Consider the following 72,089-nt stretch of genomic DNA (forward strand, 5'->3'; position numbering starts at 1 on the left):
TTTTAAAAATTGAAGAGAGAATAGAGGGTAGGAATAGAAAATGTTTGCATTGGAGGCCAAATGTGAGTATGTGTGCTGGTATAAGAATCTTTAAGACAGAAGTTTATTTTTGCTTTACAAAGTAAAAATTCTCTAAGAAATAGTTATTGGTAATAATTACCATGCTATAAAATTTTATAAGGAAATTATATAAGAATAGTCTTAATGATGAAGACTTTAGGACATAAAACTTGCTAGTCTTCACCAATTATCTCTAATTTATTTGGATAGGAAAAGCTCTAAGTGGGATAATCTTGGGGGAAAATTATTTTCTTATTTTTACAAACCTTTATAAAATCTGACTTTTAAAAGACAAGGTGGAAACGTCTACAGATCAGAAGATTGGTGCCTGGACTATTGGCATTCCTAAATTTATGTCTGTTAAGTCAGAAAATGTACATGCTTGTCCCTTCACTGCTGAGTAAGGGAGTTCGAGAAACCACTGGTGACCTTTGAAACAATAAAATATCACTTGGTCTTCCTAATGATTACTCAGAGGTGTGTGAAAGAGTGACTGCAAACAACTGGAAACCAATAATAATGAGCAAGGCGGGAGGCTGCACTACCTGGTAGGAAGAATACAGATGGGCTTTAGAATCAGACTTCCATGAATTTTAAATGTGAATTTCTTACTGGCTTTGTGATCTTTGGAAGGTTATTAAGCTTCAGTTTCATTATCTCTAGAAATTGGTAAATAGCTCTTGCAGCACTGCTCTGAAGATTAAGTGATTAAGTTAGGCAAGAGATGCAATATGAACATGCCTAGAAAAATACCTGCCACAGAGCAGGGCTTCAATCAATCTCAGCTGTTTTTTTCTCCAATACCTACAAGTGGACAAATGATGAAAAAGACTGAACAAATAATATGTTAACTGAATTATTATGATAAATTTGATATTTCTTCCCATTAAATCTCATTGTTTTTAATAGCGAATATTCATCGAGTAAGATGCAATAAACATAATATATTATCTTTCAGAATAATTTTCTACAAATAAACAAACCATTACAAAAAAAAGAAAACGTCTTTCATCAGCTCAATTGTCCTAATTCCTGGTTAGGAAAATCATGTTTCTTTAACTCTTCAGGACTCTGTGAATACCGTGTATTCAACAAGCAAGCTTCAGGTTCTCACGGGCAAGTGGGACAACCAGAAAACAGAAAGTTAAATGTGTACAAAAGTACGCATCCTCGTCACCCATCTGAGGATAAGGATGTGGTCTCTGTGTCCACGGCCAAGCCCCTAGTGGAAGGCCAAATGCCCCAATTTAAAATTATAGTCTATATTGCACAAGGGAATCGGGATTTTGCTCACTGTTTCCTTGACATTACAACAGTACCTGGCACATAGTAAGTGCTCAATAAGCAGTTGTTGGATGAGTGCCTAACTGAGTGGATCACAGCAGGTATCATCCAGTACAGCAGTTTTCAAACATGTTTTCAGTTGTGGGATCTTTATTCAAACAAAATATTCAGTAGACACCCAATATGATACAGATGCAAGAGGAACTTAACTTGTCCAGGTAAGACAGACAGGCCTGCACCCCAGGGGTCCCTAGATTTTGCAGAGCATAGCTGGAAACCCCCAATCTTGTCAAACCCCTCATTTCAGATATGGGGAGAGTAAGGCCCAGAAATGAACAGGGCTTACCCAATGCTACGCAATGGGGCCCAAAATTTTACTTTTGCGGTTGGGAGTCCCTGTGCCAGTGGGGAAAAGAGCACATTCTACTAAGTGTTTACATCACCAGGAGGGTGTGTAGACACCGGCAGATCATCCAGGTGGCTTCAGTGTAGAGCCGGTATTGGTTGTTTATCCTATTTTTAGAAATGCAACTTGTTCTATGGTGCAGTAAGGAGCTTCAAGCTGCATCATTGAAGACTTTCTAATGGCAAGGCTCTGTATTTTGGCATAACCTTATGACTTCCCAACTCTCCACCCAGGAAATTGCTTCGCCATTTAGACATCCTAAAATTGTCTCCAAAAGAAAGTGAATATGGATTCTTTGGAGAACATTTGTGTCAGATGAGTGGATGAGAATTTAGGAGCTGACTTTGGATCTGGATCTGATAACCCTAGCATCTTTCCAGATCAGACAGTTTAGAGCATCCATGCAAGAATATTAATTGGTGCTGAGTGTGGAAGACAGACTCAACCTATGCTTTCTCCCTTGGACTTTCATGTTTGCTCCAGTCATGCCCTGTTTGCTCCTCCATCCTCTCACTCCTCCTTCTTAGATGCAGCAGAGGGTCTGCACCACTGAGGGTCTTGTACCCAGCCCCTTCTCCTCCTCCATCCAGTCAGCAGACGGCTACCAGGCCCATGGGATGTGGCTCAGAAAGACTATCCCTTCTCCCTTTGCAGCCTCTGCTCTCACCTCCAACTTATTCTCCTCCCCCTTATTTTCCATTATGCTGGAGACAGAGAAATAGGGAATTAGATTCTCTCACAGATGGAAATCACAAAGTCAAAGAGCTGAGATAATGTGCAACTTAATGCTAGCCACCACAACATTTCTCAATTGCACAGTCCTGGATAAAGTATGACTTCTTGGTGGACATACAACAACAGCAATAACACTGTAAATTAAGTTGTTTGAAGATGCCCACAAAGTACCTGGGAGAGGTCTACCAAGCTGGCAGATGCTCCAGGCAGTTTGGGGGCTGTTGCTCCGGTCGACCTAAAGAGGGAGCTGTTTCCTTACAATGCCTGAGCGAGAGGCCCTGCCCAGCCAGCCTGGGGGTTTGGGGATCCCAGCAGCCACCTGCTTGTGCACCTGGCTGTCACTGAACAAATGCAAGTTGCACTTTTCTCATTTTTAAAAAAATTGTGTCTACTAAACTGACAAGAGTTCTAGTAGATCAAGTTCTGTTACCAATCAAGCTCAATGTCTTTATCTGTAAGTGGGAACAGGGGCACAGGTCCAGCTAATTTCACTGGAGAGTTAAGAAGCCTGGCTGCGCTTGGCATGGATGGGTATCATGTAATAATTGTGTTTGCAGTAGAGACTAAAAGATCAGTTTTGAACTGATACCTCACCACGTAGCCTTGGCCAGATTTCTAATCTCTCTCCACCCCTCAGGTTCTGCTTGTAATTTTGGTAAAAGAATAGCACTGAATTTACAGGATTGTTGTAAGGAATAGGTGAAAAATGTGTGTGATGGATTGGATGGGGCCAATACATAGTAAGTTCTTAATAAATGGTAGCTTTAAAAAATATAGCTATTGAATAAAAAATGTTTTCAGACCCTGTCTTATTATGCACAGGTGAGACACACGCTCTACTTCCTGACTTGGTTCTCGCACACAAAAAATGTAAAATATTCCAGAAGGGAAGAGTTGTGTTTCCAATCCAAATGGAAACATACTGCTTGGACATGCCTCTCCAGGGTGTTTCCTTGAAGGGAACGTGCCCAAGCCATGTGAATGTTAAACAGGGAAGCTAACACTTCAGTTTACACATCTCAGAGGGAGTCACGTCAATGTGTTTTCTCTACAGCAATAATCCTTCCTCCAATCTGTAACCAATATTCATTTACTCATTCAATAAACAGCCATGAAGCAATAACTTAATATGTGCACTAGTACAGTCTGTAGAGATAGAAAGATGAATAGGTCCCAATCCCTGACCTTAAAGGTTTACAGTCTAGTTGAGGGAGACAGGAAGACAAATGAATAAATAGTCATGATACAGAGCTGGTAGGCACAGGGTGCTGTGAGCATACATAGAAGGGGCCCCTAACCTGGACTATAAAAAGGGGGTGGCCCAAGCCTTCTTAGAAGAGATAATGAGCTGAATTTTAACAGGGAATGTAAATTTGCCATTTGAAGGGGAAAGAAAGGATGTTTTAGGCACAAGTTCTCTGTTTCTCCTCTATAATGCAAGAGAGTTACACTAGATGATTTCTAAGATGGCTTTCTGGAGAGAGGGAAGTAGGAAGAAGGAGTTTCCCTGCAATAAATTCTGCTTGTGGAACTCCCATTCCATGCGCACACAGCCATGGGAGAACATAGTATGCTGGGGAGCTGCTAGGTTGTAAGAGCAGGATTTAAAACAAGGGATGAAGCTGGATGGTGGCATGGTCATGGGTGTTCAGAAAAATCCATCTGTGTGGAGAAAGCATTGAAGGGGTGGAAGCAAATAAATAGGTGAGAAGGGCCAGGTGCCGTGGCTCACACCTGTAATCCCAGCACTGTGGGAGGCTGAGGCGGGTGGATCACGAGGTCAGGACTTCGAGACCATCCTGACCAACATGGTGAAATCCCATCTCTACTAAAAATACAAAAATTAGCTGGGCATGGTGGTGCACACTTGTAGTCCCAGCTACTCAGGAGGCTGAGGCAGGAGAATCGCTTGAATCCAGGAGGCGGAGGTTGCAGTGAACCGAGATCACACCACTGCACTCCAGCCTGGTGACAGAGTGAGACTCCATCTCAGAAAAAAAAAAAAAAAAAAAAAGAAAGAAAGAAAAAAGAAATGGGTGGGAAGGCAGTTGGTTGGGGAAAATCATGAGGACGTCAGGGTCAGAGGCAGCGGCAAAGGAGATGCAGAAGCGGGGGGTGGCTGACTACAAAGGCATGTAGAAGGTAGAGTTGACAGGACTTGGTGACTTGATGGAGAATGATAGGGAAAGTCAAGAAAAGTCAAAGCCCATGGGACCATCTCAGAGTCCCCTCACCTAGCATCTAATGAATGTTCCCTTTATGCATATGGATTATCTATGATCTTCATTTTTTCTAGAGTAAAACTTACAATCAGCTAGGGGAATCAAGACATGTTTTCTTCATATGTCCTCCACCTTTGTTTCTGGTTTATAGTGGTTCTGCTGTTGTTTCAGAAGGGAGGAACGACTAGACCCTTGGAGTGACTGCTTGACAACTGAAGCCTTCAGAAGGGGAGAGCACCCGCCCCTGGAGTGGTGGCAGGCTTTTTCATTCATGACAGATGGGAGCGTAAAGCAACAAGATGTTTCCCCAGAAACCTTAAAAATGAACATACCCTTTTGCCCAGAATTTCTACTTTTTTTGGAATTTAGACTACAGAAAAAAATAATTAAAATGTACAAGAATGATCCTAAAGATTTATTTCAAGGATGCTCACTGCAAAGTTGTTTATAATTGTGAAAAGCTGGAAACAAACATGACACACAGAAATAGCACCTGGCCTTAGAGGACCCAAGGCTGGGCCTGGTTCCCTAGCTGAGGAATCTCAACATAGGGTGTGGAACTGGGAAGGAGATGTCCCAAGGAACTAGCGAGGCTCTTAATGTCATGCTCTTAACCAACATGTTCTTTTTGAATTGGGGATGGGGCGGGGGGAGATGATTCAGCTGTACATACCAAGAAGGGACTCTTTTCCCTTTCTCTTAGCTCCTAAACATTGCTAAGCTGAGTGGTCGCAGCTGAAACAAGTAAGCTCTGGCTGGAACCTCCCCCAAGGAATCTCTCCTCCCTGCTGTTCATCCCTACCCCCAGAAAGCTTCGTTTCATGTCTAAAAGCTCAAAGATGTGCTGAGTAAATAGCAAATAGCAGTGGACTAGGGAATTATAAAACATCACTTCCTTTCTTTCTTGGACATTTATTTATTGAGTACCTACTATGTGCCATGCCCTATGCTAAGCTCCAGAGAGAGAATGAAAAAATGCAACATAATCCCTACAAACGGTAGTTACTTTCTTACCCAATATCAATTCTCCCCTTCTTCCTAACAATCCAAATCCTGATTGTATTTGGAATTTCAATTCATTCAAGTCAACAAATATATCTCCCATTCTCTTTGCCACTAGGGATATCTATCCAGTCCCGTTCTGACCAAGGAGAGAGAAGCAAGAATCACTAAGTGCAGCTTCCAGGAAAGCTCTGTAGAAGGAGCAGGCTTCATTATGAATACCTTATTAACTTCCCTTTTTCCAGTCTGGAAGTTGGATGTGGAGAAAGAGCTGTCATTTTGTGACCACTGGGTGACAAGCATGAAGAAAACAGCCACAAATTAAAGATAGCTGAGCAGAAATCTACATGGAAACAGGGGCCCTGTTGATTAATCATATTATAGCATTATCACGGTAACCTTGGCTATCTAAAATAAATTAGTCCCCTAATTTGTCTAAGATATTGATCAACTGGGCTTTTGGTTACTTGCAGCTGAACACAATCCTAACTGCCATTTGACTATCCATGGCCTAGGGGAGCAAATGGATTTCTAAGATATAATGCATTCCAGGTTTATAAGCAGTTATGTGAACAGAGCACAGAATGGACAGCTCTGCTTTGATGGAAGATAAACAACTGATCAAAAAGGGTTTCCAGAAGGAAGGGATGCTTGAGTTAGGTCTTGGAAGACGAGTCATTTCCCAGCCACGAAGGAGTAGAAATGGTATCCAGATTGACAGGGCATACACGCAAAGACAAGAGAAGTGAAATAATGTGGCACACTCAATAACGTCGCTGAAATGACTTCATCTGACTGGGAAGTGGATGCTTGTGGGATGAGGTGGGGGATGACATAGAAGAGGGTAGGAGCCAGGTCATAAAAAGACTTGGGGGATCTTGAACAAGTCACCAAGCTGGTTCACCTCTAGTTTCCTCAGCTATAAAGAGAGGGGGTTCATCGAGAGGAGGGTGTAGCTGTGACCAGGGGGCTGCTCTGCAACCATCCCTTGTGGAACACTGGTTGGAGGCTCTGGCTCCTTTGCAAGACCTGGAAGTTTCCACAGGAAGTGCTGTCCTGCCTAGCCCACCTCCCTTGGTTTCATGCTGCATGGTATAGTCCAAGGACTGCGCTGGCATTTCAGTTTGAACACTAAGCGGTGACTCAGAACCAACAGAAGTGTGGACAACTGTTTACTAAGAAGGCAGCCTTTGGTGTGACAAATTAGAGTGGGCTGCTGGATTGTGCAGTATTCTTGAGCTACGCAGCTTGGAAATAGCACATACCATTGCGCTGGGCCGTTGATTCATTTCTTGTCCTGTCTTGCCAGGCAGGGCATCACATGCCGACCCAGTCAGACCCACCATCTATATCCAGGCCAGGGAAAGTGTTGTTTTTTTCTTTTTCTTTTTTTTCTGGATGATGCCTTAAGTACTCTGGGATATTGCACCAGCATCCCTTGTTTTTTTAAAATAACTCTATTATCCAGGAATATGACACTTTCTACTATTCATATGTTTAGTTTCCTTAACCTCTTGGAGCCAAAAGATTGCAATCTATAGAGAGGACCATAAAGTTTTAGAGTCATGAATTAGCTTCTAGGTTATCAAGCAATGTCAGTACTTTAATTCACAGAATATTAAAAACCAACAGATATATATGGATATGCTAGGTGTAAGGAAGTGTGATACTATAGGAGACACAGATAACGAGGAGGTGATTCCTGGCCTTAAGTTTAGACTAACCTTCAGAGCATAGTTTAAGCTTACACTCTAGACTGCGAGGCCAGGAAGCCACATGGCAGACAGATCAGGATTTGAACCCTGGCTCTAGGGATGACAATGGTTGCAACTTGGACTCATTCTCTTAATCTTTTCCAGTTTCTCTTTACTCATCCACAAAACAGGGATAATAGTACCTGCCTTCCCATGGCAGATATGAGAATTAGAGATCATGTGAGTAACAGCTACAGTGTGCAGTGGAGAGTAGTTAGTTGCTCAGCAAATGATGGTTATTCCTATCATCATTAAGTTAGAAAGCTAAATAATTTGAAGCAGTTATAAAAGAGATGTTGAATGACAATGAAAAATACTTGCTGAATTCATCGTTTGAATGAAGTGTCAGGGACTTTCTTACCGATACATCTTTCCTGTGGTTCTCACTATAAACCTGGGAAAAAGAACCCCATTTGTAGATGAGAAAACTGAGGATGGAGAGAATTGAAGTGGAAACATTTAATTTGAACATTTGGAAACATCCAGTAAGAGGTGCAGCCAGGATTTGATCCTATGAGCTTTCTGCACTGCAACAGCTTCTTGCCGGGAGACCTAGGGCTTCAATTCAGAAGAGGGAGAATCATGAAGCTGAGGTGGGCTGGGAAGCTTCAGAGGAGGTTACGGCAGTACATCTGAACCCATCATTTGCTCCACCAATAATTAATACCTACTATTTGCAAAGAATTGTTCTGAGCAAGACTGACAAGATCCCTGTCTTTGTGGGGCTTGTGCAAAGAGGAGTATTTGAAGGGCTAAGTGGAGAGGAAAAAGGAAAGGACATTTCAGGTGTGGAGCGTGCATCTAGAATCAGTTCCTTAAAGGAATCCGGCTCGACCTCAGGCACCTAGAAAGCTACCTCCTTTCTGCCTCCAGTATTTCCTTCTTTCTTTCCTTCTTTCCTTCTTTCTTTCCTTCCTTGCTTCCTTCCTTCCTTCCTCACTTTGTTGCCCAAGCTAGGGGGCAGTGGTGTGATCTCGGCTCACTGCAACCTCTGCCTCCCGGGTTCAAGTATTCTCCTGCCTCAGCCTCCCGGTAGCTGGGATTACAGGCCTGCGCCACCATGCCCAGCTATTTTTTGTATTTTTAGTAGAGAGGTGATTTTGCCATGTTGGCCAGGGTGGTCTCAAACTCCTGACCTCAGGTGATCTGCCCACCTGGGCCTCCCAAAGTGCTGGGATTACAGACATGAGCCACTGTGCCTGGCCAGCCTCCAGTATTTTCTTGTACCACTTCTTGTGCAGTTCCACCACTCCTTACTTTGCTCGTTCTGATTTCCTGGCTCCCCCATAATATCCTCTTCCCCCTTGGCCAATCAGTCCTGCTCTGCCATGCCTATCTAGGCCATACTCTTCTAAGGACCACATCTGTGAGAGGCCCTGAGATGGTATGCTTTATAAAACCCTTGTGGGAATTACCCCCAGCTGAGCTGCTCTCTATCCACCCATCTCCTTACAGGAGAAGAGCAATTAGATGTCAAAAATGTCAGAAGGATTGATTGACAATGACAGAACTCACATGTTGGAGTGAGAATTATCTAGATTTGTCTGCTGATTCACACACACACACACACACACACACACACACACACACACACACACACATCAATTGCCAATGTGTATATATTAGATAAACCTTGATTTCCTCCATGAGAATGGAAGCTCCAAGAGCTGTGATTGTTATCTGTTTTGCTTACCAAAAGAGGATCCTGGCACAAAGTAGGCCTCAAGTATGTGCTGAATGAATGAATCTTTGCAGGGCATGAGGAAGCCCCTCGTAGCAAGAGAGCTGCTGGGGCTGAGACACACGTTGATGAGCCTGCCGCTGGGGTGGAAGGGAGCCTCCTGGGCTGGGTGCCAGTGGGTGCCCCAGTTCCAGAAGGTAATAGGAGACCACTCTTCAGATAAGAGAAGGAGAATTTGGATGTCAGAGGAAGAAAACATCCAGGAGAGAGGAAGGAAGAAAGGAGGTGAGAATTGCGCTGAGGTCTGTTTGGGGAAGAATCACAGGAAAAGAAGGCCCCACTGAAAGCACTCAGAAAAGGGCTTGGAGGAGAAGAAACGTGTTCAACACACTTTACCCGGTTTCATGTATTATATGATAAGAACTTCCTCACCCAGCTTCCCTGTAGGACTATCAATAACCACCCCCCACCCCCACCACTCCCGCCCCGCAACATACATAGTATTTCTTAATACTTTTGTGCAGACCGAGTTTGAACTAGTGGAGAGCAGAGAGAGCTTAGACAGGAGGGCGGTGACAGCTGATGGCTTGTGGGTTCTGACACAAACTCATGGGTGCTCCTCTGTGGCCTGCCAGTGACCACCAGGCAGTGTTTTGAACAGACATTGCCACGGCCCAGCGTGGCTGTCCTTGCAGACTCTTTCCTGTGTCCCACAGTGCTATGCCTGGTGCTGCTGGACTCGCATGGGTGTTGTCCTTGTTTTAGGATCCTCCTTCCTATTTGAAGTCATTAGACTCAGTCTCTGCTAGTGTGTTTGCTCTCAGGTGCCATGTGCTTATCAGTAGGATTTGAGGCTTAAATGATTCTTCAAATATGTTCCAAAAGACACTGGCTGCTAGTCTATTACTTAACCCGGAAATGACTTCTCTCTCTAAGATGAACACCCCATGGGTTCTTGCTAACTCTACTGTCTGCACCCTGCAATGATTGGAAAGCTAGAGCTTCTCCTTTCGGCAGATGGAGTCACTTCCTGATTAGGGTCCATTTGGAACTGAGATCCTCGTCTTATAGCACCATAACTCTTCCTGCTTGAAGCCCGGAAATGTCTGTTTTTGCAGCAAAGTTGTACGAGAGTTTTCTTAACCATTCTAGTCCCAGTAACAAGGAGGGCCTTCAGAACCTGCTTCAAATAATACCTGAAGATCCATCAGTGTGCCCTGGGGACATTTCTGTGTGCCCTGGGACAGAACACCATGTGGTTACTGAATGGAATAGTTGATGTTATAAACTGAAGTTTGATTAAAAGAGAAGCAAATCTTAAATTAATAGGCAATCTGAACTAGAAGTTCAGTTATTCTTCTCCCCCCAGTACACACACACATGAGCAGCACTGCTTTCATTAGTTCCTGTGAGCCTGGGGTTCACAGCATCATTGTCTGAGATGCTGTTGTGTATGTTTCCCAGACTGCGAGTCTCTGGATCTAGACTCCAAACCGGCGGTGCCTGGCTGCCACATGGAGCCTTCTCAGAATCCAGGCTCCAGACTCTTCTGCATGATATAAGCCTGCAGTAAGGAGAACAAAACCCCAGGGAAGCCACTCCGCTTTCCCAGTGTGGCTAAATAAAATTCTATGCTGGAAAAAATGGGGTGTCACCCACAGACAGACAACGGATGAGACCTCTGAGTGTATCCTTCCTGTGTTCAAACTTGCAAAAGCTTTTTTTTTTTCTTCCTTCTGGGAGTTATTTAAATGCATTTATTTTCTAAGTAGGCAGGGTCCAGCTGCCTCTTTTATTGAGCTAGACTATTGCATTGTCAGGGCAAAGGGTGAGCTTTATGCCTTGCAGAGTCTTAGTCACGTGCTGGCAGCTGGTGGAGATGCTTCGCACGCATGGGGAGTCCAGAGCATCAACTCAGTGTGAATTCAGGCAGTGCATTAATCTTCATTCCTGAGCTCCTGGAGTTTCCTGGACTTGGAGCCTCTGCAAAGCCCAAGGTGCACTGTCTGTTCCTGCTGGTGGCCTTCAATTGAAGTTCATCTAACCCCAGCGAGTCGTGTGTGTAAGGGACATTTTCAAAACCCACCTAAGCTCACTTAACTGCTAAGGAAACCAGGCCACTCCTTAGGCTGGTCTCTGAAGGGGGCTCCCTTCTTCTTTCTGAAGGTACCAATCAGACCACCCTTTCTCTCCTACTGGAAAACATCTCTTAGTTTTGGGTGCCTAGGTCTATATTTTTTCCTCCCTCCCCTTAATTTATGCCCCATTTCCCATTTCTGAGAACTTGAAAACCACGGTTCACTGTAACAATGCCAAATCATTACAAGACAACCACAATCTTGGGTAGACAGTTCTTCTAAAGTACTCAGGAACTCTTGAATAATAATAATATATTACATAACAATAATATGCATGGAGCACATATCATGCATCAGGTATGAATATGTTATTTGATTTATCTCATTTAATTCTCACAAGTCACATAAGTTTAATTGTTGCCTGATACTAAGACAAGTTAAATAGCTTGTTCACAGTTACATGGCTAGTAACTGATGGAGTTGGGGCTCTGACATCTGAGTTCTCTGATTTTAACCCCTGAGTCCTTGCTCCCATTTCTGGGAGAAGGTCTGCTTCCACTATACAATCTGTTTTACAGTTAACACAACTTAAGGCAAATGACCTGCCTAATAGATGAAGTCAAAACCAGAGCCCAAGGCAGTGGTTCTCAACCATAGTTACTCACTCAAATCAGCTGGAGAGTTAAGAACAAAACAGAAACAATGCCGTGGCTTCATCCTTAACAATTATGATTTAATTGATCTGGGGAGAAGCCCATCATTCATATTTTTAGAAAGCTGCTCAGGGGATTCTAACCTGTAGCCTGGTTTGAGAATCTCTGACACATTACCAACTCCCAGACTAAAGCTTACCCAACCCAATGCTCCACTTCATCCCATGTTCCAGCCAGTTCAGCTGGGACATGCCCAGGGGCAGGGAATTAGGTTGCCCTACCATGCCCCAGTGAGAGCTGAGAAAGTCTGCCCACCTGTAAAATAGGGAAAATGAGATCTCACAGGACCACCGGTTACATGTAGGGATGTACAATGCTTATCTTAACACAGAGTAAGTGCTCAGCAAATGGTAGTCATGGTGAAAACAGTTATCATTGTTGTAGGGGCAGAAGTTTTCTGTACCTCATTCAGCTCTCACAGCCCAAGGGCAGAACTTCATCAACCATGGGTGCTTAGATCAAGTGCCATTACTGTGATCAAACACCAAGTCCTTCAAGTCAGTCCTGGACACACACAAACACACACACGCACTAGCATCTTCACACCTGCGTATGCATCCAGGAAGTGGCCCCTTCAGCAACATTCTGTGTGAAAAGCCGTGATGACAAATGAATGAGGTATCCTAGGGTTATCGGTGAAAATCATCATAGTTTGCACTGTCAGCCTGAGTGTGCAGAGGTCCAGAGCAGGACTGCCTCGCACGGGGAGAAGACACAGAGAGGAATCTCTTACTACTTGCTTGCCTAATCATTTCCACTTAACACACAGTGAAAGCAGAACTTCGTGACACGCTTGCCCTGTCTGGGCAAAGGTTCTGCTTTTTCAGGAAGATCTTGGAAAAAGAAAAAAAAAAACAAAAAACAAATAACAAAAAGTACCCCAAAAACTTGGCCATGAGCGGGGAAGAGCTTCTCAATCTTTCATTTATTCCACTAGCATCTGTAGTCAGTTTCTTCATCCTCGTGCCATGTATCCACGTGCCTGGCACTGTGCTGGGGACTAAGACCTGAGTACAAGTTAGAGATGTCACTGCGCTGAAGCAAAAACAGAGGTCAATAACCTTGAGGATAAAATAGAGGTATACAGGCAACCCAGTACTAGCAGTTAAGACCCTTTTTCTGGGACTCGTGAAAAGGCTCCCCATTCTGTCAGTCAGCACCCCGTTCCAGGAACCTCATGGTAATGTTGATATTCAACCAGTATGCACCAGTAGAGCCATAATGGTTCTCAAACTATCAAAATGCTTCTAAGTAGATTGCCTTGCTCTGACCACGCCACACTACTACCCCCAAAATGCAACACCTAAAGGGTGAACCTGTGACGCTCAGGGGTCTCCAGCACAATGCTTTGATACCACCCCAGCTTTCTGATTGGTCAGTGCCTGTGCTGAGGTGGTTGTTAAGTATTCTGAACCTTACTCCTGCCTCTTGGTAAGGGGCAGCTCTAGAGTTCCTCTCCAGGTCTTAGGGGCTGTAATTAATTTTCAAGGTATAGATGGGAGACTGCATATGTACAGCCAGTTCATGGGCTTACTTAGATCATCTATTTGTTATAGCTTAAGGGAACTGATGGCTATTTTAGGGAGCTAAAATCATTACCTCCACAAACCACTTCTTGGCAATGCTTCCACTTTAAATAGAAAAATTTAGGATGCCTATATTTCCCGGAAGACCTCCTCATGAAGAAAAAAATACCCCAATATCTGGAAATACAAACAAATGCATTAAGGTAACACTTACCATTCAGAGTTACATTGTGTGTGAAACTTTTCCTCATTGGCAAACTTATCAGGAAAGCATTCATTGATGAAATATGACGAGCCCCTGCGCGTCAGAAAGTAGTTCTGATGATTGCCTCGAAAGGTAGGATGTTGAACGAGGAAGAACCCTGGACAGCTAGCATTGCCCATGGGGGTGCCCAAGGAATGACTGTCTGGTGATGAGTGGGCTCTTCCCCTGCTCTGTCCTGCATCATCCACTCCAACTGTGTCTCCAGGCTTCCGGCTAGATTTGACTAATGGGAGGAACTGGGAGGTGATGGGAGGATGGAAGTAAAGGAACAGCCAGGGTATTTCTCCTCCTTCCTGCCTGCCTCAGGCGGCATGCCAGGCATCAGTCCATAACTTCTGTGGGACCAGCTCCCACAGGAGATACCAGCGAGCTTCCAGAATCCAGAGAGCAGCCCCTAGACTCCCGCCATCCTGCCTCTCCCATTCCCTCCAGCCAGGATTCCTGTGGCTTTCTGCAGTTGGTAAGGCTGGGTTGCTTCCCCGGCCCCTGTTGGCTTTTCTGCATCTCCATGAGCTGTGCATCAGTTCCCTGCATTAAATCCCCTCTGTTTGAAACACTCAGTGTGGTTTCCATTTTCCCAGTCAGACACTGACTATCCACTAGCTAACTCTGTGCTGTTTAGATGCTCCCCCCTCACTAGGCCTCAATTTTTTGGTCTGTAAATGAGACTGGAGGAAGTACTTACCAGGCTATATTTCAGCGTCATGGTATCAGCGGTGTGGGAATCTGCCTATGCAGAGACACGAAAATCAACCTCTGAGGAGAAAAATGACCTTCCCACTTCAGGATTCTCCAGTAGGCAAGGGCCTCCTTTTGTTTATCCCCAAGTCGTTTTCATTTTGAACTGCAGCATCAGATCCTTTTTTTGAAGGCGGGGCGGGGGGGGGGGGGGGGGCGGAATACGCAGGGTATAGGTAATAAAGAATAGTTTTCAATAATGCTATTTTAAAAGCAATAGATTCCTTGTTTCTTTCTTACCCATTTCATAATTTGGCATTTCCTTATCTTTTCCTTAGCTATGTGCTATAGGTTCAAATGGTTCTCTCTAAATAGTCTGGCATTTGGTGATGAGCAATACTTGTGGTTGTATTACCTAGTTATTTTTGCTTTTTATTTATTTGTTTGTTTTTAGATTTTTGGCCATATAAACCACCATCTTTTGGGGTTGAGAGATTCTCACTGTCTAGTTTCTCTGCAAGCCCCCACCTGTGCCCTAGATCACTTTAGCCACCTTTCTCTGGATTCTTGGAAATCCCTGGATGTCTTCCATGGCTACTGTAGGTGAACACTCAAGTGATGTGCATGGTCATGTGGCTTGAGTAAAGAGCTGTTTTGTTGGTTTCCTATTTTCTTCTCCAATCACTGTTTTGTACACAACCCCTTATCTCCCCACCTGATCCCATTTTCCAGGCAGAGGTTCCACAGGGCTATAATCTGGCATGGAAGAGTCCCTGTGGTCCTCGCTGGGCCCCTCTTGTACAGTCCTGGTGGCAAGGCCCACGGGCTTCCTCAGCTGCCTCCCGAGCTTATCGGGAGACAAGATCTAAGCAACTAGAGAGCTGGAAACACCTGTTGTTCATAGCTGGATCCCTATCAGGAGTGATTCAGCAGGCAGTGATGGATCGGCTTCCTAGAACTGGATTCTGAGAGGAAGAACAGAGGTGGCAGCAGATGTGGCCTCACAGAAGCCCCTCAGCAGTGGAGCAGGGGGAGATTTTAGAATTAGATGTGGTTCCAACCACTAGTTCCACTGCATGCTCACTGTGCAAGCTCCTGTCATAATACTGACTGATAATATTGATTAAGCTCCAACTATGTGATATGTACTACACAAAGTTTTCCTGGATGCATTTTCTTATTTAATTCATAAAGCCATATGGATTTACCAATGAGGAAAGAGGCTGACAGCAATTAAGCAACTTGACCAATACTATATAACTAAAAAATGATCTGCTTTTACAGTCTATGCCACTTTGAGATTTAACTAAATTTTCCAGTCATCAGTGACCTTGTCTTTCACATCACAAAATTTGTGCCTATCTTACAGTATTAGTTCTCCCTCCCCACTCTCTCTCCTTTCCATTTAACATTTGCTGAGCTCATTTTATCTATGCACCCAGTTACATCTGGATAACAATAGGATTCATCAGTCAGTTATATATATATAAAATTTCAAATACTTCAATAAGTATGCAAAATTTACTCATGGAATGGAAGGTATTTTAGGAATCTGTCTTAGGTGGCACATGAGCCTGGATTCAAATGAGTCCTCAAAATGCACATAAAGAATTCATAACTGGCTGGGCACAGTGGCTCATGCCTATAATCCCAGCACTTTGGGCCCCCAAGCAGGAAAATCACTTGAGGTCAGGAGTTTGAGACCAGCCTGGTCAACATAGCAAAACCTTGTCTCTACAAAATAAATACAAATATTAGCCAGGTGTGGTGACACACGACTATAGTCCCAACTACTCGAGAGGCTAAGGCAGGAAAATCACTTGAGCCCAGAAGTTCGAGGCTGCAGTGAGCCATGATCACACCACTGTGCTCCAGCCTGGTCAACACAATGAGACAAGTCTCTCTAAAAAGAAACATCAAAATAAAATAAAATAAAAAGAATTCATAACACTGTAAAACCATGGAGGCATATTGCCCCCATTTGCCCATGTGGTGCATGGAAGCAGCCAGCCGCAGAAAGGGGTCCCAGCATGAGCCGAGAGCAACTCTCAGGGCACAAGTGGAGCCACATCTCTTCTGTCTTTTTCTACCCAAAGCTCTGATGGAGAACTGTCTCAGAGCAGGCCCCAAGGCAGTGGACTGGCACTTGGAAGTTATTTGGAGGCTGGGGGAGCCAGGCAAGACAGCAGGTCCCATTCCACTTGAGAATTTAATACTCAAGGTCCCAACAACTCCGGAGCATGCTGAAGGACGTCTGAGCGAGCGCGGGGTAAGAAGATACAGAGTGCAGGTAGCCGTATTTGCAGAGCCGCATATTAGACTCACTTTCTCTTGAAGACAGGAGTATCTCAGCATGAATGAGGTCTTCTCAGCTCCTGTTGCCTATGAAGAGGAGCCCTGTAGAGATATCAAGCCAAACTTAGCTTCTCTGTGGGGAAAAAGTCATCAAAGGAAAAAATGAGGGTACCTGAATGAGAGAACTTGAAACAGCAGTTTATATGGTGTGAATGGATGCCTGGGTACTGGAAATGAGTCTGATAGTGACAGGGATGAAAGCAAGGGGCCAGGACAAACATTCCTAAACCCAGTGCCCTGGATCTCGCTGCCTTTCCAGTGCTCTTCCCACTGCTCTGAGGGAGAATGAGGGAATACCCAGGGGCTTTTAGGATGGCTGTGTCCCGGCTGGAGATTATACACCTGGATCTACAGTCACCTTCCTCCAGAGCCCCGTGTCAGAGGAAAGCATATTAAATATTAAAAGTTCTCCTCCCCTGATCTCTGGAGGTACAGGGCCTCAAAGGAAAAGAACAATCACAGCTTTAGAAACAACCAATTACATACTAATCTGTGGTCATTTTACATTCAATTTACAGTGTATGCTATTACTGTTGGCTTCCTTTTGCATTGTGTTGACATTATCTGTGACTTTGTTTGCTTTACACACAGCTCACAGCAGACAGGAACTGGAGGGAGAAGGCTTTTTAAAAAAATAAAATAAAACTTTAATGGGCCTCCAGAGACAGTGGAAGCCAGGGAAAGACAGCATTTCAGGCATGCCATAATAATGTTTAGACTACTATTTTCTACCAGTCTGCAAAGTAAAAAGCTATCTTTCCCCAAGAGAGAATGGGGAGCCACGGAGCGTGGAGAGGAGACAAACGGAGAGATAACAGAACAGAGAGAAAATGAAGAGAAGCGTTATTTAGGGAAATAGCCCTAGAAGAGCAAATGTACCTGTGTTCAAACGAACACCCCCAAATGCCCCCTTCTGTAGGGAGACTTCCTGGATTCTCTGGGGTCACCGCTCCCTTCTGTAAAGACCTATACTCCCCTCTATATGTCTGCAGTGTCTATTGCATTAAAATTTATTAGTTTCAACATCTGTCTTTGCCTTTATATTCTGAATTTCCCAAGAATAGAAAAACATATCTTCCCTATGTTAGTACTGCCAGTGCCTACCACTATTCCTGATACAAGGTAGGGCTTGTGCATTGATTGATGAGTGTGCTATTATTGTACATAGGACCCTCTGTGGGTGAATAACCCCGAGCCAGTTCTGTAACCTGTTCATGTACAGCAAGATGGGACAGCTGTCCTAGGCAAGTGAACAATCTCACCCAGTTAGACTTTTATTTTCTCTGAAGTTCTTGTCTTTGTGATTTTAACTCCTGTATTAACACATGTTAAAACTGTCCTATATCAGATTTACATTTTAAGGATCAGTGAAAAGGTATCAGAAAGTGTGCTCAAAGCATGAGGATTGTTTGTATTCTAATACTGAATGAAGCACAGAAGCAGACCACCACGTTGCATCTGGAGGAGCATCATGTGTGCACACTCACACCTGCTGAAAACTCCCAAAATGAAAAAATGGTTGATGAGTTAGGATGGTGAGATTGCAATTGTAGTTTCTTTTCACAGAAAAATTGCTTTTTTATGCTGTGTTTATACAAAGATAAATGAATAAATATACAAACAAATATGAAATAGATACATTGGGAGGGAGGGGGAAACAAAAACCATGCTTCAATGTCCAAATTTGTTACCAAAAGAGCAAGTGGTGCTTTTTTATAGTTGCACAGAAAAGAACAGATTTTTAGAACAGCACAGCATCAGGGTATGAGAATACTGAAGAGGAAAAGTATGAAATTTGTGCTATCCCTCCCTTTAGAGGAGGTAAGAGTTGTAAACTAGAGTTTGTTCTTGCCCTTTTAGCAAGCCGACTGTGCCCTGGCCAACTCAGTATCAGGGAAAGGGCAAGAATTTTCGTAAAATCCATTTCTGGTTGATGACATGCCCCTTAGTCACAGTCACCCCATCCCCCTCTCTTTCTTTCTCTCTCTCTCCCCCCTCCCCATCCAGAAACAGCAAAATATGTTGTGTCCCACATGGCCCCTGGGAACCTAGGCAGGGCAACAGTTTAATACAGGTTAGCCTGGTTCAGGGTGTGAATCTTGTTGAAGATCAAATGAACTCCATGAAACTCCTGTGGTTGCTAAGAGACTTGATATCTTTAAATGTCAATTACCATTCCCCTCAAAATAGCTCAAAAATCATCCAGTGTTTGAGCTTTAAAAGTCCCATGATATGCCAGATTTAAAAGACATGGACTAAAATCCTGTCTTCACGATATGCTGGTTTTAAAAAGACATGAATTAAAATCCTGACTTGATCATTTTCTAGCTGGGTGACCTTAGCTAAATTACCTCTCTCTGAGCCTCATTCTTCCTTCTCTGTTAAAAGGGAATGGTGATAGGGAGCAATTTTTAAACTGCAAAACACTCTAACTGTATGAGTTTGAACTACTTAATTCACATCTGATATGAGAACATAGGTGAGAGAGATTGAAAACAGAAAAGACATCAGAATATGAATTATTATCACAGGGGTTCCCACCCCCTTTGCATATATATTAAATTTACTATGTGTGAGGCAGATATTGAAATCTATGGGAGGTGAACGAGAGGTGATCTGACATCTTAGAATAATACTTAGGTTTTAAAAGGAAATGTGGGAATTATTTCTCAGTAATTCTTCACTTTACAAAATAATTAACCATGGTTTATTATTGTTATTATTGTGTATTATTACACCTAATATTATTAAAGACCCAGCTGTCCTAGTTTGTTTTAAATGAGATTTAATTCACAAAATGTTGTTTTGAGTCTAATTTGTAAAGGCACAGTTATTTTAGCAAACCAGGGAGCTAAGGTTTTCCAGTGTACACTGGCGAACAAGGCTTTAAAGTCCAGAACAGAGAGAATTGCAATGAGTCTCTCTATAGCCTGTCAGTGACAGGGGGGCTCAGTCGTGTGTGTGTAACTCCACACGCTGGGCAAATGGATGAATCATTTCATTTGGTCCTTTCCTCACTGATCTCTCCCTGGATTGGTCCTCCGGGCTGTGTCTCTCACATACGCATTAGGGAGCCTCTGAGGGCCTCCCAGCCTCTGCTCCTGGGGCCTCTGTCTTGGTTCCAGTGGGGTGCAGTAATAACACACTCTTTATACCTGAGTGAATCCTTGTAGTATTCCTCCTGCTCTTCCTGTCTGTGCTGTCCTTACTTCGAATAACTAAACAGCAGCTGCCTGGACTTTGGGATTAGACAACCACAGCTCAGATCCTGTCAATGGCTAATTATTCATCCAGGGATGCTGGACACGGTACTTCAACTCTCTGAGGCTTGATTTTCCTTATCATTAAGTGGGTATAATAGTATCTATTACATAATTTTTTATATTAAAAAGTTAGACCATTTAACATGGTGCCTAAGAGGTAGCAAGCTCTTGGTAAGTTATAAGCACTATTGCTGCTGCTGCTGCTATTATTATTATTATTACTATGTACAGGATCAGCTTAGAAGAACTGTGAATTAAGTAAATACCAGTCTGGTCCTGGTGCAATGACTGTACTACAGGGCTTCGTGGCTAGAGGTTTTACATATGTCCACATACACATATGTACAATGCTTTCAAGGGCACATGGAAATCATCTATATTTACATAGAAAAACTAAAGCTGGCCGGGTGCAGTGGCTCATGCCTGTCTGTAATCCCAGCACTTTGGGAGGCCAAGAGGGGTGGATCACCTGCATTCAGGAGTTCAAGACCAGCCTGACTAACATGGTGAAAACCCATCTCTACTACAAATACAAAAATTAGCCGGGTGTGGTGGTGTACACCTGCAATCCCAGCTACTCAGGAGGCTGAGGCAGGAGAACCGCTTGAACCTGGGAGGCAGAGGTTGCAGTGAGCCGAGATCACGCCACTGCACTCTGCCTGGGTGACAGAGCGAGACTCTGTTAAAAAAAAGAAAAAAAAAAAACCCTAAAGTTGTGTAATTAAATAGTAATTTTTTTGACTTTGGAATGTTCTGTGTAATTTTTTTTGTGGTAGATTTACCTTCAAACTTCACTTGGATTAATATGAAAGCAAAATGAGATGTGTATTTCCTAAATATGCATCAACAAACCAATGGAAAGAAAGTGGCTCCCAGGTAATTGAGAGACAGAGTGAAAAATGAAGTTGCATGTTAATTTACATGCTTAGACTCAGTCCATATATGGAGAATCAAAGGCAGCAAGGAGGAGAAGGAATATTGAGGAACCACCAGTAATGCCTAAAAACAAACAAAAAAGAATTTGAGTAAGAGATCAGGAGTTTTCCTGTGGTTACGGAGAGAGCCAAGAATGTTTGCCTGGAGAAGAGAAGACTTGGAAAGCCATGGTATCATTCTTCTAAAGTTTGAGGAGCCCTTGTGTAGAGGAAGAAGTTGACTCTCTTTTTTTTAAATCAAGGGATAAACATGACCAATAAATGAAAGCAAGAGAGAGAACAAGTTGGGCTCAACAGGAGGAAAGTCTTCTTAATCACTTGAGCGGCTCCCAAAATGGAATGGACTGACTGCCAGGTCCCTAGTTCTTGAAGGGTTCCAGCAGCAGCTGGGAGCCCATGTCTTAGGAATATTGTAAATGGTACTGGGGGCAGGGAGAAATTATTTGCAATGCCTCTCTGATTCTCTTTAAGATTTAAGCATTTTTTACCAAGCTATAGAATTTCTATGCTTATTTTCCTGAACATTAAACTAGACACAATATCATTTACTACTCCCATCACATGAACTACTCCTTATTAAAATATTAAAGAAATGAAATTTGCATCCATGCTACATAAATAAATAAATACATAAATAAACATAGCTTTTCAATATTGAAGTTAAAGAAATATGGAGCAAACCTATTTGTTCTCAACTTTCCGAAATAACTAACATCAACTATGTAGGAGAAAAATCTCTAAAAGTATCTTTCAATTCTTTACCTTTTTTAATAATATGGACCATCTCAAAGACACGATAGAAGTATTTGTGAGTTAGATGGGCCAAATCCTTCAGAAATCCTAATTTATAATAACGCATTATTAAAAATGATACTATCAAAACTTCTATTTTGAGGATCTGCATGTCATATATGACCCTAACAGCCTCCTAAGAGATAGGTATTTTTAGTATTCCCATTTTACAGAAGAGAAAATTGAGGTTCAAAGGGGTCAGGAAACTTGTTCAAGGCCACCCAGCTAAATGTAGAGCTGTCTGACTCCCCAGCCCCTGCTCTTTCCACTGTGTCATACTTCTTGGCCACTTCCTGTCTTGCTTGAACAAACATAGTTCAGGCGAAACGTACGAGCAATGATGACGTGCCACTGTCACACCTCCCAATTAAACCCTATAATTTCCGAGTCTGAACTGGAAATCCTTTGGCTCTGTGCTGCTGTCTGGCCTTCTCAGGAAGATGTTTATTTTGAGATGTGCACCTCTCAGAGCGGCTGGATATTTTTGATGGCCCATTCACACGTGGGCCACATTGAACTGAAGGTATAGAGCAGTGGTTTCACCGCACAACTGTGACAGACCCCGCCCTGCCCTGCTCCCGACTTGGGGTCTGTTTCAGTGAGGGTGTTAAGGCTATTAGTAGGTCCATGGAGACTATAAATAGAGCCCTGGGCTTCAGCCAGCTCAGTGTGTTTATGTTTTTGGGTTGCGCTGCAACTGTTGTTGGTAATTATAGACGCGTGGGTGTGCATGGGTGCTGATGAACAGTTCCTCCTCCTGGTTTCCTCTTTGCACAAGACCAACACTGGGGGCGTCTGAACTCACAATCCCATCATAAGGTCCCGTATGTCCAGTCACTGCTGTATTTCCTGGCCAAACTGAAATGACCGGGGGGCTGAAAGATGTCAAGGTATTCCATGTCACCATTAGGATTACCATCTGTGTCGTCAACGCCTTCTTTAAAAGAAATAAAGTGACATCATGTTTCATAGTCTTTGCAGACAAATGAGAAAAGGATTGACGGGTCTAATTGAAATGATGATTCCTAAGGGAACCTAGTGGAAGGAGTACACCGAGACCAGTAAATTGCTGTGATCTGTAATGTTAGCTCTGAAAGGGCTACATTCTCCTTTAGATGTCCCAAAGGTACGTGCAATCTTTCACCAGTGAAGAGGGTGGGGTCACCTCTTCCTGCTTTTCTTTTGAGTCTCTGGTGATCCAAGCAAAGGTGGTGGTCACAGCCTGAGCCTACTCCCTGAGCTGACCATCGGCTACCAGAACAGTCAAGTATGTCCCATTCTAACCCATCTATTGAACTTGGGCTGTGACAAAGAGACACCAATGGAGTAGAAGTAGCTAATGGAAATCAGGGGAAAAATGCTGTTATCTTTTGTAGACGGAGTCTCGCTCTGTCGCCCAGGCTGGAATGTAGTGGTGCAATCTCCGCTCACTGCAAGCTCTGCCTCCTGGGTTCACGCCATTCTCCTGCCTCAGCTTCCCGAGTAGCTGGGACTACAGGTGCCCGCCACCACGTCCAGCTAATTTTTTTTTGTATTTTTAGTAGAGACAGGGTTTCACCATGTTAGCCAGTATGGTCTCGATATCCTGACCTCGTGATCTGCCCACCTCGGCCTCCCAAAGTGCAGGGATTACAGACGTGAGCCACCGCGCCTGGCCAAATGCTGTCATCTTAAAGGTGCACACTTGGGAGGGCGTTCTTCTCCACTACCCAACCTTACCCCATGCCTTTGGGTGACAGTGGCAGAAAGTCAGTTGGTGGGAAAGAGAAAGTGGGAACATTTAGGGGACTAGTCCAATTCTATTTTACATGCCCCATCTTGTCCTACTATTGCCTTCACTTATTTAGTTCATCTGCCCTGACGACAGGTCAAGTAGGTTCAGGCTGTTTAACGGGCTGGAATAACATAGTACAAGAAGCCAACAGAAAAATACCCAAGTGGTGGCCACCTAGGAAGTCTGACCAAAAAAAATTTGGTGCCATTCCTCTTAACCCCAAATATCACCCCTACGAACTGGCCCATTCAAAAGGATCAAGGAATGGCAGGTAATTCTTTATGTCCACAAGGCCAAACACATCGTAGGTGTTCCTTAAATATTTGCTAAACTGATCTATTTGGAGTCCTTGATTTTCATATGTTAACTGTCTTATAGCCTGCACTTTCAATACTACAGATACTCCTACCCCTAAATTATTTCACACATTCTGAGTTTAAGAATTCATTCATTAGCTGACAGAAGAACACTGGGTGCTTTCCCATAAAGAGCTGCCCAAAACTGTTCAGTTTAACAGCAGTGCCATGTTGGTAATGGGAGATTCATGTAATTGTCTGAATCTGTAATTGCATTTAACAAAAATGACTGGGAAACAGAAAAGGAAAGTGCTGATATTAGTGAAAATAAGTAGAGAGGTCTCATCAATTTAATAAAATTAAGACAGAAATAGAAATCATCAAGTGTGCTATAAGTGGCAAGTCTTTAGCCTCAATTGGATGCTCAATGGAGGATGGTTGATTGTGTGTTCAGTTATGAAGACAAAGAACAAATTAAAGAGCATGGTGAAATTCTGGAACTGTATTGTCAAATATAGTATCCAAAAGGCAAGCCATAGTCAGCATTTTTATAACTATTTTTTAAATCTCTGGGAATCCTCCTACCCCTTAACCAAATAGGATCTGAGTCTTATTGCTTGATCTCCATACCTTTGATGGTCACATGTTTTTAAGAATGCATTATATATCAGAACAATATTCAAGATTCTTAAAGTCCTGTCCGTTTCCAAAAAAAAAAAAAAAAAAGGCCGGGTGGAGGGAGGAGAAGTAACACTTTAAGAAGTAACAGCCAACTGAGAACAAAAGTCAAAGATTGTAACTTGGCTATAGCTTGTTACTTAACAATTAAAAACACAGATATAAAATTCAGACAGAACTATAAATGAATCCTGACTTTGCCATCACCTAGCAATGTATCTTGAACAAGTTACTTAATCCTCCAAATCTCAGTTTCTTCAGCTGCAAAATGGGGATAATAGCAGTACCCCATAGGGTGGCTGCAAAATGCAAGTACGTGAATATATTCAGTATGCTTAGTGCTGTGCCTGGTACTTACTCTGGGCTTAAAATATAGAAGCCATTTTCTAGGAAGGAAGATGGATCCTAGAAGAAGAGATGGGAGGGACTGAACTTGGCCCTTGACAAGGGGCAAAGATAGATCCTGAACTCTATTAAAAACTCAATGCGGAAACACTTACAAGTTCTATTACTACTGCTACTCCCTATCTACCCACTAGGTCATTCTGGCTTCTGCTGGTGTGAGTGGGAGTATGCTATTTATTCACCTAATGACTCCTTCCAAGTTAGAGAAGTTAGAAACCCTGACAACTGTTCCAACCATTAATTCTCTCATTTCACCACCTCTGCACTCAGGAAGGTGTGTCTCCTGTATTACTGTCACATCTGCATTTTGACTTTTCAATTGTCTGAGGCTTCCAGCTCTTTGGAATCAGTGATTATGGCTTTGTGATTATACAATTAGAAGAGGCTGGGTTTAGGATATGCTGTTCAAAACAATACTGTGGCTGCCTCACATAGCATGGTGGACACCTGGCACCACCACTTCCCAGGACACATGCTCACCACCCTGGGCCTCTGTGCTTGTTTCCCCTGACATGGCCAAGACTCTGCCCCCATTTCCATTTTGACAGCTTTCTTGTCTAAGTTCTTCTTTAAAGGTTTATTAGGGTATCATGGCATTGTTGATTGCTGTTTAGCATTGATTATTAGTATTAGCCCTGCTTATTGAAAAGCTTTGAGAGAGTCTTATATTTCTAAGATTTCATCTAGACCTCAAATGCCCTTACGGTGTAAGCCCAGCTACAGCAGAGGTAGAATCTGAAGAGGGAGGGGAGAGTGGCTGCAAAATCTTGGAGGAAAATGAAAGGACAGAATACAATAAAAGAATACTCCAGACTGTAATGCTGAAGCCCTCAGCCCAGGGCCTAAAACACAGTGAGAAGTTCTCAATAGTTTCCACCTTTCTTGTCCTATCACACTACCCTGGCTTTTTTGGTTGTTAAATAACTTTCAGACAAAATCAGTAGTTCTAAATATTTTGGTGAAGCTCTTTCCTCCTCCTGGGCAAGCCTTCTGCATGCATTGACTCCACTCGCTCACCTCCCATTTCCACCTACGCTAATTTCACCTCCACACCCAGGGCCACACCAAGTGCTCTATCCAGTGCATGCTTTTAGTCTTCGTCTCACTGGCCTCCCTGAAGCGTGTGACACTGTGGACCAGTCTTATCCTCTTGAAACCCTCTCTCCTGCCTTCCTTGACACAAATTTCTCCTCTTCTCCTTTGCAGTTGCTGTTTCTGGCTCTCTTTTCTTTGCCCACAGCTTTGAGTTGACGAATCGAGGGACTGTTCTTGACTTTCTGCCCTTCCCACAGGATAGGGCCTCCCCTGCCATGCTTTCAACACTCATCTACTCATCAATAGCTCTCATGTTTTTCTCCTCATCCCTGCCCTATCTTTTGCACATCAAACCCACATAAGCAACTGCATATTGGGCCTGTCCACTTGGGTGTCCCACAAGCATCTCAAATTCAACATGCACAACATAGAATTAATTCTCTTACACCCCTTTCGTTTCATGTCATCTATAGTCACTCAAACCAGAATCCTGGGTGGCATCTTAGATGTCTCATTTTCCTTTAACTCTCAACCCTCTCCCTCTACTACCCCATCACCAAATCTTGGTAATTCTCTCCATCTCGAATCCTTCCACTCTTCCACTGCCTTATTTGCAACTTTCACATCTTTCTTGAATTATTTTAACAGCCTCACAACTACTTTCCTTGCCTTCTGTATCAACCGGGCTCATTCTCCCCACAGATACTCAAGCGACATTTTAAAAATGAAAGTCTAATAAGCCTCTGCCTTACTTAAAGTCTAGCCAGTAGCTTCCCATTGCCTATGTGGTGGAATAAAAACCCCACTGCAGGGCCTGCAAGGGGCTCTGTGATCTGGCTCCTAGATTTCATCTCTGCTCTCCCCCCTTCCTTCTAACTTATACTCTGGCCATCAAAGTTCTAGAAGGCCTCCCCAAGCATCATGTTTTTCCAGGTATTTGCAAAGGCAAGAAAAAAAAAAAAAAATGCACTTGCATTCCCACCTAGACAGCACCTACTTCTTCATGAAAGCCTAGTCCAAGCATTCTCTCTTTGGTCTTCTATAATTTTCCCCATCCCCCCAACTCTTCTCCCCTCCTTAGAGAGCTGCCCACTTTCTCTGATCTGCCACAGTATGTATATCTTTGGAAGGCATCTACCACACTTATTTACATGTCTGTCTCTCTGCTAGACTGAAAACTCCTTAAGGGTGGGGATGATGTCTTAATAGTCTTTACTCTCACCCCTGTACACAGATCCTGCCATAAAACAGTCAGAGAACATAGCACCCCACTCCCCATCAAATCAACCAGAACTGAAAGCCCAGGAAGCCGCATTTGACGGCTTCACTTTTAGTTTCAGTTGCTCAGTCTGGGCAGCTCAGAGCAGCTTCCTGAGCCTCCACCAGTTCAGAAAGCATCCAATCTGCAAAGAAGTGTGCACTGTCATTTGCTGAGCAGGAGCTTACAGTGATCCTGCTGATAGGGAGGCCTTTGCCGCCTTTCGCCCAAACCCCATGCCCTCTGGACTATGCATCTTAAAGGTCATGGTCATGGGCGGTCCTTATCAATCAAAGCATCAAGCGGAGAAAAAAACCCCGCTCTGGGATATGGTGAGACATGTCGGTTTCAAAACATTGCAGATCGTTAAATGAGTAATGTTAATGTGATCTCAGAATAGTAAATACACTCCCACAAGGAAAAGATACCTGCATTCTCTGGAAAGAAAACAAGAAAGGAAAGCAACATTTGGCTGCAAAAACTATGGAAGAGATGTCTGTATGGTGATTCAAGTTCTACTAGGGCAGGCAAATTGCATTTTTCTGATTGTCTGCCCCCTCTCCACCCCCCGCCCCATGTGGGCACACGCACTCCCTCATTAAATCTTTTCTCTGGGGTAGGGTATGGGACTTGGGGGAAGTGAAGGGAATCGGGGAGCATACACATAGAGGAAGAAAACAAAGGCCTTCATTTTCTAAAAATGTCACTCACTGTGATTGAGAAAGAGTTTCTCAAGAAATGCGAATGTCCTGCACAGGAAGTAACACTTCATCACACAGCTAATAATCAGCCACGTGCTTGTCAGGGTTTGGTTTTTCCCTTCTGTACTGAGAAGGTGGCTCCAGGCAAGCCTCGATATCTTTCCCACCAGCCTGATAGTTATTTGAACACGTCCAGCTTTTATCTTCCAAAATGTGTGAGTGTGCTACTCCCATCACATCAAATTCATGTGGAAGACTCACAGTGGCGGGGGACGGGGGAGCCTGCAATTTTAAAGGGTTTATGTGGAGCCAGACTACTGTCCCCACATCCCAAATTGCCTTTTCCACACAGAAGCAGCTTGCAGGGGCCTGAATATTTATCCAGTTAAACAAAATGTACTTTCCTTCTACCCTCTAGTCCAGTAGCCTTTGCCCCTTCTCTCTCTGTGAGGCCTGGTTCTTCCCCAGAATCCAGCATCATTAAGCCCCCTTATCCCTAAAGAAAACAGTCAGGCCAGCGAATTCACTCCAAGGTATTGGCAACTCACTATGTCCAGTGTTTACATTTAAAGGAGAAAGAAGTACTTTACCCAAAGGAATGACTCTGATGGTGAAGTTTCTGGTGAAGTATCACGGGAGCCGGTGAGACTTTCCAGTACCTCTCAAGTCCTGCTACATTGGTGACCATCGATGATGTCTGCCCCTCATGCCAGGTTCATAGCTCATTCCCTGATAAGGGTCTGGTTGCTTTCATCAGGATTTTCAAGTTGCTTTTATGCAGTGCATTTTTTGTGCAGCTTTTTTTCAGAAGCACTTGGTGGATAAGTTAAAACCCAAGGGTCCTTGCCCCTTGCCCAGAGATCCTTAGCATATGCCTCTCCATCCATAACTTCTTTGACAGAGAGGATCCAGGTTGAGGAGGGGTGAGGAGGTTGCCACCATGTGAGCTCTTAAGTGTGCCAGTCTTGAAGAATTAAGTCATATGGTAATCCTACAACAGATACATGAAGCGCCTCATTCATTAATTTATTTGAGTATCACTTATTAAGCTTCCACTCTGTGCCAGCCATTGCTCCAGAGAGTCACCAAAGAACCAAACTGACAAAGCTTCTGCTCTGTTGGAGCTGAAAGCTGGAAATTGGTTTCAACTATTTCTGTCTGTCTCCAGAAAGCAGAACTGGGACAAATGGGCAGGAGCCCCAGGGAAGCAGATTTCTGCTCCATACGATATATTAATACAACCAAATATGGAGTGGTAATGAGCTCCCTGTCACTGGAGGGATCTGAGAAGAAGCTACATGATGGCTTCATCCATGGAGCTGGGCTGGATCTGTTGTCTTTAACCATTTCTTCCAGCAGCAGGAATCTTTTCTTAAACAAAACCTTACCAGAAGTCCCAATACAGAAAACAGAGTGCTGAAGTGATATGTACAGATCTGGAGTCACCTCCAACCTACTCACAGCCCCCCCACCACCCCCTGCAACATATCCCTCTGTTCACCAAACCTTGGATATCCACAAACCACTGGATGCAATGATCATGAAGCTCCCAGCCTCCTCCACTGTCATGGATATCTGTGAGTCTCAGTAGGATGGTGGATGATTTCTCACCAGATTCATCCCCTCTCTCTCTCTCCATTTCCACCTTTTCCTAGGAGAGAGTCTGAAGAAGCCAGAGAAAAGAGGCAGAGGCTCTGGGAGCACAGTGGGACAATGAATGTTGTCTGAGAATGTCAATATGACCAAAGGCATTGTTTCACTTGGGTGGACCTGAAAATCATAATGGGGCTCCAAAAAGAGCCCATTGCCTGGGATCCTGAACCGTAAGTTAAAGTCAAAGGTCAGGCCAGGCACAGTGGCTTACACTTGTAATCCTAGCACTTCGGGAGGCCGAAGTGGGCAGATCTCGGGGTCAGGAGTTTGAGACCAGTCTAGCCAATATGGTGAAACCCCATCTCTACCAAAAATTATAAAAATTAGCCAGGCATGGTGGCGTGTGCCTGCAGTCCCAGCTACTTGGGAGGCTGAAGCAGGAGAATCTCTTGAACCCAGGAGGCAGAGGTTGCAGTGAACCGAGATCATGCCACTGACTCCAACCTGGGTGACAGAGCGAGACTCCATCTCAAAAAAAAAAAAAAAAAAAAAAGTCAAAAGGCTCAAAAAGGCCAAAAGGACCTTGGAAGAAGAGGACAAAAAAACAGAGCGAAGACACTCACAGGCAACTCACTGAAACAAACAAATACCTCATTTGCACTATCCTCAGGAAAGTTCCTGTGTATTCAACACCTTCTAACACAAGGCTTACTTTCTAGTAATGGACGCTACTTACACCCTTCCAGATGTAAGAGTTGATAGTAGGGGATTGTACATCTTTCTCCAATCCAGAGCAGGAAGTTGGAGAAGCTGTCTGCCTTCAGGCTCCATGCCTGGAAAGTCCCATCCCCATTTTGCACAGTGTGGGTGGAAAGGGAAGCCTTCAGCAGCTCAGAGGACCCTGGCTGGCAGCCACTCACTGGCTTAGGACTGGTGATGGAGTGTGGAAGAGGGGAATCTGACAACTTGAAAAAGAGCTTGAAGTCTTCCTAAGCACAGAGCTACCACACAGAGCCTCAAGCCTGCCCAATCACAACCTTGCCATCATCTCAGCTAGAATTTTCCTGACAGTTTCTGAAAAAATAATCAAAACTGGACTCACATCTTCTAGCTTCATAGCTAAAAGTGAGTAAGTCAGCTGAGTTTTGCTTAAATTCATGGTTTTCCAAGGTGTGTAACATACACAAAACATAATTTGGCAGGGAGACATTAGTAGGTGCTACTCAATACATTTCTGAAGAGTAGCACTTAGGGAAACTCTGGTCTAAACAAAACTAAGCATGTTACTGTAGGGCTCTTCAGAGCCTTGAAAATGCTAATGTGAATTGTGACTCTCCAAGAAAGGAATATAGTCATACTTGTGAATTCTGCATCTTGAATTCAACTAACCTTGGAAAGAAAACTTCACAAAGTTACAAAAGCAAAACCTGACTTTGCTGTGAACCAAGTACTGCATAGAATCCTTGCAAATAAATAGGTGTGTAGGCATTGTATTAGGTATTATAAGCAATCTAGAGATGATTTAAAGTATATGAGAGAGGATGTGCATAGATTGAATGCAAACACTATGCCATTTTATATAAGGGACTTGAGCATTCTCAGGTTTTGGTATCTGCAGGGGTAACAGAGGGGTCCAGGAACCAGTGCTCCATGGCTACCAAGAGATGACTGCAGAGTATTCAGTATTTCTTAAATTTATTTGAACTCTGAATGCTTTTTTTCACAGGGCAACTTAAAGTACTCCTTTTTCCTGAAACACACTTTGGAAAATACTGTCACAAAGCAAACATTAACCACATTATATAATTTTAGAGATTTATTTTTCATTAAGGTAAGCCAGTACTTCCAAAATACTGCAATGTCTTATCCACCACCTTGAGAGGTAAGACTTCATGTAGATGAACTGTCTGCATCACTGAAGCTTCGAACAGCAAAACAATTAAACCATTTAACCTAAAAATCTTTCTAAAGTGTATTATACACATCTCTATTTTTAATTGTTAAAAATAAAATTAAATATTTTGGAGTATAAAAGTAAATACATGCTTATTTTTCAAAGCTTAAAAAAATTGGAGAAGAATAAATAAGGCAAAAGCCCATAGCTCTGTTAACATTTATTGTAATTTATCTCATCTTATTTTGCATACAATATATACTGAAATATAAAATAGCTGTCACAATTCACTTAATGTTTTCTATACCACTAAACAGTCTTTTAAATGTATGTTTTAATGGCTTTATGATAGTCTATAATGGAAATGCATTATATTTCATTTAATCACTTTTATTATGTTTTTATTATGAATAAGGGTTAATATATATTTATAGAAATATTTGCCTCTATTTTGATTTTTTTGAATACAGATGCCTGTAAGTAAAATCACATATTATCAAATTGCCTTTCACAGGATTTGTACCATCTATATACCCCCAGCATTCTCTAAGAATAATATTTTACCATCCTTAGCAACATTAAATACTGCTATTTAAAAAAAAATCTGTGCTAATTTGTTAAGTTAAAACTGCTATCTTATAACTGTTTGCACTTTTCATTACCAGTGAATTTAAACATTTATAAATATTAATTTGACACTGATATTTTTCCTTCTATAATACATATAATATGACCATTTTCTCTTGTGGCCTTAATATTTTACTCACTGACTTGGGTGAACTTTGTTAAGGTTATTGGATATCATGTTTGTGACAAATAATTTTCACAGCTTGCTGTTTACCTTTTAATTGGGTTCATGATTTTAATATATAAATCTTAACTTCTATTTATACCCAAATATGGCTTTTTTCTTTTTTTATTTCTTCTTTTGCTTTTGTGCTTAGAAAATTATTTCTCTTTCAGAGGACAGATGAATATTCACTAAGTTTCCTCGATGTTTCATGGTTTTATTTTTTAAATCCTTTTTTAAAAAATATGGTGTGGTGCTTGCTTTTTAAACTGAATAAAATGTTATCTTAATGACTCAGGATCACAATTTCGAATAGTGTTTAAAGTTTTGTACCATTAAATAGAATGCTCCCAGGAGCCACTGAAGTGGATAGGGATACTTTTCACCATTCTCTGTGACGTCAGACTTCTGTGATTTGTTAACTGAGTGGCTCATTTTCGGTTTTGATCTCTGTTTTTGACATTAGGCTCCCAGCTCTCATTTCCCATTGTAGACAATTGTCTGCCACTCACAGGGCTTCTTACTTTCAACAGCTCAAACACCAACTAGCCAAATTTATGCTACTGTGCATGAAGTATATGTGTTGTTGAGCCTGGGTGGGGAAGGCAGAAGAATAGCCCCACCCCTACCAAAGATGTTCATGTCCCAATCCCCAGAATCTCTGAATGCGTTTTGTTACATTTCAAGGGGAAATTAAGGTCACAGATGGAATTGAGGTCACAGATTGATTAAAGTTGTTAATCAACTGCCCTAGAGATGTGGAGATTATTCCAGATTTCTAGGCGGGCCCAATATAATCACAAGGGTCCTTACAAGTGAAAGAGGAAAACAAGAGAGTCGGTGTCAGAGCGATTTGATATGAGAAACACTTAGGCAACTATTGCTGTCTTTGAAGATGGAAGCCATCCATCTCTGGGAGGGGCCGCAGCCCAGGAATGGGGATAGTAAGTTAGAAGCTGGAAAACTTAAAACATCAGATTCTCCACACAAACACCTCCAGAAAGAAATGTAGCCTTGCTGATGCCTTGGAGACTCATTTTAAACTTCTATTCTCCAAAACGGTGAGACAATAAATTTGTGTTGTTTTAAGCTACTGAGTTCATGGTGATTTTTTACAGCAGCAAAAGGAAACTGACACAGTGGGCCTAGAAGTCTGTTCAATAGAGAAAACTGCATGGCTTTTGTGCATGGCCTTGGTGACTGCTACTTTGTCTGCTCTGAGGTTTTGTTTCCTCCACCCCCCAATTATTTCCATGGTTGCTGGAAATCTAACTTACACCTAGAGCAGAGCCTAAGCAGGACATTATTTTACAGGAATTGGTCCCTGCAAGTCGAGTTGCAAACCCTGGGTCAAAGGGTGAAGTAGAAGGAAGCTGGAAAGATGTAGTATTTAAGAAGTTTTTCAGAGAAATCACAAGCCTAGACCTTCTGCCCAGTTTGGAAGAATGAGCATTCCATCATGACCCTTGCACTGGGTGAGAGCATCATCCTTTAATTAATGTCTGCGCTGGGTCAGATAACCATCGCGGTCTCTAGGTAAATTCCCTTCTGTCTCTAAATGACCAGGTAGTTCAAGGGCATGAGTCACAAAGGATCCTCTTAGTGGAAAGGGTCTGGGAGCAGGGTTGGGGGGTTTCAATGCTGATATGGATTTTGTGACACCAAAAGCCTTGGAGCCAGACCAAGTGGTAGAGCACAAACTATTCCCATAAAAACTGGAGTAGTTCTTAAGAATAGTATGCAAATAATAAGAAAAGATCAGGAAGGGAGGTGCCAGCACCGGGCAGAGGGAATCTGCCTCCAAAATGCATCTGGACACTTGCCCAGTGGATTGAGAGGAACCTGCAATTAGATAATTTTCGGTAGATGTTGGAGGAGAATCTGAAGATTGTGCGTTACTTATCTCTTTCTCTAATGCCTAACACAGTGCCTGGCATACAGTAAGTAATCAATGGATTCTTGTTATGAGAATGAACAAATGAATAAATTTAGTAACCCTTTGTCATCTTTAAAGTCCACTATGAGCTTAGTAACACAAATCACTCCTTAGTAAAAGTTTCCAGCCTTAGCAGATAAGATTAATTTATGCAGCCCTGGTTCAAGTTAACTTAGAAAACAAAAGGAGCAATGAGGAAGTATTTTACTAATGTATTAGAATTCTTTTGTTCCAAGGGAGGAAGAAGCTGGCTATCTCTGAGTTATAAGAAATGGGGTGATATTTGAGGAAGAAAAGCAAAGTAGTTAAAGATAAACAGAGAATAATAATTATATCTTAATGCCATAATTTAATATGTAGTTTTAATAACTGAGTGCATGTATGACATTTACAGAGCAGTGCCTGGCACGAACGCACTCAATACATGGTGACTATCATTGTTATTCTTCAGCATTTTTAATTGCTCTTCAATGATTAAAAAATAAAACTTGACTGGGGGCGGTGGCTCACGCCTGTGATCCCAGCACTTTGGGAGGCCAAGGTGGGCAGATCACCTGAGGTCAGGTGTTCGAGACAAGCCTGGACAACATGGCAAAACCACATCTCTACTAAAAATACAAAAATGAGCCAGCATGGTAGTGGACACCTGTAATCCCGACTACTTAGGAGACTGAGGCTGGAAAATCGCTTGAACCCAGGACACGGAGGTTGCAGTGAGCCGCAATCATGCCATTGCACTCCAGCCTGGGTGACAAGAGCGAAACCCTGTCTCAAAAATAAATAGAATAAAATAAAATAAATAAAACTCAGAAAAATAATAACATAAAGTCATCATTTATGACAAGACCGAAGAATACATGGGTTTGTTAATTTATGAGAAAGGAAAGTAACTAATGGATGATGACAAGACTGACTCTTTATATGTATGGAGTAGCATATACAAGACACACTGTTATGAAAATAAGAGCATAGATTTAAATGTTTTCTTAGTGATGTTCATTCCTTAAAGGATCTCATAGTGAATCCTTTACTAAAGCAAAGAATAATCCTTCAAGGCAATATTAATGCTATAATTTTTGAATATGCTGATTTTTATACATAAAGTCTCATGCAAATAGGATATCTTAAGATAAACGAGCCAAGTGAGGGGTTTCACTCAGGGTCTAGAAACATAAGCACGAATATAACAAGGTCACATAGAAATCAGATATACTGAGTAGTGTTGATTAAGCCATCTCCTTAAGGGAATAAAATTTACTCTCAAAGTACTGGCTGGAGCATTTAGAGATTCATGGGGAACTGACAATCATTTTAGACCCATTTGCAGAGGACAATCCATTTGCCGTCATCAAGGAAGTGATGGGATGGATGGGTGTGGGTCTAAGGTTTCTAATGTAGACTGGTTAAACCTCTACATGGAATATGAATGACTGCGTAGTCTTTTCCTTTCTTGTTTATTAAAGAAACTTGGTAAATGTACAACTTTAAGACCAGTGCTTTCTTCTCCACAACCTGCCCTCCAAAGTGCCTAGTATGCTGACAATCTGAGCCCTTGTTCTTGACAGAAATGCAGTGTCAAGACCCAAGTGATGCCATATGAGGCCCAAATTGGTTTTATGATTGACTGATGTGATCCATTTTATGATTGACTGATGTGATCCATTTTTCAGCTCACATTTATAGAAACCTACCAAGAAGACAGAAGATTCTTTTGTTTCTCAAGAAAGAAAAAAGAAAAGAAATGATAAGACAAGACAAGACTTCTGAGACCTTAGAAAAGAACACATGGACACGGGGAGGGGAACATCACACACTGGGGCCTGTCACATGGTGGGAGGCTAGGGGAGGGATAGCATTAGGAGAAATAGCTAATGTAGATGACGGGTTGATGGGTGCAGCAAACCACCATGGCATGTATATACCTATGTAACAAACCTGCACGTTCTGCACACGCATCCCAGAACTTAAAGTATGATAAAATTTTTTTTTAACTGAATAAGATTTGAAACTCAAAAAAAATTGCTTATGTAGAAAAAAAGAAAAGAAGTTGCTAATCCCTGGCATATAGTATAGATTGGGTTTACTGACAAAGAATTATTCCACTCATTTGCACTTTGTTTTTGATGGGGCTTCTAGAATGTTTAGGGAAAAGAGAAGCACAGACACTGTGCACCTTGATTTCGGTAAAGCATTTGACAAGGTCTATCGTAGCGTCCTCATAGAAACTGTGGACTGGAGCATAGTACAGCTGATAGACTGTTCTTTGAATGGCCAAAGAACATGGGTCTGTGGGCTGACCAGGAGGAAGCCTCTCATATGAATGCTTCAAGGCAACTTGACCTTATCCTGCTGTAATAGTTTTATCAAACATTCAGATGAAGCCTGGATTAGATTACCCAGCAGACTCACCACCACTGGGAAGAGTGATCATTTATAATCTCAATCTCAGTTGCAATAAGGGGACAAGAACAAAAGATGCCCAGGGTACATTAGTAGTTTGGACCCTACAGAGCTATTGTCCAAACCTGGCTGTGCATCAGAAACACCTAAGACTGCGTTATAAAACACAGATACTCAGGTCTTTCCCCAGACTTACTCAACTAGAATTTCAAGAGGTAAAGCCCTGGAATTTGTATTTTTTAAATAAACTACTCAGGTGATCCACAGGTAATCAGCTCAGTACCCTACTTGCAGAACCACTGCCCTAGTGGGATTTAGCAAAGAAGCTTTTCCAAGGTAATAATGACACATTACCCAGTAGTCTGGATATCTTCATGGGTTTTCAAATTATGAGAAAATCCCTCCCTATACTCTGGTTCCATCCAACCTTGATGACTCTCCTGATGGGAGTGGGCAAGGCAGGGAAGAGAAGGAGCACAGGGCTTTGATCAAGCGTGCATAGGCTTTGATGCCAATCAAACTAGGACTTGAGCCTGGGTTCTGCAGCCTACCACCTGTGCAAGGGGGCTCTGTGCTTGCGTTTCCTTATCTTAAAATGTGGGGATTTAATGAGATCACACAGGTAAAGTGTTTGCCTAGCATATAGGTGGCCAGTTGACACCAGCTATTACTATTAATAGGCTGTTCAGTCAACTCCCCATTCTGTGGATCTCAGATCCATAATATTAGCTGAACACACCTACCCAGAGAAGGAAAGAAACTATTAAATCTATAGGATATGAGTTATGTCCTGGCCACTAGGCCCCCCACAGATCTAATCTTATTTCCTTTAATTGTCACCAAAACCCTCAATTTTACAAATGAGGAAGCTGAGGCTCAGAGAGGTCAAATGACTTCCCCCAAGTCACCCAGCTATAAAGGGACAGATATACACCAATAATTTGGCTAATAAACTTATGCTAAGGAGTCCCCCTGGCACTTTTTAAGTGGTTAATATATGGAGTGGAGAAAGCTTTGCCCTTTAAAAAAATCTAAAGAGAGACATTTTGAAACTGCGAGGGAGGGGAGAAGTCACACCACCTACACTCCGTTACCTGAACACTCAGCAGTTAGCCGAGGAAAAGCCCAAAGGGCAACCATTGCATGCTGGTGCCCTCTCTTGCTAGCTCATCACACACACACACACACACACACACACACACACACACACACACACACTTCCCTGATCACCTTATTTAAAATTATAACTCCCCATGACATGCTTATTTCTTGGCCCTGCTTTCATTTTCTTCTTACAATTTCATCACTGTCTCGCATTCTATCATTGTGGTTATTTATCTTGTATACTGTGACTCCTCCCCAACTAGAACATTAGCTCCTTGAGGGAAAGAACAGAAAAGATGTTTCATTATCTTATTTTCTCCCACATCCATACATCTGAAATAGCCTGGCATGCATTGGCATTCAATAAATATTTATGGCAGCAATGAATGGATGAACGAAGAGAAAACATTTCAAAGGGTGTCAATCATAAATGTTGAAAATCATTAAATTTATTTAAATAGCTGCATGTTCTGATTTTTTATTATAAATATGTATTCTTTGTATCATAATAGTTTTTAAAATGGAACCTAAATTGTCCAGGTTATTACTGACTTGAAGCCGAATCAAATCAAAGGGCACACAGCAAAGGGCAATGATAGGACTAAGTTGATCTTCCAGAAGGCAAGTGTGCTGGGCACATTCCACAGGCCCCTCCAGATTCCCTCTTCGCCCTTTCTTACTATGCTTTGTGCCCTAGGACATCCATCTCTTTGAGCTGCATCAACAAGCTCCCTTGGCCTTTGGCTTCTAGTTGGGAAAAGAATGATGTTGGGCTGTTAATTCCCCAGCTCTCACCTTTACTACTGGGTCTCTGCAAATTGACTGTGTCTCTATGGAAGGCCCCAGTGCCTGTCTGTCTGCCACCTTCTCTGCACTTCTGCTCTTTCAGGTTCTATAACTGCCCCCATGCTTGCCTGTCTGGGCCTCAGGCGGTAACAGCCCTCCATTTTTGCACAACCTGGAGTACTTTACTCTCTTTGCTCATCTTCCAAACTCTGCCCACACCTTTTAAAGTGTCCCTTTATTAAATTTTCCTCAATGACTCAGTTGAGGATGCCACTAGTTTCTTTCTGGGTCTCTGGCTGTGCCAGTATGGACAGGAGAAATGCGTTTAAAGTTAGAAGACCTGCATTCTAATACCAGTTTCATGACTGACGTTCTCAAGGCCAACCACCTCTCTGGACTCAGTTTCTTCATCTGGAAATTAGGAAAATCGGGCAAGGCAACCTCTAATATCTTGTGATTTTTAAGAAGCCCTCTGCTCAGAGAACAAAGTAGTTACTTCCCCATCGGCCAGAAAGTATTAACTTGGTCTAGATCCTGAAAAGGGCCCAGTCTTCCAGGAACTTACCACAGTGGCTGCTGCTGTACCACATACAATAAAGCGGAGCTCGCCTATATTAAAGCTGGCAAAACCCAGCTCGATCTTTGCCCTCACTTCAGCTGCGAATCAGCAAGTTCCTGGAAAATTGAAGTTATATTTTTAAAACTATTATAAAACTAATACATATGTATAATAGAAAAATCAGAACACGCAGCTATTTAAAGAGAGAATAATTACTTTCAACATTTATGTTTGATACCTTTCTAGACTTTTTCTATTCATTCATTTATTCCACAAGTATTTATTGAATGCCAACGCTTTATGTAATAGCTTTTAAGTTTAGAATTAGTGAACTTCTGGTTGTACGAAGGATAGTTGTATTATGTTAGGTGTAATTATGACATTATTATTGTCTTTATTTGGAGATTAAGTATGATTTCAGGAGATGTGTATGGGTGCCAAGTTGACAAGGGGTGAACTTGTGATGGTTGATATTAGGTGTCAACTTGATTGATTGAAGGATGCCTAGATGACTGGTAAAGTGTTGTTTCTGGGTGTGTCTGTGAGGGTGTTGCCAGAGGAGGCTGACATTTGAGTTGGTGGACTGGGAGAGGAAGACCCACCCTCCCTGTGGGCGGGCACCATCCAATTGGCTGCCAGCATGGATGGAACAAAGCAGGTGGAAGAAGGTGGGATCACCTTGCTTGCCAAACCTTCTAGCTTCCTTCTTTTTCCAGTGCTGGATGCTCCCTTCTGCTCCTCCTGCCCTTGGACATCAGACTCCAGGTTTTTTAGCCTTTGAACTCTGAGACTTGCACTAGTGGTTTGCCGGGAGGGTCTCTGGCCTTCAGCCACAGACTGAAGGCTGCACTGTCAGCTTCCCTGGTTTTCAGGCTTTTGGACTCGGACTGAGCCGCTACCAGCTTCTCTCTCCTCCAGCTTGCATGGGGCTTCACCTTGTAATCATGTGAGCCAATTCTTCCTAATAAAATCCCTTTTATATATACATATATCCTACTGATTCTGTCCCTCTGGAGAATCCTGAGTAATGGCAAGTATTTGTGTTGCCAAACCAGAACCCTGGATGCCATCTCAATTCTCCACTTTGGTCAAGTATATTAAAAATATCTGAAGAATTATGTCATCTTTGCTCCTGCGTGTGCAGTTTGGACACAGGATACCTAAGTTCCTGGAAGGGTAAATTTTTTTTCAGTCTGTTACGAACAAATCCAACCTTTCTGTCATTGACTTAGCTTCTCTGCCTTAGACATGGGCTCCAGCTTCTGGTGAGGAGGCTTTCCCTACTGCCAAACCAAAATGTCAACAATCAAAACAGATGGGAAATAAAGAGACCTTCCTGGGAAGGGGGTATTGTTTAGCCAAGTAATATTGAAGCTTTTAGAGTAGTGTCTTTGAAAGTCAGGGCAGATCCAAGGCAGTGAATGCCTTCATCTGGCAAGACTAGAAGAATGGATCTGCCCAAGCAGACACAGTGACTGTTGTAGTGGTTACTCACACAGCTGTGGCAGGTTGGGGCTGTCTGACTCCTCCTCTCCCTTCATCTCTTCCCATTCTCAAACCTGTGAAGGAGGATTTTGCTTTGTTTTGAAAAAATACTGCATCAGTGTTATGCTCTCAGAGCACTAAATATCAGCAAGAAACGGATTTCTCCATTTTACAGACACTCTATTTTGAAAAATATTGAAGATCTAGGCTTACCTCCAAGAGACCAGTAAAGAGTCAGCATGACCCCCTAAGATGAAATTACAATGATCACCTTGACTACCCAAGGCCTCCTTAGAAGGTCAAGGAACAGAAAGAGAGGGAGAGAGGAAGACCTCAGGAGAAGTGAGCCCCAGGAGTCCTGCAAAGCAGACTGTGTGGACTGAAAGGCAACCTGCCCTATTTTGCACTGGACTCATCTGTAAAATGGGATGATGGTACCTTCCCCATAGGGCTTCTGTGAGTATTAAATGAGCTAATACATACAAAATACTTATGACAAGGCCTGGCACATAACACACTATCAATATATGTCAGCTATTATCCTCCTCTCCTACTCCTTTTCCTCCTCTTCTACATCTTCCTCCTTCTCTTTGTCTTCACTCAAAGAACTTTCCTGATCTGTCCCTAGGAATTCCATCTTTGTTCTGGTAATCAATGGAGCCTGTACACCCTTCCACATATTACAAGATATATTGATGGTGTTTTCACAGTGACTACATTAGAGATATTTGCAAAGTTATACTTGACTCTGAAATTAGCTTTGATGGGCAATGATGCCATCTCAGACATTCCCCTGTGCCAAATACTGTCACTGAGCAGAGAGTGCAATATGGATCATGGTCAATTTGGTGACTCAAAAGGCATTTTAGGGTCTTACTATCATTCATCCAACAAATATTTATTAAATGCCTGGCATGTTCCAAGCCATGGCAGGAACGCCAGGATGAATCAGACATTGATTTTGTCTTAAAAGAAATTTTCATCAAGGTGAAGAAAAATCAGGTAGATATTTTAAAAATATAGACAGAAAGTGATGTGGGGCACAAGAAAAACACACCTAGAAGGCTGTGCATCCCAGGTGACAAGAGAGAATGGTTTCTGCTGAGAACTCAAAAATAGAGACTGCAGTTCATACAAATGCAGATCACCGATGCCACCATCAGTAGTGAATTGTCTTAAGACAATTACCTCAGACCCAAGTATTTGGTATTTGTCTAGGGGGTTTCATTCACCAGAACTGTCATGCAGGCCAAGTTTGCCATGCTTTCTGCCTTTATATGAGCACCTCCTCTCCCCCACCTCCACCACAACCATTACACACATTGCAGCAAGGCCTCCAGTCTGGATCGCAGCTCATGCTCCTTAACCTTTCTACCTCAATCAAAATGTCCCATCATAGAGACATTGTTCTACAGGGACCCTGGGTAGAAGTGGGCCAGTCTTCAAAGGAGAGATCACCAATACTATGTGCATAATATATTTGACACACGGGACCTCTGAAGTTATGTGGGTATTCATTCTGCCTATGTTTAAAGCTGTAGCCCACAGCATTATAGACACTGAGTCAATGGTAATAACAAATCAATGGGTTTTCACTAGCTTAATCACAACAAAACCTTAATAACTGGCTGGCAACTGCAAAGGCTAATGTGGCTTCAGTTTAGTCATCCCATTGTAATCTCTGTGAATGGCATGGGCTGAAATTGTGCCAAATGCAGTCCGCTCACCAAAACTGGGTGGCCCTACCTGAGAAAGCCATGGAGCTTTGACAGCTAAACTTGGGCAAAAGAATAAATATTTTTAGATAAAATATATCACAAAAAAATAACGGTATTTGTTTCATGTTTTAAGCATGCTAGTTGCAAAGATCCATGCATGTGGCTTTGCAGATGTCTTTCTGAGTTGCATTTGTATCTTTGTTAATATAATATCATCTTACCTTGGTACACCACTATATGTCTTGGCTATATGACATCAGTGTCTTGCACAATGGTATTGTGGAAAGGTACACTGTGCCAACCCACCTACAGCCTCTTCTGAGGGGACCCATCTGCCCACACTTTCTGCCAAAGGGACAGGCCCAGGAAGCCACACTCAGTACCCAGTGCCCCACTTCCTCCATTCATAGATGATTGGTCCTGGCGGGGCACCTGAGCCAATGGCAGACAACCCATAGGCTGAAGAGGGAGGTGCAGACTGCTTTGAAAGATAGACTGGACCAATCAGATTCTCTCTTAGGGCCCTAAACTTGAAACAAACAAATAACCATCAGTTAGTACTGGGAGCAGAAAAAGACATGGCATTTGTTGCTTAACCATAGAAATCAAACATCCATGAACTCCTACTGTGGAACACCTGGGAGCTTCCTTGAATCTAGAAGCACCTTTGAGTTCTGGATTCCTTGAGGCCAGGGTCTGATATGGCTCCTGCTCTTGGATTTGTCATTTTAAAATAATGTAATGTAATACAATATGTGAAATCCCTTTGTCTTGAGTTGGCTTGAATAGATTTCTGTTTCTTGCAACAAAAAATAAAAGCCAGATTAAAATTAGTGGGATATTAACACCTGGTCCCAACTGAGCTCCTGGGCCATAAGGCCATCTGGAGAAATCACAAGAAGCAAGACAAACTGACAATGTCTTAGCCATTACTGGGAAGGCAATAGAAACCAAAAAAAGAAAAAAGGGAACTGAAAACTTTTAAAGACGATTTGGAAAGTTTGTGTGTATGCACCTCCCTGTTGAGTGTGCAGTGACTTGTAGAGCCAGCACTGTGAGCAGAGTTGCCGCTCATGAACGAAACCTAGCATTTGAATGCTCACACTCAAAATAGGCTATGAATGACTGCCGGTTATGAGACATGCTAGATGCACAGGAATCACAAGTGATTGAAGTCAATTCACAAGAAAAATCAGGATGATATTATTTGAAGCAGCCTCAAAAGCAGGTGCTAGGTTTAGGGTGTGTCTACATGACCCTGGTTTTTATTTCCACTCAGCTTTGGAAACTAAATGACACTGCTGTCTATTTAAAACTGTGTCTTATATATGTTAATACAGAGTGTGTCTAAATAAAACATAGTTTACAAATATCTCCACAATGGTAGCATTTCATGGCCAAAGATATTTCATGGCTTGGAGTTAAATACAATTTGGCCTCCATCTAAATGTTCCAGGTGATTTAGAAATTGAATTATCATCACATTTGATCCAAGAAGACATCTTACAAGTTTAAAAACTAAAATTTGTAAATAGGAAGTTTCATGACTTAAATGGAATTTCCTGTGCCTCTGTCATGTAAATTACATCTTCTTGCTATAGGGAAGAAGTATGCTGAAGTGGGTAAGATATGGACGTTGGAAATAGATGGGCTTGAGTTCAGATCCAGGCTCTATGATTTATTAGTCATGTGGCCTTGAGAAAGTTACCCCTGCAGTTTCTTTATTTTTAAAGCTAGGATGGTGATGATAACAGCACATACATTTCAGGATGTTGTAAAGATTAAATGGGTTAATAAACATACATGCTTAGAATAGTGCCTGGCTCATAGAAATATTCTACAAACGCTTGTCACTATTATTGGTAATTCTTTCATTGAACTCACAATGTAAATCATTTAGCCAATTCTTACTGAGTCCATGTGAGTACTGTGCTGGGTGTGTCCTTTTGTAATCCTTTTGAAAAAGCACAGCTCACAAGGATAATAGGAATTCTCGTTCTAAATTTACAGTTGCAGAAATGAGGCTTAGAAAGGAAGTTAACTAACTCTCTATAGCCTGCCTGGTTACTAAATGGCAGGGCTAGGATTAATAAATTCATTCATTTGTGCATTCAACATTTTTGTTTTTCAAGACAGAGTCTCACTCTTGTTGTCCAGACTGGAGTGCAGTGGCATGATCTTGGCTCACTGCAACCTCCACCTCCCAGGTTCAAGGAATTCTCCTGCCTCAACCTCCCGAGTAGGTGGGATTACAGTTGTGCGTCCGGCTAATTTTCGTATTTTTAGTAGAGATGGGGTTTCACCACGTTTGCCAGGCTGTCTCAAATGCCTGACCTCAGGTGATCCGCCCACCTTGGCCTCCCAAAGTGCCAGGATTACAGGCGTGAGTCACCATGCACGGATCAACATGTTGTTATTGAGCGCTAGCTACTTATTATTCTAGGTGCTGGCGTACAGACAGGAACCAAACAGATTAAAATCCTTGCCTCCATGGAGCTTACCTTCAGCTAAGGGAGACAGTCAAAAACAAGGTAAGTCAGTATTATGCATAGGAGATTATAAGGTGGAGTGTGCTAACAAGAAAACTAAGCCAGAAGGGGAGTGGGAATGCGTATGTGTGCGTGTTGAGGGAGGTGGAGTTCACAATGTGATTTTTTGCTAGAACAGGTCACTAGGGAAGGTCTCACTCAGAAGAGGACATTTGAGGAAAGGCATGAGAGGAGAGGAAGCGAGCCATGGGAGTATCTGGGGGAAAGGTTCTAGGCAGCAGAAAGAGCACATGCAAAGGCCCTGAGGCAGGAGTGTGCCTGGCATGTTCCAGGGACAGTAAAAAGCCAGTGTGGCTGAGGCAGAGAAAGCAGAGAAAACAATGGGAGATGAGATCACAGAGGTAAAGGATTGGCTGACATTGGTACTTACTGAAGAAAACCCTTCCCTATGTTCCTGTTAACTGGGGTTCTTCCACAAAGTCAACACATCTAAAGAAGCCACTGATGAAACAGGTTCCCTCTTGGAAAGACCATCTCGCCTTCCAGCCTCTCCATCCTGCAGAGAGGAAAACCTGAGTTTGGCGTTGGCAGTCAGGTAATTCATCAGATCTGGAAACCACCTCATCAGCATTCCCCTGGCCGACTGGAAGCAACCATGACGTTGTGCTGAATGCACTTGCAAAGCTGTGCTGTGGTCTCTCCGAGTTCATCACGGCACCTCCCTATGCAGGAGTTTCAATTCAAGGTCATTTTTGGTTCTTTTCAGTAGCAGACTCAGAACCAGACCTATTCAAGTGTCGGAACGGGGCAGACACATTAATAGCCAGACCCCAGTGGGAGTTCTATTTTCCATTTCCTCCTCCCCCATATTTATTTGTTTCTTCCTCTCCTCTGTGTGGTAAAGGTGATCTTGCATGATATTTTCAGATGAGGCTTAAAAAGGTGGAGTGGAGGATGGGAAGATAACACCCTGAATTGGAGCTCACTCTTTCTCAGTCCCTCAGGGTAGAGTTGGGCTCCCTGGGTTCGAATCACCATTCTATCACCTAGAAGCTGTGTGACCTTAGTCAGGATACTCAGCCTCTCTGAGCCTCAGTTTAAAATTTTGAATTGAGGCCAGGTGCGTTGGCTCATGCCTGTAATCCCAGCACTTTGGGAGGCCGAAGTGGGCAGATCACTTGAGGTCAGGGGTTCAAGATCAGCCTGGTCAACATGGTGAAACCCCTTCTGTACTAAAAATACAAAAATTAGCTGGGTGTGGGGGTGGCACATGCCTGTAGTCTCAGCTACTTGGGAGGCTGAGGTAGGAGAATCACTTGAACACAGTAGGCCGAGGTTGCAGTGAGCTGAGATTGTGCCACTGCACTCCAGACTGGGTGACGGAGCAGGATCCCATCTCAAAAATAAAATAAAATAAAAGTAAAAAAAATAAAATTTTTAATTGGGGATAATGATGACATCTTCCTCAAAGACTTATCATGAGGATTCAATGTGGTCATTTAATTCTGTTTCAGCATTTAGCCAAATTTGGGTGGTATTTCCCTTTTGGTGGGGTACTTTTCATTACAATGAGAAGGATGTCTTAGGACTCCAGCACACTGAGAGGTGGGTGTCCAAAACATGTGGTTGTCTCTGCATTTCCACTCAAAGCAGAATCCAGGTATTTTCCAGGTGCTTCCCTCTCTCTGCTGAAAGTTCACTTCATCTCCATCTGGGTGGTCCCAACCTCCCAGGCTGATAAGCCTCTTGAATTCTTAAGAGCAGACAGAGAGGTGGGCCCTCTGTGGTCTAGGGGAGAAGTGGCCCACTGTCTCAAATGGGAAAGATGTTCTAACTGTGTTTATTCCCTTGCCTGGGACAAAAGCTGAAATTTTCTGGTCTCATGCAGGAAATTAAGGGAAATGTTTGTAAATTCTTTGGAAGGAGAAACATGAAAACAACAAGCAAATATCCTTTCTAGAGAAGGAGATTTTTAGCAAGGGAATTTGCAGAGATTATACCTTTCTTCGTTTAGTGTAACTTACCTTTTGGAGAAAGGGCACCCAGAATTTGGTGAATGTTGTCTAACAGCCACAGCTTATTAACCCTGTGTGTTCCTGTAGACAGGGCAAAAAATTACTACACAGTTATGGCAGAAAGCCTCCCATGACAGGGATAGAGCAAACAGTCAATATTACTCCTGGCAATAAACCAATGAATAAATAATACATCAGGAATAGCTACAGCATTTCATAGAAATGACCAAAGCAATTATCTTAGGATCATTGTAATTAGAAAAACATTCCCATGAAATGTGTCTGTAATTCAGTGATTTAAATGAATAGAATAATGTTTTCTTACTGGCTCAGATTACTACTTTAGAGATAATTTATCACGGTGTCTGATGAAGCTCCAATGGCAGGAAGCCCTTCAGATTATGATTTTAAATTGTTCTGGCCTATTGATGGCGGCAGCAGCTCATCTTGAGCGGCCACTGGGGGGATGCCAGCTGCAGCAGGGGAGGCACAGCTAGGGCTGCACGCTCTGTGGAGTTACCCAGGCCAGGAACAGGTGGGAGTCCTGCCTCCCACCGAGTTGGTAGGGAGGGAGCCCTGTGCTCTCGGGTGCCCCTGCAGCGACCAGCCGCAGCTCTGGACCCAGGCATCTCTCTTCTCTTGGGGCCAGGAAGCCCCCCTTGGCCCTGCAGGCTAGGAAATGTCTGCTGCGGCTCCCTGGTCTCTCCCCACTCCTGGCACCAGCTCTGATTTTGGAGCAAAGTTGTGTCCAAGCTCGTGCACTGTCACAACCTGGAAGGGTGGGGGTGCTCAGGGCAGCACTGACATGCCAGACCCGCATGCCATCCCCTACCTTGGCCCCCTCCGGAATTTGGGTACCAACAGTGCCAGAGGGAGGCTGGGGGTGCTGTAGGTGGCTCAGCGCAGGCCTGTGCCCCTTGGCACAAACAACCAAGGCACCATGGATAGCATGTTGATGGTGAGAGGCAGGCAGGTTCCTGGCCAGAAAGGGGCAGGTCTCTAGTGAAACTCCACCTTCAAGCCAGGGACAGCCTGAAGCCTGGGGACCAGGCTGCCAGTTCCGGGTGTAGTCCGAGGCCCAGAGTGAGAACTTACGGTGCTTTTCCCAGGCTTGCCCATGGCTGCACATGAACCAGTCAGCACACACTTCCCCCCTTCTGAGCCCATTAAAACCCTGGATTCAGCCAGACTCAGACAGAAGTCAGGACTAACAGCTGTGGGAAGGAGCTACCTACTTCCGGTCTCCTTGACTCTTGAGGGTGACCTGCCTGCACGTAGGAGCTACCCACCATGGGTCTCCTCTCCACTGAGAGCTGGACACTTGCCAGGACGACCTGTCTGTGGAAAGGAGTTACCCACTCTGTGTCTCCTGAGAGCTGTTCTGTCACTCAGTGAAGCTCCTCTCCACCTTTCTCACCTTCCGGTTGTCCAGGCACTCCATTCTTCCTGGACACAAGACAAAAACTTGGGACCTATCAAATGGTGGGACTGAAAGAGCTATAATACAAACGGTTAAAACACAACCCGCACTCTCCATGATGAGAGAAGAGCTGTGGCCCTTCAAGGAGTTCAGACCTAGGGGATCCTCAGGCCAGTGTTGTGACACCTTTTTTAGGGCTCTGTGGTTACTGGTGTCTCCAAGCTTCTGGGCACCACCACGTTTCTTGGTGCCCACAATGGAAACCGCTTGCAATACGCCTGGTCCACCATCAGCCTCGCACAGAGCCAGCGCCTGGAGTTGGCCTCCCCACTGCAGCCAGCATGCTGGGCTGTGTGCAGTGGCCAGAACCTGTTCAAAGTCACACATCCCTCACCACTCCGCACATGGCTCCCCCTTGGTAGGTGTGGAATCTGGCCAGTAGCTAGAGCTGAGTGCAGCCTGCAGGGCCAAGTGGTTTGAATGAGCCCAGTGGTCCCGAGGAAAACTTGGGCAAAGGTTCCACTGACCACACAGGTTTCCAGCTGGCAAAGTGACACCCTAAAGATCCTGTGACATTTTCTGGGACACTATCATGACCACAGACTCAGCATCAAACAGTTAAATGACCTTGACAGAAACCCATGAAATGAACTTATCCATATGAAGGATTCCTGCAGGTAAAAAGCCTGCCACGATGTAGATAACCACCTCTGCCTTATCACATTGGAAAATTGTGGCTAAGCTGTGCCAGGATTTTTGTGAAGGCTGAAGCAGAAGACAAAAGAGCCTGGCTTAAAGATGTAGAGACCCACCAATTCCACTCCTACTTCTAAACCCAAAGACACGTCCACCAAAAGACATATGCAAGAATGTCCATAACTGCCCAAACTTGAATCAACTCAATGTCCAGCAATAGTCAAATGGGGAAATTAAACACTCAATGAAAGACTAGTCAGCAATTCAATAATTTAAAAAAAAAAAAACCAGTTGCTACATACAGCAACTTGAATTAATCCCAAAACATGTTGAGCCAAAGAAGCCAGACACCAAAATATATGCACTGTATGATTCCATTGACATAAGATTTTGAAGCAGACAAAACTAATCCACAGAGAAGGAGATCAGAGTAGTGTTACCTTATCTAGTGTGCAGGTAGAGGTTATGGAATTGCAAAGACACGAAGCAGCCTACTGGATGCTGGACTATTCTATATCTTGATTGGAATAATGATTCCATGGGTGTGTATGTATGAAAAACTCACCATCTGCACACTTAATATTTGTACATTTTACTCTGTACAAATTATGCCTCAATTTAAAAATGAAAAAGTAGGAAACAAAAAATTAAATATAGAGGTAAACAGGATGTATGGTTTTCTGGGTGGCTTTTATACGACTCAAATTCAAGAATTGTGGCTCATTTGTAAGGAGAGAAAATCTGAATCCCATACAGATAGACTTGTCCCAGGGTGACACTGTGTTTGTTCAACATTAACCAGCACTATTCAGACTACTGTGCCAGGCAGTGGGCTGGCTGGTGGCAACACAATGGGAAAATGGGACTGTCGTGGACTCACTCAGTAGGAGAAGCAACATTTCAGAAAGAAAACAACACACACAATTCTATCACTTCGAAATGTGATAGAGACTATAAGAAAAAAATATACAAGACACACACGAGATGTTTTACAAGAAAGAACAAGAAGGAAGCCTACTTTTGTTTGGGAAGTCTGGAAAATCACATTTGAATAAAGATGTGAAGGTTGGGTAGGAGTCAGCCAGCAGAATTAAGTGTAACAGGAACACATGGAAGTGGAAGTGTGTGTGTGTGTGTGTGTGTGAGAGAGAGAGAGAGAGAGAGACAGAAAAAGAGAGAGAGAGAGAGAGAATCATGAGTAAAGGTCTTGAGCTGACTGGCCCAAGGAGCTGGGAGAATTCTAGTGTAAATAAAAGTTACTGAGTGGGAGGGAAGGAGGGAGAGAAGGCTGAGGGAGGAAGGTAGACAGGGGCCAAGCTATAGAGCACTTTCCAGGCCATGATTAGGGTTTAGATGAATGCCAAGTATAATGGAAAGGGTCAGAGGGTTAAGTAAGATCTGATTTACATTTAAAAGAGATCACTGGCTTCCAAGAAGATAATAAACTAAAAAGAAATCAGAAGAGTCAGAAGAACCAGATAAGACTATTGAAGTAATCCAGGAAGGAGAAGGCAACTTGAATTAAGATGGCAGCAACAAAAATGGAGAAAGGTGGATGGAAATAAGCTAGCTTTTTGAAATCCTCTTCTGATAACCTAATCTCTCTTCTAAAACTAGCTATTAACTCTAATCCGTGCACGCGCTCTCTCTCCCCCCATCCTCCTGAAACACACACACACACTCACAGTAGACCCTCACCCTCCCACCCACTAGATCCCAACTGTGATGAGAAAGCAACAGCAACGATGCCCATTCAGGGCCTTGCTAGGAATTCCAAGGCATTATTTAGTTCAAGGAACGGAAATCAGGAGTAAATGCTAACATTCATTCAGGGTCACCTGTGTGCCAAGCATTGGGTTAGATACTTTCACATTTTTGTTTTCTTGGATATCAAATTGGGTATTATTATCCTCATTTTAATAGGTGAGGAAATTGCAGCATGAAGAGGTTAAATAATTATTTTATTGCAGCCTCATAGCTATTTTAAATGGCAGAAGTAGATTGATTTCAGAGCCACCTGATTCCAGAAACCACATTCTTTCTACTACACTCTGCAAATGATTCTTTTATCAAAGGTGTATGGCTTTTTAATAACAGACACCAGGAAGAGTAATCCACAGGGATGGCTTATTAACGGTGACATTTAGATTTTCAAACACCTGGTCAAAGGCAGATACCTTTGAACAGCAGTCTTCAGAGCCTCTGGGACACAGCCCCTTAGGCAACCTCGTACTCTAGTCCACTTGTGATTAACTACAAGTCCACCTCCATGCACAGGTGCCCTGGATGCCAGTGATATCTGAGAGCAACCACTAAAGGTCAAAGGTGGCTACACAAATCCCAGTACTTTGGGAAGCTGAGGAGGGCAGATAGCGAGGTCAGGAGATCGAGACCATCCTGGCTAACACGCTGAAACCCGTCTCTACTAAATATACAAAAAAAAAAAAAATTAGCCAGGCGTGGTGGCGGGCGCCTGTAGTCCCAGCTACTTGAGAGGCTGAGGCCGGGGAATGGTGTGAACCCAGGAGGCGGAGCTTGCAGTGAGCCGAGATCGCGCCACCACACTTCACCCTGGGTGACAAAGCGAGACTCCATCTCAAAAAAAAAAAAAAAAAAAAGTGGCTACACAACCTCCAAAAGCAGTGACATCAGAGCTGAGTTCAGCCCAGGTTTGCTGAGGCAGGTAGAGACTTGAATAATACTGAAGTGTCTTAAGTTGAGTTTCGCTATAAGACAGATGGATCTAGCTCCTGCCTTGGAAAACAGCATAGCCTTGTGGGGAGGGAAAGGGTAAGAGTGAGAAGCTCCCCGATTCTAGGCTTTCCTCCTGCTTTAACAGTGACTTTGCCCAATTACCATAAACACATTTCTTTGAGGTGGCCACGTGACCAGAGACACCATATCCTGGGGACTCAGGGAAGAGGGATGAATCCGCTAGGGTTCAATAGGAGAAGCAGGGTCACTCTGAGTGATACAGAACAAGGGATTTGTTATTAAGATGAGCACGATTGTGGGAGCTGGTGAAGGGGGTTATGGCAAGCTGCTTCTGTACCTGGTGGAGGCCTAAAGCTGCTGTAGCTGGGCAGCTCTGGTAATCAGGAAAGAAGGCTGGATCTAATGTGAGGAGAGCAACATTAACTGGAAGCGTGAGAAAAACTAGAACTGTCACCATTGGAAGGTGTCCAGGTTCTTGGCATCTCGAATGAAAAAAATGGACAAAATGCACAAAGCAAGGAAAGAAGCAACAAAAGCAATTTATTAAAATAAAAGCACACTCCACAAGGTAGGAGCTGGCCTGAACAAGCAGCTCAAGAACCTGGTTACATATTTTTCTGACCTTTAAATATTCTCTAGAGTTTTCTCATTGGTTACTAGGTGTACACCCTATGTAAATGAAGTAGCGGCCTGCAACCAGTCTGATTTGTTGTAGAAAGCGACCAATCAGAGGCGAAGTGAAGTTACAAAGTTACACCCTGTGCAAATGAAGACTTGGCCCATGACCAGTCTGACTGATTGCAGGAGGGGACTATCAGAGCTACTTTCAATTTTTCATCTGCCCTGCAGAAGGACAGCGGGGGGGCAGTGCAAAGGGAGTAGCATCTGGTCCTTTTGTTACTTGGGCATGGAAAGTTGGCGTTTTCCATTTGATTTAGTTCTAGGAAGTCAGCATGAATTGGCCTTCCATTTCCTGCCTCCAGGACCTATTCTCCTGCTTCAGAACAATGAGGACAGAATGGACCCCACCTATGCCTCTTATTGCCTCCAATTTTGACAATGTGGGGAACCTGCAGAAGCCAACACTTTCTCCATGAGACTGCATACACAGTAAGTTTGCAACTCAAGAATCTGAAGGAGGAGATTGGGTAGGAGCTGAAGGAATTGCAGGCCCAGGCACTGCTCCATGCCAAGAGGATGAGCTATTAGGTCAGCATGAGCTATGGGGTCTGCCTGACACCTACACCAATCCACAAAGAGTGGCTACTGCTTCCTTCCCTTCTGCCTTCCCAGTCTCATGAACATTTCTCTTGTGGTCAATCCTAATCTACAATGATACAGGGAAGAGAGTTCTGGGAAATATTTCCAACTTAGCTAAGTTGACACAGTACCAAGCCCCTTCAAGGGGAGACCTCTAGAGACAAATAATTATATTAACTAAAGATTTTATGGTACTGGTAGGTGGAAAGAGAATTCCTATGCAAACCTATAGTGCAATCCTGGCCAGATCCTTTGAGAAAAAAACAAACAAACAAACAAACAAAAAAACCACTTGAGCCAGCCATGGTGGCACATGCTTGTAGTCCCAGCTACTCAGAAGGCTCAGGTGAGAAGATCACTTGAACCTGGGAGTTCGAGGCTCTAATGAGCCATGATCGCACCACTGCACTCCAGCCTGGGTGACAGAGCAAGACCCTGTCTCAAAAACAAAACAAAACAAAACAAAACACTTGAAATTCAAGTATGAAGTGGAGGAGAGCTGAAAATCAACTAATAAATCATTAGTGAGTGCCGATTACATGCAAAGCCAAGTCATAGGCATCACTGTAAAGATACAGACAGCAGCAGGATAGGATTCCTGCCCTCAATGGAAGGAAGATGAGGTAGACAAGTGCCACATATGCATTACACACTAAATACTCCACACTCCCGGGGCCTCCTGCAGGATACTTCTAAAGGCTGCCTACTGATTGGTTGATAGAACAGACTTGAGCATTCTCAGACTCAGGTTCAAATTCAGCCTTGCCCTCTACTAGATATATTTGCTTAGTCACTCTGAGCTTCCATTTCCTGGTTCATAAAGTACAGTTAGTAATAATACTAATATAAGTTGGTTTAAAAGGTTAAAAGAGATTTTGCATGTGAAGCACTGGCACACAGCAGGTATTCAGGAAGTGGTAGATATTTTATTGTTTGTCATCATCATCCCTGTTCCTTTTTAGACCAAAAGCCTACCTGAGTAGATGTATGACTTTAGTGTCAGGGACCTATGAGCTTGCAAAAATACATATATGTGTCTAATCTCTTAACGATCAGCAGTTCGGATAAGTTGATGTGTTTCCCATATTTACATATTCATTCAGTAAATAGTAAGGGCCTAATACTATGCAGGACACGTGTGTCCAAACCGCATTCTAACGGCACAGCAGTACAAGTCAGGGAGCTACAAGTCTCAAATGGCTCAGGCAAACAACATTCTTAGGAGATGAAGTTCAGCTCAGCTCAGCAAATACATCCCGGAACTTGAAAGAAAAGGAAGAGGGGTTGAAAGAAAAGAAGCCTCCCTGTCGCTTGTAGTGGTCAAGGAAGATTTCAGAGAGCAAGTGGCATTGGGGTTCAGCTTGGAAGAATAGGCAAGGTTCATGCCAGGAGGCAGGAGGGCAGCATTTCTGGGGCAGTGGAGGCTGGAAAGCCCCTGATGTAGTCACAGGGTAGCAGGGAGAGGAGAGTGGGCTTGTAAGGTAGTAAGTAGACCAAGAAGTAGACTGTGCAGGGCTTTGAATGTCAGGGTCAGGAGTTCAGACTTTGTATGGTGGACAGCAGGGTCATTGAAGGTTTTCACAGAAGGGGCACAATGGAAGCCAAGTTTTAGGAAAACGAAGGTGGCAGAAGTCTATTGTCTGTAGAGGATTGAGGAGAGACTGTAGGCAGGAAGGCTGACTGGACATCCTGTCACAGAAACTCAGAACTAAAGAGAGGTCCAGTAATGAGACACTGAGAGTGCAGGGAGGGCTGCAGGGACTCGTGGGAAGGGAGAAAGCAATGCTCTTGGTGCCTGCTTGCACATAAGGAGTGACTAAAGGTGTGTGAGATGAGCTGGAATTCCAAGCCTGGGCAGCATGAACAGAAATAGGAAAGCCGGGGCTGGGGTGTGGGAAAGAGAAAAGAGGCTGTGTTCTACATGGAGAGTCACTGAGGAGCCCTGAAGGCACAGGCAAGAGATGAGGGCAGACGAAAGATCGGGGGTAACCTCCAGAGAAGGGCAGACTGAACTCGGAAAATGCCTGAATATAGGAGGGGCAGGAGGTACCAGAGAAAGAACAGAGGCCTGGCCTCCTGGGAAACCTAATGAAACCTTCGAATTGCTGATGGAAGACAGTGAAGACCTCCAATCCTTATAGCTCTTCCTGATCCACTGGTGCTTGTTTCTACAAGAGAAACATCACATTGCAGACCTGCTCAATGGCTAAAGAAAAGAAAAAACTCAGACCATTCCGAAAGAGAGAGAGAATTCCCTCAGAAAGAGTTGAGCTATCGCCCACATCGTGGTCATGATGCTGCCTGTGTCAGGGTCCCTTGAGAATCAGACGGCGCATTCAAAGTGTTGAAGAGTGATGATGCAGAGGCCATTTGCAGAGTCAGGCACCGAGGACCAGCCACATTCATACATTGTCATCCTCCTCATCCCGAAGGGGAGCAGAGGGAATGGAGTTACTTGAAGCCTAAAGAGGGCCAAAGGGGTAGAACCAGTTGCCCAATCGGAGTGGTGGCTATAGGAGAACACAGCTACTGCCCAGAAGAGTAAAACGAATAAATACCCCAATGTTTCTCTCCTCCCACCTCCCTATTTCCTATAAGCACTTCTCATTAGCCAAACCACCCAGAAGCCACAAGACAATGAAGTCTAGCCAGTGCAATCTGCAGTGCTCAGTCTCCCAAGGTACAGAGCAGGTCAGAAAAGTGTGGAGGATGGATCTTGGGGAGAAAATGGTGAATAATGAGAACATTGGCCCATTTTCTTCCCTAGTTCAAAGTTCTACTTTAAGCAGAAGTAGACATGCTTACTTTTTATTGTAAATGATACACATTTGGATGGCATTTTATGATTTCTAAAGTATTGCATATAGATTCTCCTTTTTGAGCTACATAGTATCCCTATGAGGTAGAAAACACCAAGTTATTTATGTCCATGAAACTCTGAAGTCCAGAGACATTAAATGATTTATTCGAAGTCACACAGTGAGTGAATTGTGAAGTCCACACTAGAAATAATGCCCTCTAATTCTTAACCCACTGCTCATTCCCAGGTGTGAAATTAATCTACCTGGGAAGGTGCCCCTGCTGTAAAAGACAATAGGACACAGCTGTCCAGAATGTGGCATGTCTTGTGGCCCTGGTCCAGTTGGGTGCACAGGGCCGTCCTGAGTTGTTTTCAATAAGCAAATATTCCTGACACTTCAATTATCCCAACCCAAACAATGAATATACTGTGCAAGAGGCTTCATAAATTTCATTCAGTTGGATGCAATGAGAATAATATAAGTCAAAGCTTTGTGTGTATTCCCTCAAAAAAGAAAGAAAGAAAGAAAGAAACCACGCAACAAAACAGAAATTGTTGTAAGGAAAACATCTAGGCTAGAAAAAAGAGGCAACACAGGCTCTGTGTTCATCTCTATCCCCATCTCTCTGCAGAGAAAGTGTCTTCAGTCAGGAACCCCAGTCTCTACAACTCAAAGCAGGAATATCAGCCTTCTTACACTTGGACAACTCCAAAATTGTGTGATTGGTAAGTTTTTTTTTAACGTTCCTGTATTTGATGTCTTCTCCTCCTCATGTACACCCTCCTTGTCCACTTCCTCTACCGTACTGTCGTGGGCTGAATTGCATCCTCCTCTCCTCCGGCAAAAGATATTACTAAAATTCTAACCCCCAGTACCTCAGAATGTGGCCATGTTTGGTAATAGGGATGTTAAAAAAGTAATCAAGTTAAACTAGGGGTGTTACAATAGGCCCTAAGCCAATATGACTCATGTACTGTGAAAAGAGGAAATTTGGACACAGAGATGGACACATAGAGGGAAGACATGCATAGAGACATGGAGAACACACCCATCGACCAACCAAGGAATGCCTGAGGCTACTGGGAGCTCAGGGAGCCCTGGAATAGATCCTTCCCTGGAGCTTTCAGAGGGAGTCTGGTCCTGTGGACACCTTGATCTCGGACTTCGGTCTCCAAAACAGTGAGATAATAAACTTCTGTTGTTCTAAGCCACCCAATTTGTGGTACTTTGTTTACAGTAGCCCCTAGGAAATTAATACACCCACTAAATGTATGCACATTTATATCAAAGATATAGCCAGGAAAATGGTAGTTATTTTCCTGGCAAAACTCAAGGTTTCATACAAAAATGTCCAAAGAAAGTGCTGGAAAAGGTTTATTTAGATTACACATTGATCCTCTTTTCTAACTCTGCAGAACAGGAGTGGATTAGGTTTTGTGACAATATCTGATGCGTTGGTACCAGAATTAATTATGATGCATTTGGTTCCAAGTAATAGTATATCCATATTAAGACGGTTTAAACAATGAAAGCAACATCTTGGCTCCCATATCTGAAAATGTAGATGTACTCTGGGATTTAAGCATGATTTTGTCAAGGCTCTAGATTCATTTCTCTGTAATTCTCTTCGTCTTGCCTCTTTTGTGTGTTGATTCCATCCTCAGGCTGGTTTCCCTCATGATAGCAAAATCATTGCAGTGGTTCCGGCATGCATGTCTGACTCCAACATTTCCTGGAGAAAGAATGCCTTTATGCCCTAGATTTTTCAGCAACAGTCCCAGATGTGGTGCTGATGATTCCATTCCTAACCAGTCCTAGGGGAAAGTCAACCACTGACTGGCTATGCTTCACTTGTGTGGTCCAATCACTGTGGCAAGATGCTTGAATTTTCCTAATGGCTTGGACCATTCAGGGCCTCCTGCTGGAGGCAGGGATGAGTGACCAGATATCCAGGGCAACCTTGAATGGAAGATGATCAAAATGAACACTGAGGAAGCACCACAATGTCCAGTCCAGAACTAAACCCTCTGCATATTGCAAAGTCTAATCTTGTCAAGATCTGATTGTTAGAACATTAGCTTGAGCTAGACCCACCTGCTTAAATGTGGAATCTAGAATATGAAGATTTCATTTCATATCTGAGAAGGGCCTATAAGTTGAGGAGGTGAGATTATATTTATTTTACTTATCAGGCACTGTTCCAGTTACTATGGCTACATCAGAAGTTACCTCAAAATGTAGCATCTTAGAATAACAATCATTATTTATTATCTCTCCAGGTTTCTGTGGATCAGGAATTCAGGTTGAGAGTAATCAGGCAGATGTAGCTCAGGTTCTCTCTGGTGGTTGCAGTCATTATTAGGTGGCTGTGGCTAGGGTCATATCAAAGGTATCATCACTAAATGTATACACATTTATACCCAAGGTGACACTTCACTGGGGACTTCAACAGCTGAGGCTTCTTGGACTTCTCTATTCCTACATTGTCTCTTCATGTGATCTCTGAAGCATGGTGGATTCAGGAATAGGACTCCCAAGAGGGTGTGTATGTGTGTGTGTGTGTGTGTGTGTGTGTGTGTGTGTGTTTTATCTATCTCTATCTCTCTCTACACACACACACACACACACACACACAGAGAGAGAGAGAGAGAGAGAGAGAGAGAGAGAGAGAGAGAGAGAGAGAAAGAGACAAAAGCAGGTGGGTCCTTATCAGCTTACATGACCTACTGGTAGAAACCAGCAGCTTAACTTCTGCAACAAACTGTGCATCAGGGAAGTCACAAAGTCCTTCTGGGTCCAAGGGGAGAGGAAACAGACTCCTCCCAGAATAGAGAGTGGCAAGGTTCTAGCAGAGCACATGGGACCAGAAAATTACTGTGTCCCCATATGAAAAATACTATCAGCCACACACACTTATAGCATTTATATACCATAGACTGTTCCAAGTGTGTTACGACTACAAACTCATTTAATGGAATAGGGTACTAGACTTCCTTTTATAGATGGCAGATGCTGTGTGTGCCCCACCCACATCTTTTTGGCCCTCATCATTTCAGCACCTACCAGTTCATCTTCCAAATGCAGGATCTTGGCCCGAGAGCTTCCACTGGCCTCTGGAGCCTGGTGTGTTCTTGCATGCAGCAAGCCGGATGTATTGGGGAATAGATTTCCTCTAGGAGCAGCTATCACCAAATAATTGGCAGGAGTTGGTGTATAAATGCCCCGGCTCCCTTGCCCTCTGGTGGCAGGATGGGATTTGATTCTGAGGCATGTGCTCTATGCTGACTTCCACAGTCCCCCATGGGATAAGCTTCAGTGGTCCACAGTGGCAGCTTTCTTGACAATGCAACTCCATCATCTGCCTTTCTTTCCCTGTCTTCTTCCTACCACCACGCTAGTGTTTCCTGTTACTACCAAATAACCTACTTGGATCTGAACTTTTCTGGAGGAGCCCAAACCAAGACTTTTAACTTGCCCAAGATCACTCAGTTAGGAATTTGAACCCAGATTATAATTGTAGGTAGCTTTGAGAGGCACTTTCTTAGCACCTATTAAGTGACATTAGAGAAAAGGCAGTGCCGAAGAGCCCAGGAAAAGGAGGTAAGATACCTCCAATCTAGACTTGGGATGTTCCAAAGTTACAGCCACCAAACACTTCTTGAGCTTATACTATGAGCCAGGCATTGGGCTACATGCTAGGGGACCTTGGCTCACTGATTCTGGGATGGACATAACAATTCTTGACCAAATTCTCCCTCTTAGCTGTGATGAAAAATGTCATAAAACTTTTAGATGAGAAAGCTCTGCTCTAGTATAAGATTCATTTTGCTAACACTGCTTCTGGGACTTCAGCATGGGCCGCTGGGATGGGGCTAGAATGAGCGTATTAGCTGGGGCTGCCATAACCAAATACCATCAACTGAGTGGCTTAAACAACCGAAATTTATTCTCTCACAGTTCTGGAGCCTGGGAAGTTCAAGGTCAAGGTGCTGGCCAGTTCAGTTTCTGCTGAGAGCTCTCTTCCTGGCTTTCAGGAATCTGTATTCTTTCTGTGTCCTCCCTTGATGGAGAGAGGTCTCCCTTCCTCTTTTTATAAGGACATTAATTGTGTTGTATAAGGGCCCCACCTTATGACCTCACTTAACCTTAATTAGCTCTGTATAGGCCCTTGCTACAAATACAGTCATATTGGGGGTTAGGACTTCAATATATGAATTCTGGGGGGACATAATTCAGTCCATAGCAGTCAGGTTCTAGTATAGTTTTCTGCAGGGGTTCATACCTGCAGAATAAGCTTTTAGCTTTATTTTATTTAGTTAGCAATCATTATCCACAGCAAGTCGAGGGTGGAAGCACTTTTGACTACAAAAAATACTTTTAAAGTCTAAAGAGCATAAATATTGTGTGACTGGATGGGCCAGTGCCCTGTCTTAAGGAAGCCCTGCCAAAGGCCTCCCAGGGCAATTCATGCCGCTCCATTCATGGGAGGCTGCAGTCCAACATGTAAGTGCCTTCATTAAATCCTCTCCCACTTTTTCTCAAACTCAGGGGATTTTTTTGTTTTTTGATTTTTTCCTAAGAACAAGCTGTCTCTTTATCTCCCTGAACTTCTAGGTAATACCTGTGTCATGAAAATAATCTAGATTGAAGTGTGCTGCTTTGGCCAAATAGCTGAGTTTCACGGCAGCCAGCTCAGCCAGCCTAGTTTTGGGCTTTAAACAAGGAACTCCAGTTATTGAATCTAATCTTTCTCCCTTTTCTCTGTCTTCATAGGCAAATGGACAATCATCATTTTTGTTGACAGAACACCTGTTAGGTGTAAGGCACGGTGCCATATGCTTTCCTTGGGGCTTCCCTTCAGGCAGCTAACAGAAATAAGAAGAAAAGAGGTGAAAAAGACAGTGTGATAAGGCCATAGTGGTGGATTGTGGATGTCCTGTCCTGTATCCACCTGAGTTTACTTGTGAGAGAGCCTACACAGCATGCTGGCAACTTCCCCCTCACTGACTCAAATGTTAATCTCCTTTGGCAACACCCTGACAGACACACCCAGGATCAATACTTTGTATCCTTCAATTCAATCAAGTTAATACAATTCAATCAAGTATTAACCATCACACCTTCTAAGCCATCATCTCCTTCTAATCCTCCCATAACAATGGGTATAAGTTATGAAGGTGGGTTAGAAACTGGTACCTATCCCTCATTAAGTTGCCAGATGTATTTAACAGCACCCCAAAGTCAACATGCCCCAAGTCAAAGTCTTCTTTACCCATGAAATAAGCTGGTTTGCTACTTCCCTACGTCTCTGAATGGGTCCACCATTCCTCTGGCAACCATGTTCTCAAAGCCCAGAGGGAGGAAAAGAAAATGGATCTAAATAGAATGCCAGGTCCCACGCTGGATATTTTCACCCCTTACCTCATTTAATACAACAAGCAAGGAGGTAGACAATATTGTCTACCTTTGCAAATGAGGAAACAGAGGCTTAGAGAAGTTAAAGAATTTGCCTGAGAATAAAGCTAAAAGTAGCTTTAAAATACTAGAGCTGGGATTGCAAGCTTGATGCAAAGTTTGGGCTCTCTTCATCCTTCACCAGGACCTTTCATTTTCCCTTTAAATATCTCTTATGTCTGCATTTCCCCTTCATTCCCATCACTAGCACTGTCCTCTAATGCCCCACCCAGTGGGGAAGTCTCCAATAGGTCCCTCTGCTTATAACAGCCAAGAGGGTAGCTGTAAACCAGGTTCAGTAACAGATGCTTCATGTGAGGGAACTGATGGACAGCTGTCTAATGCATAACCTCTGCCCTCAAAGGAATTTACAGTTCAGAGTCTAAAATAGCAAGGAAGTGGTGGGAGGAAGGTGAGAGAAAAGGGTGGGAGGGCGAGAGAGGGGAGGGAGGGGAATAAGGTGTGGGCCATGGAGGGAATCTGTCTGTCTCATGATTTGCCCTAGGAACCCTTCTGCTCAGCCCCAGCCTGCTTCCGGGCCCTCGTCCTCAGCCCTCTTTGCTGTCCATATGGGTTCAACGTGAGTAACCGCATCTGTAGAGTGTGGCTGTCTTCTTCTGACACTGTCCTAAATACAAAACTGAGTAGCCAGAAGAATCACTTCTCAGGTAAACGTCTGTAAACAATGGTTATATTTCTTTTCAATATTACTGGTTAACATTGTGGAGCTATTACTGATGGGCCAGACTCTGTGCTAGGCACAGACTTTCTAGGGATTATTTCATTTAATCCTCATGGCAACCACCATGCATTTGCAGATAGGCAAGTCAGGCTCACAAAAATGTATGCAGAGTTTCAGGGTTATGATAGGTAGAGCCAAACCCATCTGCCCAACCCAAGGGCCCCTGAGCTCCAACCCTACATCAAACTGCCAATATAGTACACCTTTCAGAAAAAGATTCTTGTTGCAAAAGCACCATAGGCAGTGTGTGTGTAAGGTCATCGTAAAAGTGTAGATAAGCAAGAGATAACTGTTATCCCACCACCCAGAAGTAACCACTGTCAACATGTTGGCTTCTCTGCTCCCAGGTGTTTCTGTGCCTGTACATACTATTCTTCTTGAATAAAAATAGAATTACACAGTGTATACAGTTTTGTAACTTTTGTTCATGAAACAATATACTGTGTAATGCATCTTTTTATCATGAGATAGTCTTCTATGATACAGGAGGTTTTGTAGGATTTCTTCATTCTTTTGAATGGATGCACCATAATTTATTTAACCAATTCTTTATTTTTGACATTTAGGAATCTAGTTTTGTTTCATCCTTTTAGTTTTTCACTCTTGTAAATAATTCTGTGGTGGACGTCTATGTGGTTGAAGCTGTCCAGTCAAGCTCCTCACACCCTCTCAGGCCCTCCTCCAAATCCTTTGCTATATTGCAACTGTCAGGCTCACGGCCTTGGAACATGGGACTTCCTTTGTCTGAGTCCAGTCACCAGCTAACTCATGCTGTCTCTCGGGTCTCAGATGAAATGCAGCTTCCTCTAGGGAGTCCAGGCCTTTCCGCTGTTTGTGCTCCTAGACCCTACCTTGTTCCTTCATTGCATTTAACATAATTATGATGAATTAATTGGCCATGTAATTACGTATCTAATGAGGATGCTCCCTACTAGACTATTAGCTTCATGTGGGCAGTGTCTTTGACTCCATTTTTCACTATGCTATCCCCAGAGCACTTTGCAAGAGTTCCTAAAATCTTTTCCATAGGTTTTCAATTTACTTTGCCTAGATCCATCAGAGGAATCACTATATATGGCAGCTATAGCCTTATGAAATATATTTCTTAACTAATAAGGCTTGAGAGTCAAAATTTTTCCTTGATCCATGGGCTGCAGAATGGATGCTGTATTATCACAGATGAAAACAACATTCATCTCCTTGGACTTTTCCATTAGAGCTCTTGGGTGACCAGGTGCATTGTCAATGAACAGTAATATTTTGAAAAGAATCTTTATTTCTGAGCAGTAGGACTCAATAGTGGGCTTCAAATATTTAGTAAACCATGCTGTAAACAGATGTGCCATCATCCAGGTTTTGTTGTTCCATTTATAGAGCACAGGCAGAGTAGATTTAGTATAATTCTTAATAGCCCTAAAATTTTCAGAATGGTAAATAAGCTTTGCTTCAACTTAAAGTCACCAGCTATGTTAGCCCCTAACAAGAAAGTCAGCTTGTCCTTTGAAGCCTTGAAGCCAGGCATTGACTTCTCTGTAGCTATGACAGTCCTACTTGTCATCCACTTCCAATCTAAGGCTATTTTGTGTACATTGAAAATATGTTGGCAAGTGAAGCCACTTTTATTAATGATCTTACCTAGATCTTCTGGATAACTTCCTGCAGCTTCTATATCTGCACTTGTTGCTTCACCTTGCATGTTTATGTTATGGAGATGGCTTCTTTCCTTAAAACCTCATGAACCAACCTCTGCTGGCTTCTAACTCTTCTTCTGCAGTTTTCTTACCTCTCTCAGCCTTTGCAGAATTAAAGAGAGTTAGGACCTCACTCTGGATTAGGCTTTGGTTTAAGGAAATGTTGGCTGGTCTGATCTTCTATCCAGACCATTAAAACTTTGTCCATATCAGTGATAAGGATGTCTTGCTTTCTTATCACTCATGTGTTCACTAGAGAATAATTTTTAATTTTCTTCAAGAACTTTTCCTTTGCATTGGTGACCTGGCTAACTGGCACAAAAGGCCTAGCTTTTGGTTTATCTTGGTTTTCAACATGCCTTCCTCACTAAGCTTAATCATTTCTAGCTTTTGATTTCAAGTGAGAGACACATGACATTTCCTTTCACTTGAACACTAAGAGGCTACTATATGGCTAGTAATTAGCCAAATTTCAATATTTTTGTGTTTCAGGAAATAGGGAGGCCCAAAGAGAGAAAGATAGGTAGGAAAACTGCCAGTCGGTGGAGCAGTCAGAACACACACCATATTTATCGATTAAGTTCACCATTTTATACAGGCAAGATTTGCAGTGGTCCAAAACAATTACGATAGTAACACAGTGACATAAAAGATCACTGATCACAGATCACCATAACATATAATAATAATGAAAAGTTTGAAGTGTTGTGAGAATTACCAAAATGTGACACAGAGACATGTAGTGAGCTCATGTTGTTGGAAAAAATGGTGCCAGTAGGCTTGCTTATTGCAGGATTGCCACAAATCTCCAATTTGTTAAAAAACACAGTATCTGTAAAGCACAGTAAGACAAAGTGCAATGAAACAGGGTATGACTGCATGTGAATCAGAGGTAGAAGATTCTTGGCCAGTTTCAGTGGCTCATGCCTATAATCCCAGCACTTTGGGAGGCCAAGGTGGGCAGATCACTTGAGGACAGGAGTTCCAGACCAGCCTGGCCAATGTAGTGAAACTTTGTCTCTACTAAAAATACAAAAATTAGCCAGGCATGGTGGCACACACCTGTAATCCCAGCTACTCGGGAGGGTGAGGTAGAATCACTCAAACCCAGAAGGTGGAGGTTGCAACGAGCCGAGATCGCACCACTGCACTCCAGCCTGGGCAACACAGCGAGACTGTCTCAAAAAAAAAAAAAAAAAAAAAAAAAAGGCCGGGCGTGGTGGCGCAAGCCTGTAATCCCAGCACTTTGGGAGGCCGAGACGGGCGGATCACGAGGTCAGGAAATCGAGACCATCCTGGCTAACACGGTGAAACCCCGTCTCCACTAAAAAATACAAAAACCTAGCCGGGCGTGGTGGCGGGCGCCTGTAGTCCCAGCTACTCGGGAGGCTGAGGCAGGAGAATGGTGTGAACCCGGGAGGCGGAGCTTGCAGTGAGCTGAGATCTGGCCACTGCACTCCAGCCCGGGCAAGAGAGCGAGACTCCGTCTCAAAAACAAAAACAAAAACAAAAACAAAAAAAAAACCCTAAAGAACAAAAACAAACAAAAAATAAGAGATGAAGATTCTATTTCCAAGGTTGCCACAAACTTTGTGATCTTGGGCACAGAGAAGTTGTGAATTCTAAAGTCCCTTTAAATTCTAAATTCTGCAACTCTATGCATTGGGCAGTGGACAGAACGTGAACTTTGACATCAGAAAGATCTGTTTTCAAAAATGTGCCTCGTTGCTTTCTAGCTGATGGGTCTAATAGTTAAGCTTTCTGATTTTCATTTCCTCATCAATAAAATTAGGCTAATAATATCTTCCTTGCTGTATTAGTATGAGAATTAATGCTAACACGTTGGACAATCCTTGGCATCAATTAAGGACAGCACTGGTGGTTCTCATGCTGGCCTTGCTGGTGGCCCAGCAGCAACTTCCTTCCGTTGCCCATGTAAGCCTCTGTCTCAGTATAGGAAATCTACACACGCATTCACCACCAAGTAATGCCTCAGACACCCTCACACTCTTGAACTTTCCTATGACTATGATACATGCTTTTCAATCTATCTTAAGGTGACCTTCACTTGCACGGAAAGTCTGAAAATGTACAGTCAGAGTTGCGTAACTGTGAGGTTGGCCTATAAAGGAAGCAGCTTTTCTTTTCTTCCTTTAATTTTTTTTTTTCATTCACTTGAGGCATTCCCCTTGTGGGCGTGTGATCTCCCCGATGGCAGCAATAGCTCAGGCAGCCACAACCACAGCCCTCAGTCCGCTGCAAGTAAGAGTGCAGAGCACCTGGCCTCCTACAGCCTGGAGCTCCAGCAGTTCCATCTGGTGGCCGCCAGAGCAAAGGCTCAAGGACCTCTAGGCTTGCTCAAGGACCTGAACAAGGCACAGGGGCAGCTGTCACTCCCTGGAGCAAACTTACTCTGGGGAAACCTCTGGTCAAATTCCAACAGCTCAGAATTCCAGAGGTACCAGGAGAGCCAAAGCGCTCACATGACCCTCCACTCATCAGCACACACACTTGTCTGTGATCCAGGTAGGAAAGTGAAATGTTTTCATCTGAGTGCACATCATGACACGGGAACCAGAAGACATTTCAGAAATATATATACACACACACACACACACACACACACACACCACACACACACAACAAGAGCCACAGAAACAGGCTGTTTTCTGCTTGGTAGTCTTTAACTCTGGTCACACTTTAACATCACCAGGAGAGAAAAACAGGCAAAAAGACATGGTCAAATATTACAATAGCCAACCCTTACATCAAGTTTACCCTGTGCCAGGCACTGTCTAAGTACTTAGTCTGCAAAACCCCAAAGAGTAGCTAATGACGCTATCCTCATGTTACACATGAGGAATGGGAGTACTGAAGTGTTAAACAACTTGCTCAAGATCACATAGCTCATGAGTGGCAAAGATAGAGTTTGAATACACCTAACAGTCTGATTTCAGACACCAAGCTCTAAACCACTGTGTTTCACAAAAGAAAAGTTACAAAGAACCAAAAAACATATGAAAAGATGCTTAACCTCACCAGGGACCAAGAGAAGGTATGGCAAAAAAAAAAAAAAAAATACATGCTCAAATACATGTAGAGTGTACATCGGCCCTTAACAAATGTAAACTATGAATTCTCCCTGGCCCAGGATTCCACTTCCAGTAATCTATGCTGCTGGAATACTCAAAAGCTTTGTGTACAAGGATGCTCACAGATGGCAATATCTTTGCAAGGCCCTCTGGCCATCTCTGTATGTGACTCATGGTAAAGTACCTGGCACTTCTTAGGTACTCCAGAACTGCTTGCAAGAATATGCAACCAATAAATATTTATTTATCTAAATAATGATGTGTTGTCCAAGTACTTCAGTAATGCTACTAACAATTCAATAGTGAAAGTGTGACCACACCAAGCTTGGCAAAACTACAAGGAATCATAAAAAGGCTCTTCTCTTTCAGGCTCTGTTACGGAGGAAGATGGCCCCACTTGCTGCATTATCTGGGTCCACCACTGGGGGCCTGATGAGTGCAGCCAATGGATGATACCAGCAGATGAGAGGGTAGGAGTGAGAGCTGGCGTGTTTATGCCTCCTCCTACCCCTTCTATACCTCTGTTGCTCTACGCTGGGTCATGGTTTTAGCAGTGGCTGGAGTTACTTACAGCCCCAGATCTCTCTGGTTGGTCTCTGTCTCATGGCTTTGACTCACATTGGTTTTGGTGATGCTTCCTCTCCTTCAAGCTTAGAAGAGGGAATGGTTTCTACCGTCGTTAGCCTCTGGCTGCCTCACTCCGTCTTCGTTGCTCCACTCACCTGCCCACATGTCTATTCAGAGCCCCTTACTAAACAGTCTCCGACTGAAGCCCTTGAGTGTGCCATCTTTATTTGCCAAGACCATCAGTGATTTGGTCTCAGACTTTCATCCAGTGTACATTTGTGGAGGACCTTATGGGGGTTACCAGCATGAGGAAGTCAGTCCCTTCCACCTGTCAGCTCAGGGGAGCAGCTATAGCAGGGGTATTCCATGGGCCCGTGCAGGACCTTTTCCTTCAAATTCATGAGGGGCTTCGCTCTTTTCTAAGTGACAATGAATTAAGATGGCAACACTTGGTTAAGTAAGTTTTTGTTCAGGTGTCTGTCTCAGATAAATCTAAATCCAGTTAAAACCTCTCTATCTCTAGAAATACCTTAAGAACTTCATCTCATAGGGCAAGTGCAGTGAGTTCAAAGAGGCTAAGGGGAAGTGAAGTGGAAGCAACCCTGCTTCTCCTTGAGTGTCCCCACCTCAGGGAAGGATACTGCCAACCATCTGGTCTCAAACCTGAGCCCCAGAATCTCTCACTCTACCTCTCTAAACCTCTCCCTGGTCTATCCCCTCCCATCCATCTTCATTTCTACTGCCTTGGTCCAGGCTCTTAACTTTTCTTGTTTGCAGTGGTCATAAGGAGTGGATTGTGTTCTCATCTCTGCATTCCAGTCTGGCACAGTGTCTGGCATAGAGTGGGCCCTCAGAAAAGGTTGGTTGCATGAATCAAAGCCTGTCACAGTACCTCCCACCTTCCTTCCTTCCCCAGTCTATTGCCCATCTGACATGGTGAGATCTTTCTAAATCAGAGATATAGTTACATCATTACTTAAAGTCCTTCAATGTTTCCACCATGGCTCTTAGCCAGCCAGGGCTTGCCAACCTTTGTCTATAAAGAAACAAATAGTAGAAATTTCAGGCTTTGTGGGCCCTACAGTTGCTTTCTGTTGCAACTACTCAACTCTGTTGTTATTGTGTGAAAGCAGAATAGATGGTACCTAATCAATGAGCTCAGCTGTGTTCCAATAAAACTCGATTCACAAAAACAGGCAGCAGGCTGAACTGGCCCAAGGGCCACAGTTTGCTGCTCCTGCTCTAACAAGTACGTCCAAGCCAGTTGCTGTGGCATCACGACCTGGATTCAGCTGGCCTGAGTCCTGACACTCCTACTTCACACTTTACTCACCATCAATGCCACTTTTCTTCCAATCCTTCCCATATGCTGTGTATTTTCAGGTATCTGTGACTTTACATTTGCTGTTCTCTTTCTAGAATCCCTTCTCTCATCTATATGCCTGTAAAACATTTATCTTACAAAGTCCCTTGCTTTGAAGGCTTCCCGACTACTCCCCAACCCCTGCCCCCAGAGAGTAACCTCACCCTATTTTTGTTGCCTTAGACCTGTTTCCATTATTAGAGTTCCACCTAACTCAGTCTTGTCGTTACTTGTTGACATGTCTGTATCCAGTTATGGAAGGGATAGGCCTGTTACAGAGCTGCTTAGGAAATGTCTGCTGATTGAGTTGAAATCAAGGTGCCCAGTTCTTGACTGTTGCCCAAACATAACTATTTAGTGCCCCTTTTCACTCTCAGAAGCGACCCTATGGAAATGATAAATTATGCAGTTGCCCTACCTTTCTGCACTTTTGTATGGGTGGCTACCTGCTTAGCCTATAGGTGGGATCACAAGAGAAGGGTTCAGGATCTCCCTTCCCAGTGTTTACTCCCTTCCCTGTGTCAGTCAGCAGATAGGTGTCCCTGGCCTCCCCAGGCCCAGCACAGAACAGCTGCAGGCCAGGGCCGAGAGGTTGCCAATGCAGGTCCAGTTTTCTGTCTCCACTCAGCCCGAGGAGATAGAGTCAATCAAGACACTGAGCACAGTAAGACTTGCAAGGAGAGTACAATCCCATGGTGACCAGTCAACTCTGCCCTATTCTATGACTCCAGGATAACTCTAACTAAAGCCAGGGCAGGGGGGAGAAAGCAATGGGACTCCATGATCAGTGCAGGAAATCCTCCAAGCCCAGGCCCCAAGAGGGTCGGGCCACTTGTGGGGCCTTTATGCACAGAAAGGAAGTATCTTGTTAGAGTGACCATCCCTCTTCAAGAGTAATAGGAGTAGCTCCTGGAAAAGGCGCTCAGGAGAGAGAAAGAGAAACACCAAATGACTTTTTCCCCCTATGCCTCCTCCACTTGTTTGACAAGCAGCCTGGTTGCCCTAGCCTCTTTCCTGAACTTCCTCTCTCCACCCCCGTATTTCAGACACGTCCATCTCTGTTCCCTGGGCCCCTCACAGGAATATGAAATTGTCACCCGGAAGTGGGGCTGTGTAAGAAGCCCTCACTTCTTTGAAAGCAGTTCCAAATCTGGGAGTGGTTCCCATAACTCTTGCAGCTCAGAAGTCAGAGCAAAAGGCAACTGAATGCATTTGCCAAAAATGTCTCTCTCTGCATGTGAATCCCAAGTGCTATCTTCACAAAACTGCCCTCCTGAAAGGTCAGTCTTATTATTTCCAAGAGAACTGAGCTCGTTCTGACCCCAAGGTTCTAACTCGCGACCTTTTTGTTTAATGCTCCTGTCTTTTTGTTTAATAAGTCTTTTGAGTAGCTTTTGAGTAAGTCCCACCCCAACTCCAGTTGCATTCAATTCTCCCAAATAGACATGCATCCAGAATTGTGTATAAGGCAATGCACTGCTTTAAAAAAAAAAATGCCAATAGACAAGAATTAAAGCTTAGGAAACAAAGGGATCACACTATAGCAGACATTCAGAAGGATTCTTCAGATGATGAGGACTCACTACAATTTCTTTACAAACTGAAAGTGCTCCTTCACAAATGAACACTTAAATTCAGGAGCACTTTCAGTTAAAGCAAAGGAGTTAAAGCAAAGACTTCAGGAGCCAGTATCAAATAAAGATCATCTCTCAAACTATAACAGGAGGAAAACAGGAATTAATTTATTCCAGACTTTTTAGAAACACCCTCCTCTTTGACTTACATTACATAGAACACAGGTATATGCTTGATATAAAACCAAAAAATAAAATAAAGCTCAACACCAAACCATTTGGTGGCAAAAAGTCGTAAATTCTGAAACTTTAGCAAATTGGTGATTTATTTTCCACCATGCACAAAATGCTCCATAAATTTAGAAGAGATGACCTCACCTGAACAAGGCATGCTTCCCACTTTCAGAGAGCTGTCCATCTGGAGGAGAGACAAGAGAAATAGATGAATAATTTACATAAAACAAAAAATGAGCTATGTGATCTTGGGCAATTTATATAACCTCATTAAGTCTTCTTTCTCATCTTTAAAATAAAAAATACGCGTCACAAGATCTCCGTGAGGATGAACTGAGATGATGCAGGTGAAGGGCGTAGTACAGTGGAGGGAAGAGCTAGGACATCATTCCATATTAGCTGTACTGCTCTTGGTGGCTCTTACCATCATCTGTATTTCCCTTACATTGCCATTATAGAAAGTGGAAAGAAGAGATTATTCTATTCAGTAAAATCAAGAAACAATGGATGGAGGAGGTAGAATCTGAGCTGGATCTTAGGGGATAGGTGGGATTTTGGGAGAGGAGATGGGGTTCAGGAGGGGCAGCTCATGATAAGGATGTGAGTCAGGTTCAGCATGAGGAACAGTGGAGCCTGGGTCCTTGAGGCCATGGACAGATTTGGCTGGCATGAAGGATATCTTTTTTTTTTTTTTTTTGGAGACAGGGTCTTGTTCTGTTGCCCAGGCAGGAGTGCAGAGGTGCAATCTTGGCTCACTGCAGCCTTAACCTCCCAGGCTCAAGCAATTCTCCCACCTCAGCTTCCCTAGTAGCTGGGACTACAGGCAGCCACCACCACACCTGGCTAATTTTTGTGTTTTTTTGTAGAGACAGGGTTTCACCATGTTGCCCAGGCTGGTCTTGAACTCCTCAACTCAAGCAATCCACCTGCCCTGACCTCCCAAAGTGCTGGGATTACAGGCATGAGCCACCGCACGTGGCTGGCATGAAGGATATCTAACAGGGAGAAAAAAAGAGGCAAGGCTGGAAACAGAGGCTGAGATAAAATTTTGAAAGAAGTTTAACCTTCCCAAATGAGGTATTTGAATGATACCCTATTGGCAACAGGGAGCAGCCAAAGGTGTTTGAGGAGAGGAGTAATATGCTGTGAGTTATATTTCAGATACAATTCTTCTGGTAGCAGTGTACCAAAGGGACAGCAATAGAGAATCCAGGCAGGCTACTTGGCTATTTTAATGGCCTGGGTAAGAAAGAGTGAGGGCCTAAACAAGCCAGAAAGTCTATAGAAAACAAATAAAGGGGATAGATGGCCAAAACACTTGGAAGGAAGATCGGCTGACCTAATTCAAAGGAGAAAGAGAGAACTGACTCCTCTTTTGGTGATTTAAAGACCTTCAAACTTGGGTACAGATACCATTTTAAAAGTTAGAAAATGCAGGAAGAGGAACCAGTTCAGGGACAGGAGAAAAACCATCTGTTGCTATAGTGTGTGAGGTTAAGGCTTCCACTGGCAAGAAGGCCTTGGATAAAAATGAATTCTCTGTTTCCTCTTCTGTGAAATGGAGATATCTGAGTGTACTCCATAACTTATACAGTTAGAGTTACCGATTCCTAAGTATGAGCTTCTCAGGGGCTAGAGTCTCTTTACTCATGATTCATGGTTTGGGGAGTGGATATATGACTCACCCCTGTGTACTTATTTATATCCATTACTACTTACCCAGACAGCCTTGAAGAGACTTGCAAAGTCAAATATGGGCCCAATATTCCAATACCTGAAAAGAGAGATGGGTTTTGTCTGTTTTCTAAACATAGT

At 43.3% G+C, this 72,089-nt stretch overlaps 1 protein-coding gene across 1 annotated transcript; it reads left to right on the forward strand.

The window, feature by feature from the left end:
• The first annotated feature begins 34,039 nt into the window (after positions 1-34,039).
• LOC105466228 (talanin) lies at positions 34,040-60,426 on the forward strand. Its single transcript, XM_071068712.1, is given in 8 exon segments — positions 34,040-34,113; positions 44,605-44,692; positions 45,131-45,395; positions 46,165-46,255; positions 50,075-50,082; positions 56,217-56,286; positions 58,546-58,560; positions 60,351-60,426. Coding segments are annotated over 8 exon segments (687 nt in total).
• Positions 60,427-72,089: the final 11,663 nt, after the last annotated feature.

Source organism: Macaca nemestrina, chromosome 9 (assembly GCF_043159975.1).
Source record: "Macaca nemestrina isolate mMacNem1 chromosome 9, mMacNem.hap1, whole genome shotgun sequence".
Taxonomy (NCBI): domain Eukaryota; kingdom Metazoa; phylum Chordata; class Mammalia; order Primates; family Cercopithecidae; genus Macaca; species Macaca nemestrina.